The following is a 72,089-nucleotide window of genomic DNA, read 5'->3' as shown; positions in this document are numbered from 1 at the left end:
GCTTTGCGTCTTGTTTCAGTGGGATTGTGTGTTGGCATATCGATGGGTCAACTCCCTTTAAGTCCTTATAAGACCATGCAAACACATCCCTATACTCTCTGAGAAGACTCAAAAGTCTCTCTTCCTCGCTGGATACAAATCCGTGGCTATGTACACCGGTCTAGGTGTCTCCCCTGGAGCTGCTAAATCAACTTTTTTTGCATCCTCCGGTCCGTCATAAGATTCGTTCTCCCTTCTCTCTCGAATAGGTTGGGTTAATACCACCTTCCTATCCTCTATTGTGAATTTCCTATAGTGAGAGGGAACATCCATGTTTTCCTTGATTTTGGCGTTTCCGTCCTCTCCACTCTCAATTTCTGTCGTCCAAACTTCTTTCAAAGTTTTCTTGAGCTCTCTGTACTTGTTTCTATGTTCTAACTTGGACTCCGTGTGTTCTCTTTTGCGCTTGTTCTTTTCTGATTTTTCTGTTTCTGTTTTCGTTCCATTCCTTTGAACTTGATTTCTTGAGCCTCTTTTGTCTTTTCGTAAGCTCTTTTGATCATTGCCTCTCATTCTTCCAGAAATCTTGTCCTTAACACAATCTTCCGCCTTTACTAGCATTAGGAATTGATTTTTTTCTCTTATTCTAGGCATCGGATTGGTTCTAACCCCCTTTGTTTTTCTCTTTGCTCTATAGCGTTTCTGGCGTTGTTTAGTTTGGTTCGGAAAATCATAAAATCTGACATCCGTTATAGTTTCTTCGTTTCCGCTTGAATTGTTCGTTGACTCATTGTCTGCTTCATTTCCCCACTTAGGATGATCGGGAATGTCGTGAAACACCTCCTCTTCATCTTCCTTTTCCAGTGTATCGTTCTTTTCAGTTTCTTTTTCGAGTACAGTTCTCAACATGAAGTACGGAACCACGTCGTACCCGTCCTTGTCGCAAAATTTCGTTGTGGGACCATCCGGAATTGCACAAACATCTAGGGTTTCTAGAATGTGTGTCCATTCTAATGGTTCAAGCGTGTCCTCTGGAAAGGGTTCTCCTATATAAGTTTTGTCTTCGATAGCCCTTTCTAAAACACATTCTTCTCGTTTCAGACTTCCACATTTCAAAGCTCCACACATCCATAACTCCTTGGGCTTACCTAACCAAGCTGGAAATTCGGATCCTGCCAAAGTAGTTGAATCAAACTCCTCTACCGGTGTTCGGTTCACATCTTTGTATCTATGGTCTTTCAGGTTCACACGTGTAGTGGTTTCCATATTTCTCAGGTATAGGTGATCGTAGCCCCAATCTTGGACCATTTTCAACTGTCTCATGAATGGTCTTCCCAATATGATATCATAGTTATTCTCCTTGCCAAAATCGACAATAGCAAAAGTATGTTCGTATTCAATGCCGCAAAAAGTCACTACGACTTTCTCTAATAACCCCATAGGTTTCTCCATGTGTCCATCTGCTAATTGGAGTTTCAACCTAGTCTTCCTTATTGCTGGTTTCCCCCATTTTTTCCAGATTTCTTTTGTAGCAATGGCTACCCCAGCTCCGCTGTTTAGTATTGCCATCGTGTTCACGCCTTGGAATTCAACTGGTAAGGTTGTATTCCCCTCCTCACCTTCGCAATACTCTCCGACCTTGTTTAAGGGTATAGACTTAGCGTTCTTTTGTGGTTTACTCAGCTCTTGTATACCCTCTTTCAGTCTCGATGTTGGGTCTTTTATCCCGAATTTCTCCAAGCATTTTCCTACAGTGGTCCACATATGTGGTCTTAGCCTCAAAAGCTCAGCTAGAGTGATAGTGCATGTCACTGGTGTTGACAAGATCTCTATCAATCCTTGCGAGTCCATGACTTTTTCTGATGAAATTCTTCGTGAGGGAAGTGCTTTAATCTCGGATTTTTCTTCATACTCTCCTAAGTATGAAGGTAAGGTTTTCAGTGAGTGAGGTTTGCTCTCCATTGTTCTAACAGAGCCCCCATCTCCCCAATAAGATTGCAGATCCAAGTCCACTTGAGATCCTGCCTCAAATTACACTATGGGAGGGTTCCTGATGTCCTTTTCCCAATTTGTCTGATTAGCTTGGCAACTTAGCTCGTTTGCAAAGTTTGCCTCTCTCACTTGTTTCCAAAATTCATTGTAATCCTCATCTCTTCCGTAAGACCTCTGTATGACTGGATGAAAACTCTCTATCTCCTGATCGGTTGTGTTCAATACTATGCGGTCATCCTTGTGTGTATTTTCAGGCTTTTGTGCACGGGGAGTCTTTTCAGCTACCCGTGAAACAATAGTCTCTTCCAGAATTGGGTTTTCCGTTCCACAATTCATTGTTTCTTTTGGTGGTTCTAATAAGGCTTGTGCAGTCTCGATCATTCTCTGGCACATTTCAAGTCTCTGCTTTTCCAATTCCGCGTTTGGGTATGTCATCCACCTCTGTTCTTGTGTTTGGTTGTTCTTTAACCTAGCTTCGTAAGCTCTCATCAGTGCGTCCAATGGTTCATGTACTTTGTCAACTAGCACTGATCCCCCTGAGCTTAAGCTCGTTGTTTCTTTGATACTCTTTTGTTTCATTCTTTCCGGGCTCATCTCTCGTTTCCCGTTTTGACTCTCAAGTTTTTCTAATCTATCTTTAGTTCGCTTTAGTTCCTCAGCTAGAATAGCGTCTTCACGTTCTTTTCTCAACTTCATGCGTGCTTTTCTAGCTTTCCATGTGTTTCTTTGACTCCGCGGTCCTTGACTAACCACTTCGGTCGCTAACTTTCCATTCTCAGGTTCTCTGGTGGTTTTCTTAGCTTGAGCTCTAGTAACAACTTGCGTTGGTATCAGAGTTTCATTTTCAGACCCACTGCTGGTAGGAATAGTTTCTAGCATATTCAATGTCGTCTTTTGCACTTTGTTTGGATTCTTTGAACAATCCTCAATGAAGTGAGTAACCCCACACTCAGTGCAATAAGCGTTAATTCTAATGATTTCCGTATGTGGACAAACATTCATCAGATGGTCACCTCCACACTTGTAACAGGGTCCTAGTGCTGGTCTTGGTCCCATTTGATTCGTCCTTTGTGGATAGGATGGTCTTTGTCATGTTAACCCTCCATGAGCTATGAACATCAATGTTCTTGCATCCAAATTGTATCTCTCTTCATCAGAAGCACTTATAACTGTTGGTATTCCAACATTCCCAATCATGCCCCATGGTTCTGGTTGTTTGGGTTCTTCTGGTGGGTAATACACAGTTGGAGACATGTGTGCACCAGATTCTTCATAATAGGCTTGAACAGGCACTAAGGCTTGTTCTTCCTGATTCTCTAAGGTTGGTGCATATCTAATGCCCACTGGTCTTGCTCCTGGTAAAGGCGTTTGTTGTCCCAATACCGGTTGCGGTCTTTCGATCCCCATAGGTCCTGGTACATTTCCCGTTGGGTATCGAGGTACTGGATGTACTTGAGGTGGTGCTAATTGAGCAGGAGGTGCATACTGACGCTCCCTTTTATACCCTTTGTTGTAATAGCACTCCTCTCTTGGATGGTTTGTCCATTTTTGTTCAATAGCACACCATTTCAGTGTTTTTGGCAATGGTTTTTGGTATGGTGCCATCCTTTTTAGAGCATCTTCTATCATTTGCTCTACATTTGGCATGGTTGTTGTTTGAACATTCTTTTTAGTGGTAGTCTCGCTCGCTACGGAGGAAGAGCTACTGGATGCAAAATCTGTATCCGCTGACACCTCTCCATAAACCATACAGTTATCCACTAAGTACAATGCTTCTCTCGTTACTTGCTCGAAACTTGTACAAGCTTTCAAGTGCAAGTCCTTCTTGAGAGTGTCGTTTCTCAATCCCTCGATAAAGAGAACCGATAGTCTGTCATCTTGTGGTCGTTCACGTACTGGACATCTCTCAATGTATTGTTTGAAGCGAAGTGAAGCTTCCTTCACTTTTTCGTGTTCTCTCTGTTTAAAAGCATATATTTGTGAGACCGTATTGTGCTTAATCCCTCGTTTTGAGAATTCCTCAGCAAACTCTCTTAGCAAATGGTCAATGTCATGGAATCCCCCTATGTTTAGTGGTTGAAACCATGTCAATGCCGTACCTTCTAGAGTAAGACCAAATCGCTCGTATTGTGTATGGAAATCTGTTATCTGCTTAGCTCTTAAGACTTGCTTAAAGAGTGACACATGTGCATACGGATCTCCTGAACCACCATACTTCTTTGGCATACACTTCGCGACTTGAGATGGTCTCATACGTCTATGGTCTGCTACCAATCTCATTGCTCCTATGTCCCGGCTAAAGCTTTCTCTAGCATCATGGACTTCATGGGTTACCCTTGTCGGTTCCCCTGCCCTGAATCTACTACTAGGAGGTAAATGTGATGGTTTCGCTTCGAACCTTGGACCTGGAGTGGTATATGTGTGGATTGGAACTGCACTACCTCGATTCGTATCCATTGACTCTCTGGAATGTAATGATCCCATTGGTCCAAGCTTCGAGTACGGAGGTTGGCTGAAAGAGGCAGCAACCTGAGTTCTTTGTCCTCCTGTTGTCATTGGGTTTTGCACTCCATTTGTTGGTGTTGGTCTTTGTGAGCTAGAAGTAACATAATACTGATGTAGTGGTCCCCCAAAGTATGTATATCCTTCTAATTCTTTCTTGCCCATTGTTGAGTATTGCCTCCCATACTTGTCGTAAGCGGCAATTTTCACTTCCGATCCCTCTGTGTAGGGAAAGACATAAAGTCTTTTTCGGTCTGTCAACTCTCCAGTGTAGGGTTCTTCACATCTATAATAGAGATCCTGCTCCCCATTATTATATCTGTATAGCCCCACATAGATGTTATCAGTGTTGATCCTTGTAGTTTCATTCTCTCTTCTTAACCTCGCATCAGGGAAGCTCATTATTGGTGCTTTCTCCTCGAGTTCTTCATCTACTTTGGCTTTGGTGCCCATCAATCCCCACTTGTCCACAATGTTAGGGTTTAGGACTACCAAGTACATGGTACCCTCGTCATCTAGATATCTATCTCCGCTATAGCTCACAGGCACTAAGTCCTTGAACTCACTAGGTCTCTCCTCTATCTTTACACAATAGCGGTCCATTCCATCTTTGTAGATCTTGGCACCTTGCTCATTGTCGTACTGGTATTTTATGAACAATAGCTTCATTGTGGCGGAAGGGTTTGATGATCCTGCTGCCATATTTTCTCTGTTATTCAGGTTCAAGTGTTCCAAGTGTTCGGTGAAAATCTCGTAAGATCTCTCCGAAGAAGTATCAGAAACACTTCCTTCAAAGATCGGCTCTAATGGTTGCACCCAACTTTGGTTTACACTTCCCTCGGTTGATATGACACTTGCTTGTTCCCCTTGTTTTGGTTGGTTATTCTGGAGATTCCTGCCCGATCTCAAATTCATCAATTCCCCTAAAAGACTTTAACTTTTCCGTCTCGGCAATTTGTTTTCCCCAAGTTTTTGTGGTCAAAATTGATCCAAACTGATTGATACTTGGTCAATTGTTTAATCTTGTCAGTTGGACAACTTCTGTTTCATCAAGTGAGAATTTTGTTGCAGTTATGCTGAAAAAGACATTATACGCGTATGATGTCTTTTTTCACAGATTTGGACTATTTTGGTTATGCTCACTCTCAGTAGCCCCCTTATGCTCTGTCCACTCACAAAATTCAGTTTGAACTCTGTTTGAGCAAGTTATGGCTAATTTAGGCTTTTCTTGGCAATTTTCCGCTTTTGACTTGTTTTGGGTCAATTGTGATCCAAATGGGATGAAACTTGAAATATAACCTCTAGACAGCTATTACAGTGGATCTGTGTTGGCAAAGTATCAAAATATGTCCAAAATTAGGTCAAAGACATCATACGCGTATGATGTCTTTTTCATCAATTTGGGTCAAAACTTGATATTTATGCTTCCTACAGTGCTTGTAACAATCTTGTCAGGTCAGATATCAAAAATAAGTAGTGGATGTGCCAAAAGACATTATACGCGTATGATGTCTTTTGTCCCAGATTTTGACTATTCTTGGTTTTAAGCCTTCTCCAATGTTTACAATTGAGTTTCAAGTGTTTTTGTCAGGTTTAAATGTAAAAACAAGATCTGAATCCAAACTTTCCTCTTCTTTGCGTTTCTTGGACTCCGACTTGTCTTTTTGGGTTTCTTTGAGTGTTAATGCTCTTGTTTTAAGTTGAAATTAGGGTATAACCCCCCTTTTGAACACTCTGGTAAAGTCAAAATTTCTGTTTTGGTCTCTGTTTGGTCATTTAGACATCATACGCGTATGATGTCTAAAGTTGCAGATTTCCAGTTTTTTGGCACAGAATCCTTCCTAAAGCTTTCTCTAGTGCTCAGCAACTCCCAGATACACAGAAAATTTCTCTGACTTTTGTTTATTGCAAGTTTCACTACTAACATGCAATCAACCATATCAAGCAAATACTCCAATGATTACTAGCTCTAGATCAGGATCAAATGAAGTCCTACCTAAGCTATTCCTAATCATAAAATGGGTTTGGTAATTGTGATCTTAAAGAGATCCACTGCCACTCACGGACTAGCAAATTCTTCTTCTATCAACAACTACTCAACACAACCAAAACAACAAACAAATCTAAGCTAAACTAAAAATACTGTCAACACGGAAGACCCAGGAATACCCCACTTCCTAGTATCTCTCTAGATCTTCGGAGTCCACCACTCCTAGATCTTTTCTAACTAAATTATACAAAGTAGTTTATACGACTCACCTCGAAGGATTAGTCTAAGGTCACCTACTTAGGGCTCTCGTCCCCGGCAACGGCGCCAAATGTTAAGGCGGTTACGCCGCTAACGGAAGCTAAATAGCGAGAACTCAACCAACAACAGAATTTTTTAGACGAGGACGGAGCTTGACCCGCAGGCGCATGGAAACAACTAGGTGGGTGTCAAATCACCTACTCGACCTTCTAATGACAATCACTACTAAGGAAATCAAATCTAAGTTCTAGAATACGCAAGTGACTGAAATCCGTACTACGAACGAATGCTATACAAAACAGGATCTAGAATCATTGAATCGATCTCAAACTCAAGGGGAAGTCTATACACTAGGTAAGAACAACACCCTAAAGACTTGAACTGCAAAATCAACCTATAACCACTCCGTGCGGTAAACGCGTATGAAGACAGGCCGAAAAATACAGGTGATCGAAACTTGACCCCGATGGTACTAATGTGTAGCTCTACTCGTTGTGGTTCTATAGATATGATGCACGCTCTATTCCGACACACGAGTTGGAAGAAAACTCACACCGAAGCTCGTAGGAACTTACCACACATAGAAGCCGATAGCGCGCACTCTTGGTATCAGTGCGTAGCTCTCGCCGTTGCTAACACAATGGCGGTGTTGCTTCTCCAATGGCGGCTCCGTAGCTCACGTAGCAAGTAGATAAGACTCTCTCTCTCTCTCTCTCTCTCTCTCTCAGACACAGTCACGGCGCTCAAAAACTCACTTTGATTAATAAAACTGAATCCCTTTAGGTTACAAAACTTTGGCTGATATACCACAGCCTTGGAGGTGAGAACATCTCTAACTAATTACATCGGCAAGTGAAATTACTTCGGATTTACAAGCTGGAAACTCAATTGAGTCCCGTTACATAACGAATGGCTCAATTCAAAATCAGTGTCGGAAAGACATTTATTACAATCAATGGTTACAAAAAGGATGAGTGTGAGCAAAAAATGTGGGTGTGATCCTCTGCTGGCTCTGCTGGCTCAACAGTGGGGCATCGTCATCATCCTTAGTATGCCCTTCTTCTTGGTCATCCTCCTCCTTATCATCTCCTTCGTCCTTATCCTCTTCTTCTTCCTTATCCTCTTCTGCTTCTTCCAAGGAATTCTGTTGCTCAATATAATCCAGGATTGCATGATTCATTAGAGAATTATTATATTCAGCCAATTTGTCCTGCAAATCACTCTACATAGTTTCCATGAAAGACTTCAAATTTTCCAGATCAAAGAGAGCATTGCCTACTGGGTTTAAAATTTCAGCCAGGGTGTTATAAATGTATCTGTCAGTGAGGGAATCCTTCAAAGCTGTATGGTGAATAAATAAGGAGTTGAAATCAACTCTCTTCTGTTAAGTATGGAGCCTGATTTACCCTTGTAGTTTTTTGTGGTAAAAGCGCACATTTGTAAGGCCCCCATTATGAGGAGAAGCCATCGTGCGTGAAGGAAAATCACTCACCGGAAACCAAAATTTTCACGGGCAAGAATCAGGGGCAACTTTAAAGGCCTCGAGGGCGGAGGCCCTCGAGACTTTTTTTTCGCCGGAATATTATGGCCGGCCGGCGGCCAGAAAGTGGTCGGAAAACAACCGGTCGGTTGGCCGGTGGTCGGTAGTCAATGGTCGATGGCCGGTGGTCGGAAGTCAATGGCCGGTGGCCGGTGGCCGAATTCAAAAGCGGACTTGTCTTCTCAAGGGCGGCCACACATGGGCGGATGGGAGGGTCCGATTTGGACTTATTCGCACAAGGGCGGCTACACATGGCTGTCTCTCATAAGAGATGGCAGCCATTTTGGCCTATAAAAGGAGGCCATTTCTACACACATTTCATAGTGTGAAGTTGATGCAACAAGGTGAGGGTGAGGTGGTGAGAGTGAAGCAAGGCGGGAGCTCCATTAAGGGTATAATCCCTTTGTAAACTACTTCTTGTTTTGAAGTACTAAAGCCATTGAGTGGCTGCTTTCCCGTGGACGTAGCCCACATTGGGTGAACCACGTATATCGTGTGTACTCTCTCTCTCTCTCTCTACTCTATAATCTCCTGTATATAAATTTGTCTCTCTCCATTAAGTAATCTACTCAATTATCTATTTAGTTATGTGTTATTTCCTAACAACTGGTATCAGAGCAAGGTTTGCTCGTAGCTAAATTATCTCAAGGAAAGGATTCCTTGAATTGAGTGGGAGTTATGGTGGAGGAAGGGAAGCTCAAGATTGAGAAGTTCAACGGCAAAAACTACCAACATTGGAAGATGCAGATTGAAGACTATCTCTACCAGAAGGACCTCTATTTGCCACTAGGTGGTCTTGCGAAGAAGCCCGCAACAATGGCAGATGAAGCATGGATTGTCCTTGATTGAAAGGCACTGGGAACAATCTGGTTAAGCTTGGCGTCAACGGTGGCCTTCAATGTTTCAGAGATGAAGACCACGGAGGACTTGATGAAGTCACTTGACGACTTCTACAAGAAACCATTGGCATCCAATAAGGTATTTCTTATGAAGCGCTTGTTCAATCTAAAGATGGCAGAGAATGGTTCAGTTGCAGAACACCTAAATGACTTTAGCACAAACATAAGTCAACTTCGATCAGTGAAAATCAATTTCGATGATGAAGTGTGAGCTCTCCTTATACTATCATCTCTACCGGATAGTTGGGACAGCCTTGTGATGGCTGTAAGTAATTCTATCTCTGGCACAAATACTCTTTAAGTTTGATGATGTTGTGGGTGTTCTCCTAAGCGAGGAAATGCGAAAGAGAAGCACAGGAGAATCATCAAGTGCTGCACTATCAGTGGAAACAAGAGGAAGGCTTAAGGAGAGGTTCAAAAACCAAAAGGGTCGTGATCGCTCAAGGCGGAGCAAGTCACGCACAAAGTCAGTTCTTGAATGTTGGAACTGCGGCAAGAAGGGCCATGTCAAGAAGGATTGCTGGTCCAAGAAGAAGAAGGAGACAGAGTCTCAAGACAACAAGCCAACATCGGAGGCCAATGTGGCAGGTAAAGTAGAGCAAGATGCTCTAATTCTCTCATTAGACAATGTGTCTAATTCCTGGATAGTAGATTCCGGGGCTTCATTCCATGCGACACCACACAAGCAACATTTCCAAGACTACACCAAAGGTAATTTTGGGTATGTATACTTGGGAGATGATGAAGCTTGTGAGATTTTCGGTAAAGGTACAATTTTTGTCAAAACTGCTAACGAAAATGAATGGAAGCTTAAAGATGTTAGGCATGTTCCTTCTCTTCGCAAAAATTTGATCTCTACAGGACAATTGGACGATGAAGGTCACAACATTGCATTCGGAAACAAACGGTGGAAGATCTCAAAGGGATCTTTGGTGGTGCCAAGGGTGAAAAAGTCGGTACACTTTACTTGTGTACTGTTAGCACGCAACCTTCAGCTTGTGTAGCAACTACAGAAGTTGATAGTGCGGTGTGGCACTACCGACTTGGGCATATGAGTGCCAAAGGAATGCAAATCCTTCAAACAAAGAAGCTTCTACCAGGTTTGAAAGAAGTGGACTTAGAGTTCTGTGAAGATTGTGTTTATGGTAAACAAAAGAGGGTAAAATTTCAAAAATCAGGAAATGAAAGAAAAAATAAAAAACTTGAGTTGGTTCATTCTGATGTTTGGGGTCCTGCAAGTACACCATCACTTGGTGGCTCATTGTACTATGTAACATTCATAGACGATGCAACTAGAAAAACATGGGTTTATGTCATGAAGAATAAATCTCATGTATTTTCCATATTTCAAAGGTGGAAAGCCTTTGTGGAGAATGAAACAGGTACCAAGGTTAAATGCCTCAGATCCGACAATGGAGGCGAATATTGCAGCCAAGCTTTTGAAAGCTTTTGTGCTAGCAATGGCATTCGAAGGCAAAGGACAACCCCAAGGACACCTCAACAAAATGGGGTTTCGGAAAGGATGAACAGGACAATCATGGAACGAGCACGAAGCATGCGGCTACATGCAGGCCTACCGCTTGAGCTTTGGGCGGAAGCTGTAAGTACGTCTGTGTACTTAATCAATCATTCACCCTCAACGGCATTGGATGGGGGAGTTCCAGAAGAGGCATGGAAGGGTAAACCGGTGAATTATGCATTTCTCAAAGTGTTTGGGTGTGAGGCTTTCATGCACATAGATAGAAGCCTAAGATCAAAGCTATATGCAAAGTCCAAAAAGTGTTTCTTCATTGGCTATGGAGAAGGTGACTTTGGGTATCGCCTATGGAATCCTAAAGATGGTAAAATCTTAAGGAGTAGGGATGTAATTTTTAACGAACAAAATATGTACAAAGATTACTTGGAAAGAAAACAAACAAAAGAAACAGGTGATGAGTACATGGAGCTTGAGGACGGTGAAGACTCAAGGACTGCAAACGGTCACAATGTGCAACAACGTCAACCAAATGAGGAGCCTCAACCTATTCCCTGAAGATCTACAAGAGCAAGTAGACCTCCAGAAAGGTTTGTTCCTTCCTTCAACCATCTCTTGATCTCAGATTTTGGAGAGCCGGAATCATACGAAGAAGCTATGCAACATGAATCCAAAGAAGAATGGACGAAGAGCATGCAAGTGGAGATGGACTCACTACATCGCAACCAAACATGGGAGTTGGTTGAGTTGCCTAAAGGTAAGCGAGCACTTCAAAACAAATGGGTGTACAAGCTGAAGAAAGAAAAAGGTGGGAAGAAAAGGTACAAGTCTAGGCTTGTGGTAAAAGGTTTTTCTCAAAAGAAAGGTATTGACTTCAATGAAATATTTTCTCCTGTTGTAAAAATGAACTCAAGTAGGCTTGTCTTAAGCCTTGTGGATGCTCATGATCTAAATCTCAAGCAAATGGATGTAAATACGGCATTCCCTCACGGTGACTTAGAGGAGGAAATCTACATGCTTCAACCAAAGGGGTATGAAGTAAAAGGTAAGGAGAAAATGGTTTGCAGATTAAAGAAGAGCTTGTATGGTTTAAAGCAAGCATCAAGACAATGGTACTTGAAGTTTTATCGATGGATGTTGGATCATGGATTCACAAGATGCAACTCGGATCACTGCGTCTACACGGAGAATTTGGGAGATGGGAAATTCATCATCCTAATGTTGTATGTTGATTGCAAGTGCTAACATGCAGGACATCAAAGACCTAAAAGAGGAGCTGTCCAAATCTTTTTCAATGAAATATTTAGGTGCTGCAAAGAGGATACTTGGTATGAAAATATCAAGGGACAGGACGAAGAAGACAATAAAGCTATCTCAAGAAGATTACATCAAGAAGGTACTAGAAAGGTTTGCAATACAAAATGCAAAACCAGTTTCTACACCTTTGGCTGGTCATTCTAAACTAACGAAGGATATGTGTCCAAAGACATAAGAGGAGATAGCCTATATGTCTAAAGTTCCATATGCTGCAGCGGTAGGTTCTCTAATGTATGCTATGGTCTGGACAAGGCCAGACATTGCACATGCAGTGGGAGTTGTGAGTAGGTTCATGGACAACCCAGGTAAAGAGCATTGGCAAGCTGTGAAGTGGATACTTAGGTATCTAAAAGGGACAACAACAAATGCTTTGTATTTTGGAGGAACTGATATTTTTCTAGAAGGGTATGCTGATGCAGATATGGTAGGTGACAAAGATACTCGAAGGAGCACTACTGGCTATGTGTTCACGGTTGGAGGCACAGCAGAAAGCTGGGCTTCAAAGCTGCAAAAAGTGGTTTCACTTTCTACCACGGAAGCAGAGTATGTAGCAATGACGGAGGCAAGCAAGGAAATTATGTCACTTCACAGATTCTTAGAAGAGCTTGGATTCAAACAAGACAATTGTGTCTTGTACAGTGATAGACAAAGCGCTATCCATCTTGCGAAGAACTCCGCCTTTCATTCAAGGACCAAGCACATTGAGGTGAGATATCACTTCATACGCACTCTTTTGGAAGAGGGACAACTAAAGCTAGGAAAGGTGTATACAAGTGAAAATCCTGCAGACATGTTTACAAAGGTGGTCAACAAGGAGAAGTTGAGCTTTTGCTCATCTTCAATCGGCATTCAAGGATAAGAAGCCAGAATGGAAAGCAGTCACAGGTTTGGTTTGGAGATCAATCTCCAAGTGGGAGATTGTTAAGTATGGAGCCTGATTTACCCTTGTAATTTTCTGTGGTAAAAGCGCACATTTGTAAGGACCCCATTATGAGGAGAAGCCATCGTGCGTGAAGGAAAATCACTCACCGGAAACCAAAATTTTCACGGACAAGAATCAGGGGCAACTTTAAAGGCTTTTTTTTCGCCGGAATATTATGGCCGGCCGGCGGTCGGAAAGTGGTCGGAAAACAACCGGTCGGTTGGCCGGTGGCCGGAAGTCAATGGCCGGTGGCCGGAGGCCGAATTCAAAAGCGGACTTGTCTTCTCAAGGGCGGCCACACATGGGCGGATTGGAGGGTCCGATTTGGACTTATTCGCACAAGGGCGGCTACACATGGCTGTCTCTCATAAGAGATGGCAGCCATTTTGGCCTATAAAAGGAGGCCATTTCTACACACATTTCATAGTGTGAAGTTGATGCAACAAGGTGAGTGTGAGGTGGTGAGAGTGAAGCAAGGCGGGAGCTCCATTAAGGGTATAATCCCTTTGTAAACTACTTCTTGTTTTGAAGTACTAAAGCCATTGAGTGGCTGCTTTCCCGTGGACGTAGCCCACATTGGGTGAACCACGTATATCGTGTGTACTCTCTCTCTCTCTCTCTTTACTCTATAATCTCCTGTATATAAATTTGTCTCTCTCCATTAAGTAATCTACTCAATTATCTATTTAGTTACGTCTTATTTCCTAACATCTTCATTTTCAGCATTGTTTCAGCCCGATCTGCAGCTCTCTGCACTTCATTCCTTTCTTCCTTGCTGATCAGCATATCACATTCCACCTTAGCTAGATTTTTATTTAATAGCTCAATAACCCTATCTAAATGAGCTTCAAGTAGCCTATGGCACGTATTCTGCTCATCTCGTGCTGTTTGGAGCTTCTGGATCTGGTCTTCAACTTCCTTCAAGTCAAGTTTAGCCTTTTTCAGTTCATCTTCTGACCCTGCACCATCCAAAATTTGTCCCATACAGTGGACGATAGTATTCCAGGAAGACTGGATAAGGACAGAACATCCGTCCTTTACTATAGCTAGGTCTGAACTAGTAGGCTCATATACTATCACTGGAGCCATATAGGGTAAGGCTGCATAATCATCTTTCTGTAGAAAAAGACGTCCTTTCAGTGGATGGCTCTGCATCTGCTGCAACATGTCCTTCTTTACCAGGTGCAAATGTTATTCATTATTTGGAATAGAGACACTACCTGGTAAAGTTGAAGAAGCTGGACCTTTGCCTTTGTCCACTTGTCCTTTGCCTTTGTCCACAGCCGACTACTCTGCTACCTTCTCAAAAATTGTTGCTTTTGCCTGATCTTTGCCAGAACCAGTAGCGACTGTACTATGTCCTACTGACTGGTTAAGCACAGTATTCTGACTCCAGGTTTCTTCTCAGTTTGACTCACTATAGCCTTTTGAGTATTCACAGTCTTGACCTAATTTTCTATCTGCTTCAGAAACGCACTGCTCTTTGTCAGTGTAGTCTTTGGCTTCTTTGAGCTGCCAGCGTGATCTTCGGTGGCTTTCCTTTTCAGACTAGTTGGAGTGGTCCGACTATCTGTCGCTTCGTCATTTGAGGACAGATCAATATTCTTGGGTTCTGAAACTGGCTTCTCACTCCAAGTTGATTTTACCTGTCCATGAACCTCTGGAGCAATGGCCCAATACAAGAATTGCCAAACATACCAAGCCTTAAAAACACTCTGGGATTTCAACTTGACAATTTGCTGAAGCACATTGTGTGATAGGATTTGATAAAGGTTGATATAGACCTTTGAATCCAATGTCTTGGCCAACAGCATAGCAAGGACTTTCTCAAATACATATGTTGGATTATTTTTAAGGCTTACTGCTTCGGCCAAAAACTTGTAAGCAGTAGAGGCTTCTAGTCCTGCCACTAGAATCCCTTGACCACTGGCCTTGCGCTTGCGCTTAGCCACTTCATCCTCCTTTAGGACTATACTTATCTGCTGTGGGGTCGCCACAGATGGCTTGGTCTCATTGGGCATCCAGAATGCAAAATCTATGTCTTCTAGTGTAGCCGACACCTTTTGACCATTCACTATGGCACTGCCATCTTCAACATCAAAAGAATCAAGAACCTGCTTTATGATGTCTGCATCGAAAACAATTCTTGTGGCTTGCAGCACAACTCGTAGATCCCATAGTTGTGGCAAAGCCATTGCTTGGTCGGTAATACATAGCACTGAGTCTTACTATACGGAATGATGGCAAGGTTTTCCTTTGCAGAAGTAACGATGGCTTGGGTTTCTTCAAGAGACTCCTGCATCTTGTCTGAGCGCTTCTTCCTACCCATACACTGTGAAGACGATGAAACAGGCAAAGGAGAAGAAGACTTACTTGATGAGTCAAAGTCGTACCCAGGTGTCGCTGGCAAAGCTAGTCACGACAGTCAATTGTCTCCTCAGAAGAAGAGGTCTGCGGCTGTAGCGAAGATACTTCAGAGCTTGGCGATGGCAAATGAATAATGGGAGGAAATCATCGCGCAGGGGATTTGTGAGGAAAAATGCCGACTCTCATGACTGTTATACGTGTTCGCTCCATAAAGGATTCACCACTTGCCGCTCCTAAACTTGTGTGCATCACTGCTGTTGTGGAAGACATGCATTGGACAAGACTTATCCCCTTGAAATGATTACTACTGGCGTGCCATCTGACCGTTGGGCGCTTAAAAATTAAAAAGTGTGTTCCCAATGATACTAGACTGGTTTGCAGTCTGGTTTGAGCACACTGGTACTGATTCTAAGATCAGTGGGATTGGTTCTACTGGTATTGGTTCTAAAATTGGAATTGGCTGCACATGAAAAATCCCAAAAATATCTGATTCTGGTATCTCTTGATCTGCAGTTCCCAATTCCCTAGTACCTTGTTCTTGCCCCGACTCTCTAGCTTTTGAATAGTAAAGCTTGATCTTTACACCATTGTATACTCCTGGAAACAATAATCCAGATAAATATTTCAGTCTTACTGTACCATTGGAGAAGACCAAGTCTACCTCAAATGGTCCAGCCCAGGCAATCTTTAGGTTTGGCTTCTTCGGACCCAGTCTACACTGATAGAGAAGCACCAAATCTCCTTTCTGAAATTCCCAAACCTTAATTCGGCGATCATGCCAGTGCTTCATTCGTTGTTGAAAAATTTCTTATTCCAGCATAGCCCGTTGCCTGAGTTCATCTAACTGCATAAGTTCATCTAGGCGCTTTTTCAGATTGTGGTTGAAGTCTAAGCCATACTTGATAGCCATTCTCAGACTTGGGATAACAAACTCCATAGGAATCACAGCTTCAGTTCCATACACCATTCTGAATGGTGTCAACCCAGTAGTGACCTTGTAAGCTGTCCTATACGCCCATAGAGTAGTCTGGAGTTTCAAATCCCACTGGTCTGGTTTCTTCTACACAACCTTAGTGAGAATAGTCTTGATTTTCTCGTTACTACTTTTAGGCTGCCCATTGAATCTGGGATAATAAGGAGTAGATTTTTGATGCTTGACTGAAAGCATATCCAATAGAATTTCCATAGTGTCATTGATAAAATGTGTTCCTTGGACTGACACAATCTCTACCGGACATACATATTGGCAGACAATATTCTCAAATAGAAACCTTGCAGTTGACTTGGCTGTGTTGTCAGGAAGAGCTTTAGCTTCAACCCACTTAGTGACATAACAAGTAGCCATTACTATGTACTTGTTCTTCCTGGGGGTAACCTTCTTAAAAGGTCCCATAAAATCTAATCCCCATTTCATGAACACGCCCAGTGGTTGTATTGGCGTTAAAGGAGTCATATCTGCAGGAGTTGTTGGTCGACCCATTCTTTGGAATATGTCACAAGTTTTACAAAAACTTCTAACATCGGCAATTAGTGTTTAACACCACAGACCAGCTTGCAAAATCTTCTTGTAAGTAATTTCATTGTAAAAATGTCCACCCGATTCGCCATTATGTGCTTCTGAAATAACTTGCATTCTCCCTTCCATAGGCACACAACGCCGAAGTATACCATCAACACCTAGTCGATAGAGTGACCCTCCGATGATAGTAAACTTCAAGCTTTTGATGACCATAGCTTTCTTTTGGTTCTGCTTTTAGTCCTCTGGAGAAGCACCTTGAGAAAGAAACTGATAAACATCATACCATTCATGATCAACTGATTCTCCTGTCTCTAGCTGGAATAAGTCAGCGTCCACTAGTTCATCCCGCAAGGGTAATTCTGAATAACCTTCCATATTAGCTCCACAGTGATTCTTTCCAGGCTTATGAAAAATTCTGAATTCAAACTCCATTAGGAACATCATCCACCATATCAACCTGCCTTGAATAATGACTTTATTAATCAAGAACAGAAGAGCCTGATGGTCCACATACAAATGGAACAACTTCCCTAACAAGTAATGCCTAAACTTTGTATCACTGAAAACCATTCCAAGGCCTTCTCTCTCAGTAGTTTTATATCCTTGTTCAGCCTAACTGAATCTGTGACTTGCAAAATAAACCGGATAATCAGTCCTTTTGTCTGGTTGAGCCAATATCGCCCCCATTGCTAATCCCAAAGCGTCTACATGTACATGGCAAATAACATCCCAGTTTGGTTGCCTAAGGATTGCTTTACTGATAATGGACTTTTTCACATTCTGGAAGCTCTCCTCACATTGAGCAGTCCAATTGAACTTACTGGTCTTCCTTGTAAGTTCATATAATGGTACTGCTTGAGAAGCAAACTTATGTACATACCTTCTATAGAAGTTAACATAACCCAGGAAAGAGCTCAACTCTAAAGCATTTCTGGATGCTTTAGCTTCCTGAACACACTAAATTTTATCGTTGGCCATTTCTTTTCCATTTCAGGAAACTACATGTCCCAGTAGCTGTCCTTTCCAAACTAGGAATACGGATTTAAATGGATTCAAACAAATCCGCTTCTCTTGACAGCGTTTGAAAACCATTTCTAGGAATAGTAGGTGATGTTCCTCATCTAAATATACAGTAAAGTCATCCATAAAGATAGCGAGGAACCGATGAAGGAATTCATTAAACATTTCCATCATACACCACTGAAAGGTAGTTGGTGCATCGCACAGACCGAAAGGAATCACCAGATACATGAAATCTCCCCACTCGGTGATGAAAGTGGTCTTCGCTCTATCTTCAGGAGCAATTTGTAACTGGTTATAGCCATTGTAACCATCCATAAAGCTATACATTTCATATTATGTGATCTCATCAAGCAACATGTCAGTAAAAGGCAATGGAAATGGATCTTCGATAGTTTGGGCATTGAGTTTCCTATAGTCGACACAAACTCTCAATTTCTCGTTTTTCTTGGGAACTACGACTATGGAAAATAGCCAATCTCTACTGGCCACCTCTGTGATGAACCCAGCCTTGAGAAGATTATCGATCTCCTCTTTGACCTTCTTAGCATAGTTGGGGTTCATTCGGTATCTTTGCACTCGTACTGGTCTAGCATCTGTCTTCAACGGTATTCGGTGCTGACATACTTTAGGATCCACCCCCTTTAGGTCCGTGTGTTCCCAGGAAAATACGTCTTTGTAGTTTTGGAACATCCTGCATGCCTTTTCCCTCATTACCGGGTTGAGATGCTTGTTGACCTTGATCATCCTAGGACTATCCTCCGAGCCTAGGTTCCATTCTTCCACTTCTTGGTCGTCTGGAAGCAACCAATTAGGCCCGCCTCCTTTTCATTTGGTTGATTCCTCAGCATAATCCCAGGATGGCCCATTCAGTTCTGAATTAGCATTATGATCCACTGTGTGCTCTTCAGAACGTATTGGCTCCTCTATCATACTAGTATCAGCTGATTTCACCAACCTCCCAGTTAACTGAACTGATCTTTCCCATGTGTTGATTTCAGTAAACTAATCTAGGAATTGTTTTTTCTACTTATCGGCCTGCTCTTTATTTAATAAAACTGCATGCAAGTCAATCTTTGCTAAAGAAAATATGTTTAGAGCTGCTAACATTCGTTCGATCTTCTTTGCCTTGTACTTTTGACATAATTCCTTCGGCCTCAGCTCTTTTCTCCAACTCCTAGTATTGTTCGTCTGGATCTGAATTTTGCCGCTGGCCCCTTCTGTGGTTAAGTTTTGATTTGCATAGTCATGAACAACATGTGCCGTTCTCAACCATGGGTGCCCTAGCAGCATCCCATATGCCCCTTACACATCCAGAACTAAGAAGATGGTTTTAAATTTTTCCCTGCCTACTCTTATCTGCATATTTTCAATAATGCCCATAGCTTATACCACTCTATAATCTGCCATTCGCACTTTAAATGGTGCTGGCTTTAGATTTGTGATACCCATTCTCTGCTGGAGATGAACTCCCATTATATTGACTCCTGCTCCTCCATCCAAGATAACACTTGAAAGAGGTTCCCATTGCTTCCTAACCTTGTAGTCCACCTAAATGAGTGGAGCTTCATCATCTCAGACGGCCGTCAGGTCCACTGTTCTGGCTTCCGCTTCAGCTTTCCTGTGTTGTCTGATGAAGTTTGCCACTTCACGCAAGGTTTTTCTGATATCTTTCAGCTCCATAGTCAACTTCTGAATTCTATCACAAATTTTAACCTGGATTTCTTCTTTCTCTTGGTCAGACTAATTGTCAGAGCTCGAAGAACTGGTTGTATCTTCACACTGCCATTCCTCTCTTGCAATGCTTCCAATCCTTCCATCAACTCTCAATTCATCATCCATTCCTTGTACCGCAGCCAGCATGGTCTCAGGTATGTCCGGTATTGAATGATCTTTCTCAGTTGATTGGGCTGGTATCTTTTGAAAAAATTGGGCTCCAGAACTTTTTGGCTGCTCTGGCAGCTTCTTCGCTAAATCCTCCGTGATTTTAGCCGCTAGTTCTCTCTATGCTTGCCATTCATCTACCACCTTCTCTTTACCCTTGGCCTTCCAAATTTCCCTTTGTTGAGCCCACTTGCTGCTGTTAGTAGTGACTCGTGTTTCTGAAGTTTTTAGAATTTCCTCAATTACGACACCCTTGCTTCTCGTGACTACCCGTACTGGGACTGGCTCTCGTGCCTTAGCCTCAGTAGCAGTAGTTGCAGGTGCGTCTGGGCATTGGGCTGCGAAATGGCCATACTTCCCACAAGTGTAGCAATTCATACTCCAATTCTGGAAGTTGCCACGCCCCTTGCCTCAGCCCATACCCGTTTGGAATTGGCCACGTCCTTGAGCAGTACCATTGGTACCTGGTCTCTCCTCTTGAGATACTTTGGCGGGTTATACTTTCACTGGTTCAGTATAGGCTACCACTGACAGGCCTTTACCCTTCTTAAAGTGATGAATCCTAATACCACAATTGTTCCATAAATGACCAAAAGCCTTACAGTAGGTACATTGTGGGAACTCGTTGGAGATATGGTCCTTGGATTTGCATTTTGAACACCAAGTCTCCATCTTCTGAACTGGCTTTTTGGTGTGGATAATCTTGGCAATCTGTCTAGCCATTTCTTCAATCTTCTTGGTCCAAGATCCCTTCTGTGAATTCTCCTTGGACCGTTCATTAGAGCTACTTTCAGAGCTGTTGGACACCTCACTGGAATCAGAACTCTTAGTAGCAGAGCTACTACTATTGGATCTTCTCTTTTTGTGACTCTTTTCCTTCTTGGCCTGTTGTTCTAGCTTCAGTGCTTGTTGTACCAGATCATTGAATTTCTTGGTAGGAGCTGGTACCTCCTGCTCCCTAAGATTTTTGCTTCTAAAACCATTCAGAAACCATGCCCTCAACCTGTTCTCAGATGGCGGTTTCTGTAATTGCCTGGTTAGCTCCTTGATTTTTTCCACATAACTTCGGACTGATAGATTTTGTTGCTTGATCTTATCCAGCTCACAGAGGATATTTTCATCACCTGTGTTGTCGGAATACTCCAATCTGAAGGCTTTGAGCAATTTGTTGTAAGATCTGAGGTGATAGGCGGGGTAATGGTAATACCACTTTCTCGCTGCCTCTTTCAAAGTTTGCGGAAAGTATTTCCCCCAATCATCTTCATCAATATTTTTCAGTTCAGCATACTCCTCAAAAGCCTGTATGTGAACGTCTAGATCATCCTTCTTATCTCCCTTGAATATTGGAAAAGAATTTTTCAAAGAAGATGAATAATCACTCCGATTACCACTGATTCTGCGGCTTCTCTTCTTAGATTCAAAACGGTGCTTGGAAGTCTTCTTGCAATTGTCAGTGTCTGCATCCCATTCAATGTCTGTTTTTGTCTCTATGTAAGTGAACCCTTTGGCCTGTCGGCTAGAAGTGTAGTGACTGCCTTTACTTCCCTTGGTACCCTCATCCCCCTGCCAGGACCGAGAACTCTTGGCTTTCCGTGCTTCCCTTTCTGCCCGTCTGCGTCGAGAATGACTGGACTGCTGTGAGTCCTGCGTCTCATCAGCCTGACTATGCTCCTCTTCAGCCTCAGTGTCAGTAACCTTCTCTTGCTTAGGGTCACACTCTCTTCCCGACTCCTCAGGAATAGGATCAACACGGATGGTGGATTTCCGGCCACGACTGGGTTTGGGTGCCATTGTTGAAAACTTCCAACTGGGATAAGAGTCTTTTAGTCAACGAGCTTCAGCTCAAGCCACCGTGATTGCCAAAACGGAATTGGAGCTGATCTCTTGAGATAGCTAAATCCAGTGTTAGAAGATTTCGGCTATTGATGATGTATTAGTTTAGACAGTCAACTGGACAGAAAATCAGAAACTGAACTGGAATTTATCTACTGGAATGAAAATCAGACCATGTACTAAGAATAATATTCAGATTCAGATTCAGAGTACTAGATACAGAGTAAGTGTGACTGGAATATCTATCGTGATTGGAATTATAGATGAAAGATTACAGTAAGTATGATGTGATTTATAGATAGAGTACAACCGACAACAATTGCCAAGGATTGACAACTCAAGTACAAATGCCGCCAAAATGCTAATCCGACTATGCTCAAGACTATGCTAACCCAAATGCCAACCCGATTACAATGTAATGGGCCCTATTTATATACCTTGGGTTTACCATGGTAATTACCGGAGTAATTACTGATAAATTCACTACCCGTCTCATAAGAGAATGTTACCACTTAGTGAAGTTGTCTCAGTCATCTACACCCATTTTTTCATGCTCGCACAAAGCACATTGAGGTGCATTACCAGTATGTCAGGGAGAGGCTCTCAGCAGGAGAGATCAACTTGGCTTATGTGCCAACACAGAACAACCTTGCAGATATTTTCACAAAGGCATTGTCTCGTGATAAGCTTGAAGCTTTCCACAAAGCTTTGGGCTTACTCCCCTTTGTGGACTGATCATGTCCTCAAGGCATGGCACTTCCCTTTACTCATGTGCCAGCTCTCATTCACCGCATCACTCCAAGGGGGATTTGTTACCATATACATGTGGTAGTGATGTGTGTGAACACACTAGGACCGCCGGGGCATTTTTTCCCTCTTTAGGAGGTTTTTCCCCTCGAGCATTGTATATACGCCCATCACTCTAGGGCTATCCATTTTTCCATTGCACACTAAGTAGCACACTCTCTATTGTGTGCCTTCATCTTCCTTCATCTTCTCCAAGTTGTGTGCGTTTCTTTGCAACCCTAATTCCAACAATTACTAGGTAGAACCTTTCTTTTTGTGGTTGCTTATCTTTTCTATTGCTTTGTATAGATGATCCTTCTAGGATTAGATCCCGGGATTGCTTATAATCTATTATTTGACCAAAGACTTGAAGCTTTGTAGGATCATAAATCCATTGTTGAATCTGTCTGTCAATTGGATGGATCCATGCTTTCTTTATGGCCTCAAGATTAATTGGCTGGATTTGTACAACATCCTACTGCTGAGGAGGGTCAGCTTCTTCCGTGATTTTTTTTTTTTGATTTTGAATCAGAGTTTGCATAGTTAACCTTGTCCAATCTTTGCACTTTGATGTTCTATGTACTGCCACATTGGTATTAATCCATTTGGATTTATCTTTATAAGTTTGAAGTCTGAGAGGGTATTCTAGATCCAAAATAGTTTCTTCTTTATAGGACTAATGGATAACTTTTTCCCCCTTCCACACATAAACCCTTGGGCCTCCCTTTGATGTTCATTGACACCCTTCCCTTGGGCGGCCATTTGGCATAGTGCTTAAGACTTTATGGGCACACTGTATTTGGCATGTATATCAACCAAGGCATTGCCTTACACAAACTCCATTTTTAGCAGCCCTTAATTAACAATATCATTGTGAAAATAGTCCTTGAATGCATGAAATATACAAAATGTATATATAGTGACCCCCCCCGGAGCACAAATACTTTGCACCTGAAATAGGTTTCATAATAAAATTAAATAATCAACTCCACACGAGGTACCATGGCATTCGGACTGAAGGATTTTAGGCCATTCTTGTGCAAGAATCCCCTCTTTCACTCTGATACTAAGTTGTGTGTGCACAAATCATGTCTACATCTCCTTCTCTAGATCTTACATCATTTTACTATACAGTCTATTTTGTGTGTGTGTGTGTGTGTGTGTGTGTGCACTTGCACGCTTGTCTAATTGTGTATACTTGGGCTTTGGGAGAGATGGTGAAAGGTTGATGGCTATGTGTGTGACCAAAAGTTCAATATTTTAAGCTTACATTCTCCCGAATTCCCAACATTGTTGGTGTCAGCAAAGCAATGAAAGACATCTCAATTGAGCGGGTGAAGTTATTGGTGTTGGTTGTTAAGATGTGGATATTGATGTTGGTAGTGCGGTGATGGCTGCCAACAGTAGTAAATATGATAAAGCAGGTGGTGGATCCACTGAACAAGGGCTATATGAATAGTTGTTGTGGGTGGGGTGGGTTGTCTTGCTACCATGAGGGTGGTATTAAGATCAAACTTAGTGTGTTGAGTTGAGGATTATGTGAGTAGGGGAGAAGATCATCTCTTCTACTTTGACTCCATTGTTGTTGTCTAGTTCTATGATTTAAGGATATGATAATTGACGCATCTGCTATTCTCCATCCTTCATAGGACATCTAAGCCATTTCAAGGAGCCCCTAAACTACTCATGTCTAGCCAACCAAAAGTGTGCAATGCGGCTAGGAAAGCATCGGCCTCTAATTGTGAGGGTTCACAACAAAAAATGAGCAAAACTCTAGCTTCACTTTGAAAAATAACAAAGAAGAACTCAAAACTCTTGTGTAGGTGAAGATTTGGTGTAGCCTCACTCCCAATTGCACAGATGTGGTGCTTATTTTTCTTGCTAAAAACCCTAAATTAATGCTTTACTTCTTCGCTAGAACCTTTCATGGAAGTTTCAGAACTTCATTAGACAAGCCCAAGTGATTATTTGGAGATGGAAAACCCTAATTGGTGGCCTCACAACCTCAACCACGCAATGGAAACCACTTGAAAATTTTCGAAACATTTATCGGCCCTTTACCGTGTTTTAGAGAGAGAGAGAGAGAGAGAGAGAGAGAGAGAGAGAGAGAGAGAGAGAGAGAGAGAGAGAGAGAGAGAGAGAGAGAGAGAGAGAGATATAAATGGGGTGGCCACGGAGGAGAAAGGGGATCATGGAGGAATTTTTGTAAATTAATTATTAGAGTTGTCCTGTTGCCCCGCTTCCACAAGAGGAAAAAGCAACAACTGATGATATTTTCAAGTCAAGGGTAGATAGGAAAAACAAGGAAACAAGGGAAACAAGATTCAAATTTTGGATTGGACTCAAAGCATGTGCTCAGAAGAAGGATTTGAACCAAGTTAAGTAGGATACACATTGTGATCTACAATAATTGAGTGCTTGGTAATTCTATGATGAACTTTGGTGGGAAAAAGTGGTTGAGGAATTTTGGAAATTCCCTAGTTGATATGTATACCAAATATGGTGCACTTAATAGAGAAATAGGAGCATATTTTTTGGAATGTTCTCTCTTGCAGTGCATTGCTAGCGGGGCCGTAGAGTTTTCCTCAGCACTACCATGGTTGATATGTAGGCCTAATGTGATGAAAATGAATGCTTTGGTCAAGATGTATGCCAAATGTGTTGGGGTTGGTGATTCTTTGATTGATATGTAATCAAATGTAGTATCCTTACAAAAGCACATAAGGTTATTGACGAGCTCTATTCAAAATTTCATTTATTAAAAATCATTCATTGCAGGGCCAAAGCATGTATTGGTGGTGCCAAAAGGGGGTATCTTGGACACTACTTTGGTAGAACTTTACAAGCCCCATCTTCATGTGTTACATGTAAAATAAACTAGCATGTTATTTGTCAATGGATAGATTTTTTCATGTAGAATCTAAAAGTATAAAGTCCGACGGTCCCCACTTTCTTTAAAGGATACCACCAAAAGGTGCAAAAAGTGGTACCACCAATCATGCTTTTACCCTGCAAGATATGTCCATTATGGCTATGACAAGGAAGATGTGTGCAATTTTAACTGAATACGCATGAAGGGAAGGCCTTTCGCCAAATGAAATCACCCGTACTAGCATCTTGAAGGTATGTAGCACTATTTGAGACACTGATTGTGATTTTTTGACAAATTTAATACACCCTTTTTCTATTCAATCTGTAAATTTTTTTCCCATTTCCAATTTATGGTACCCTTCCTTTGTGAAAATCTGAGAAAAAATGAAGTTTAATAACCCCTTTTGCTGCACTCATGTGATAGTCACATAAATATTATAAGTGACTCTGAGTATTTGTGGCCCCTCTTTACAATTGTTTCCATGAGTGGTGGCTATCGCTTTTTACATGACCCTTTATGGAGTGAGCTCTCTCTAGGTATATACAATGAAACCATATTAGCACAAATAATAAAAACACTATGCAAATACAAATGACTGAGATATATTATTTGGTGCCTTCTTCTCAGTTGTAGGCATTCTAATCTACACATCATCAATTTCAATACTAGTAAAGATAAAAGATGGCACCATAATTCACCATTACATGCCAACTATCCCAATTGTGATGCTAACCACATACAGCAGGAGGGTGTCCAAACTCATAACAAACAATATCATCTGGTCCATCAACTTCCATATTCACTCCATCATTTGCACAATGTGCAATAGTAATATGTTGTCTTATGAGTATAAGTTGCTATGTTTTTTCTTTCAATTGCTACACAGCCAAGGAGTTCCTATGTTTTTATCAAAATACATGAGCAATGTTTTCACTTGTGTTCCAATCCTAAGACATGATTAAAGCATGTATTTTTCATGGTTTACTGCACTTGTATATAGTAGCTTTTTTTTTAAAACACCAAAGGGAAAAATGATATCAATTTTTTGTGCTTTTTATCATTGTCATATATTTGTGCATTCCTACATTTAAGTAGATCAAAAAAAGTAATTGATATATGAAATTTTAATCTTGCCACCTCCATCTTCTGACCACTGTTGGTATCCTTGCTTGTCGCCACTTGGCTCTCGCTTGTATTTTTCTTTTCAATGATCAACGCATCTCCCTAGATTCGCCTCAAACAAATGCGTGCAAAATTGTAGCAACAGACTAGAGATAGATTATGATTTTTTTTCAAAATTTATCTCTATTTTTGTGTAGTGTTTTGATATATTAACAAACCTACATAGTGATTGAATGTATTTTTTGGTACATAGAGTTAACTTTCACATAATGAATTTAGAGAAAAAATACATCTTTTACTCTTATTTTTAATAGATTTAAAATTATTTGATTGTTACGTGTATCGAATTTTGGAAAAACATAACTTTTTAATAAAAGAAAGTATTGATCAATTATTTTATCGATTGATAAGCTTATTGATCGATATACACTAATGCTATTCAAAATTTTTAAATTACTCGAGTTTTGTGAATAATATCATATTATTTTTATTATTTGAAACGCTTAATGCAATTTAGATATCACTCAATGGGTGAGACCTTTTCAAGATTACTCCTCTTTTCATAAACAATGGTCACTAGACTTTAAACTGAAGAAAATATTTTCCCAAAAAATAGGTCTCTTATGAGATTGAAAGATTTTTTCCTAGCCATAAAAGGACACTTATATGTCATGCTATGTTACCGACCTAGTGTTAAAGGTGCTTTTGGAGGGGCCTCTATAAGTGGATGGCGAGCCCCATACCAGGTTGTTGTAGAAAATTGATCATCCATACGCAAGTGCATTTTCGTTGGGAGGTGGGATTTGAACCACCTCCCACATTCTTTGCATGCCGTTTGGACTAGCTGCAAGGAGTCTTCGTTTCATTTTTTTTATGAGCTATTGACAATGCTTAGTGCCTAGTGTGGATGTAGAACCACTTGCATTCGTTGCTACAGATCAAGCATGGTTTTATGCGCACTTCCTTTCAAAGGGCCTAGGGTAAAGGGGCCAACTTAGGGCCACCTAAGGGGAAAGTTTGGTTTAGGGGTCAAATTTGGGTGTTTTTGGGTGTTTAAGGTATTGGTCAGGATCCCTGCATCTCATTGTACACTAGTAAAGAAGGTGAATGTGTTGCAGTGATGGGAGAAGGGCTATTTGGGAAAAACAAAGATTCCTTTGTATTAAAAATGGGCATGAAAAATAGGACTTTGGATCCCCTTCCACTTGTCCACCCTCTTTTCAATATAGGCGTGGTAGGTAAGCACTTGCAGAGCCAGCACTTACTACTCAAGCACCTCTTAAGCGTGTTATTAGAGCCACGCTTGAGCTGACACGTGTCCGAGTCTTATCTAGCTTGTAAGCTTTGATGACCCTATTAAACTTCATGCTTAGCTTACCCATCCACCGTGCATGGTGTACGCCTCCACTGGTGCATCCCACGAGGCCAAGGCTTGCCCCTGTGAGGTCATTTTTCCGCCAAGGCAGTGAAGAGCGAGCTAGGGGCAGGGGGCTAGGGGCAGACCCTGTGTACGGGGGGGAAGTGTGAAGAAGAAGGGAAAACACTCTACACTGTTTGCTTCAACTTCGTCGACTCTCATGTTTACAGCTGCGGGAGGCAATCAGGTACAGCCCTTGTTCCTCACACACTAGGCTCAGTAGCCAATTCTTTTAATTCTCATTTTACTGCATATCGACCTTCACATCATGAGATTCTACACAGGAAGCACCGAATACCAAGCCTGTTTTCATGCACAAGAAGCACCAGCGAAATTCTTCCCAGCGACTCACTACCTCAACTGCAAGTGTATTCCACTAGGCCAAAGCATGCCCTTGCTTCTATTTACGCTCTGCAATGCTGAAAGATGCCCCAGCTTGAAAGCTTCAGGTAAGGTGATATGCTAAACTGTGAGTGCATGGAAGGCAGTACATGCATGAAGTAATGTGATGTAAATTATTTCATCAGTAGGCATTGCTTGCAAATTCCTTCAGGGGACTGAGACGGATACTGATACTCACTTATTTAGAAGCAATGGGAAACATTAGTAGATGATGAAGCAACATATGGGGCATGCAGATCCCTCCTCGCAAGAAGACAACCCAGATTCACCAGCCAACAACATGGCGATGAGACCTTCAAGAACAAAGTATACAGGTGAGTTTTATACTCACTCAGCAATGTATGGTTCAAGAGCAACATTTTTATATGGGTGATGCTTCGTATTCACTCAACAATGTATGGTTTGTTTCTTTTTTGTATGTTCCAAAATGTGCATTACAACGAAGCTAAACCAAGGCAATGAAACTTTGCATATATATTCCGTCAAGATGAATACATGACTCATAGGTCGACAAAAGCATGGAGACCAAAATGGTATAGTCCAAGAGATGACATTACAAAACTCATAACAGTAGTTACAGTATTAAACTGGTGTAAAAGAACTAAAAGAACTAAGTGCAACATGATTGTAAAGTTTGTTGTTGATGCATCAAAAAGCAGTCGATGGTTGACTAGGTTGGGCTCGCATTTTGTCCAATCTTTGCCTTCGAGCCAATGCATGATATGGATTAGGGACATGCAATGGCCTTATGTAAAGGTCATGTGTAGGTCCACCTTCCCATAGAATTGAACGTAATCTCTGTTCAAAAGCTTGTTGTTGTGCCTCCCAGACTTTGCGTGATTGCCTTGCTTGTTGTGCCTCGATCCTTCTTTGTTTTGCTGAATCTTTTTCTGCTATAGTTTGCGCTTTTTTCATCTCTTTCTCCAAGCGCTTTGTCTCCTTTTTCTTTGCTATCTCTTCCTTCTTTGCGGTTTTAGCTTTCATACTTTCCATGTACTGAGTAGAAGTGAGTATTAGGCTCTTCGTGTAGTCAACAAAGGCTTCGCAATTCACTTGCCTTATGCATACCTCCGTGGTTGGTATTTTCAAAAGATCAATGAAACGTTGACTATTATCTGCTTGCCTTGGTGGAGAGGGGTGATTGGGATTTTGATTTTCATCTTCAAGACCTTGCATTCTTGATTGAGTTGCATGTGTAGAATTTGCATCATTGCTGCCAAAAGAATAGTCTGAATCCAATAAACGTACATTACCTGCATTCTCATCATTGGCTGTATACAATCTTTCTTGTGAAGGCCCTTGAAAGATGGACATGTCTTCTTCTTGTAATAGCTGTGTGAAGGTCATTGGTGTGGCTATCTCTCCAGGTTCTCTCAATATGTCTTCGTCGAGCTGTGCTGCCATGTTGTTCAAAGCAATTATTGCTTCGTCTTCTATGTTTGGCTGCATTGGTGTGTTGGGTACTTGAGATAGATTTTCGATGTTATCCTCCTCTCTGAATATTTCCGTAGTTTCATCTTCAACTATGTTGATGTGCTTGCTTGGCATGCCCTCAAAGTGCACTGCAGATAAATTTAAAGGCCATATACCTGTTGCGCGAAAGCCAGCAGTGATGTTGGATTCTGTGAAAGAAGATTCTATAGCCCTAGCAACAGTTGTTGCAAGTTCTGCTTTTGTGGCTTGCCTAGATGAAGTTTTCTGTTGCCAAATGTCTCTTTCCTTTCTAAATTGCACCTTCAATGACTTGAAAACACTCACATCTAGAGGTTGTAGCTTATGTGAGGTATGAGTCGGCAAGGTGATGATGTCGATTCCTGCAGCATTAGATTTTTCTACTACATCTAGGGATACATGACTGCCATGCCCATCTAAGATTAGAAGATGTCTACTAGACTTACCGATGGTTTGAGTTATGGCATTGTTGAAGTGCTCCAACCATGCTTGGAAAAGTTCTCCCGTCATCCAAGCCTTTTTTGGCATGGCCATTGCTGCCCCTAGCTCACAATGCCGAATGTAATTACTTGTGATGCGGCTTCCTTTAAAAATGTAGTAGGAGGGAATGGCTTGACCTGTTGCATTAACACATCATAGTACAGTCATCCACTCACGAGAATCACATGTGACTCCATACACTGCTTTTGCTCCTTTTCTCGCAAGAACTTTCATGCCCTTGTCCCTAGAGCCTTGGAAACCTGTCTCATCCGCATTCCATATGTTGGTGGGTGGGTAGTTGTGTTCCGTGTATAGCTTTAGAAGGTTTTCATGAAGTGACTTAACAATTTCTAGCCTAAACCAGCTAGCTCTTGATTGGTCTAGCCCTTCGGAAACTCTGAAGACTAGGTTAGGATGTCTTCTGCGAAATCCCTCCCACCAGCTCTTGCCTGGAATTCCATTTGAGAACATTGTATGCCTCGTTTGACATATTTCTGCAACGTTGAGTTTGACATCCAAGACAGAAACTCCATGTCCTGATTCACATTTTTAAAAAATCCACTGTAGCAAAGCATCTTCTTCCTCATTACTCAGCTGAGTTGGCGGACCTTTTTTCTTTTTCTGAGTTCTCCCTTCCTCCCAATTTGTTATAGCAGATCTACTAATTCCAAATTGCAAGGAGCATTTTCTTAATGACAGGCCGTCTTCACGTGCTTGCAATGCCTTGGCCATATCCAGCTCTGTCCATCTCAAAACAGTACGTTTCTTGATTTTATGAGGAGTCTTTGGCAGTTCTGCTTCACCTTCAGTTGGCAAGTGGCATGCACTGTCTTGAACAGCTTTTGTGAGGTTCGTCAATGAAGTCCTTGTGTTTGGTGATGTCCTTTTTGAAAAGTTGGGCTTTGCTTGTTTAAGAAGAGGTTTGATTTTACTTGTAGATGATGTTGGCTTGTTGGTGGTTTTAGGTGATGTGGAGAGAGGTTTATGGTACTGTCGGTGTTGCTGTCTTGCTGATGGTTGGACGATGAAGTTTTGATGTTGGTCTCTGATTGGTGGAGAGACATTGTCTCTACTCTCATCCATGAATTGCACTTTCTTCTTGCACTTGCTTTGTGGGGATGTGATGTGGGAATGTTGTTGAAGATCAGATGCATGTAGTCGGTTGCCTTTAGACCTTGCTGGTGTATGGTTTTCTTGCTTTCTTTTTGGCATTTTCGGATTTGCTGCATGTCAAGAAAAGATGTTACGGCTGATTGATTACACAGATTGAAATTGATAAGGTGGCTCATAAACTCATGAAGTGAAGAAGGTAGAAGAATGTTCTTACTCTTGAGTAAAGCACAAAGATCTAATCCAAAGCTGGTTCCAAGAGCTTGGAGTATTCCTTCACTGAAAACTTTCTTTTGGGAGCAGGTTTAGGAGAGGGTAAATGGAGATTTTCGGCTGTCTTCTTTTGTGTAGTTGAAGATGAAGGGAGTTTTGGTGAAATGAATGGTGCTTGGTTGCGAGGTAATCTACACATAAAAATGGGCAGGACATGTACCTTCCCGCAACAGCAAACTCTTCCACCGTTCTTGTGCAGCAGCTGTGAAGTACAAAGAAGACCCTCGAGCCCTGGATGCCTCTGTATCAAGCAGGCTTTGCATTCACATGGGGCTCTTGAAGTCATCATGCGAGTGCTTGCATTGCTTAACTGTTGTTTGCGATTGAATATGTAGCAGCCTAAGGTGAATAGTTTAGCATGTAGATGAGAGGGGTTGTTGTGCTTGTGTTCAACAAACTTATAAAGGTGTCTCTTCTGATAAGGCACAGCTTCATCTATGTGCTGGTTGTTGGCGCTTGTTTTTTGTAGTGGATACTCTGTAAAGTTTCTACTCTATGAAGGTGGTGTGGGTGGGTTGGCTTGTGCTAAATTGAGGCAGTGGTGTGGGTGGCTTGGTTGGTGCTTACCTATTGAAGCTGTTCTGGTTTTGATTATATAGTACGGGCAACAAGAGTGCAACTCTTAACGATTGTCTGTGTGTCCTGTGGATTGTATGATGTATCTGTGTATTGTGAAGCATCATTGCTGAGAATGGTCATTTATGTGCAGGTAGTGGATCATCAAGTGGCCGACTTTGGCGCGAAGGCGTCTGAGAGCTTATTAGAGTTAATCATTTAACAAAGGTGTGCAGAGGTGGTCGTGGTCCAGCTGTAATCCTTGATGTACGTGGACAAATGCACAGATGGACCCTTTGTAAGCCAGAACTGGCCTTGTAAATTTTTTTGGGCCACGTTAAAAAATGGCTATAGAAATGAAAATATTTTGGACTAATATTGGGTTATTTGTGTCCGTGACTTGTGTCTCATTATTGGGCCCCGGTTTTTTATTGGCCCTTTTACCCTATGGGGAGCCCTTTAAAGTGTCCATCCACTTTCTTTCTTTCTTCTTCCAATCTGATGTTTATATCAGCTAGTTTTACTAGATTGTGTTGACACCCACACCCGTATGTCGCAAGGGTTGAACCGTAGCGGGTGTGTCAAAAGCCCCTCACGTTTACCCACTAGTTGGTTGGGGTGGCTGCCCTAATAGCCAATGTAAATTGTGTCCCTGGATGATGTCATGGCTCAACACGAACATGACAAGACCTTGTAACTATTTGGGTTGATTAATATAAATCACTCACAATTGTGAGTTTTGCTTTTTTTTTTATATATAAGGATGAAAGTGTAGCGAATTCAAAGGCAAATTCAGTGAGGTAAGGGACCAAAAAGTCATACTCGTATACAATTCAAGTGAGCGGGAGGGAGGTTTTTATAACCGCCAATGCCATACGATCATCTTCTTGGGCGACATTTGCAGATTACGTCATCTTCTCTTGTGCATGATGTAGCCTTGAATATGGCCAGCCCTGGAGAAGCTGTCCAAGGGTCGCTCTGCCTGCACCTCTCATGCTCTCCGGCATAGCTGCACCTCCACCTTCTACAGCTTATAATTCTACACTGCAGGTAATGTACTCAACACTTTGCTCTCTCTTCAAAATTTGAGGAAAAGGCAAGAAACGAAGTAGTACATTTTTGTGTGCGTGTGTGGGTGCGCATGCCCGTGCGTGCGCATGCACAGTCTATGAAAGATGCACAATTCACTTAACATTGAGAGAAACTCTGCATAAATGTGATTTTCCATCTACTCATATTCCACAGATTGCCATTACCAATAACCCACAAAAGCACCATGCAGACACGCCGTTGACGTTGCTTCGACGGCTTCTATCCTCACATCCTTGCTCAAGACTGTTGAGAACAAGGGGAAGCTGAAGCCATGGGAGGGATAAGCAACCTGTTACTAGTGGTGTTCAATGTGATCACTACATTTTTCGGCGTTGCAATCGCCGGACTCGGGGCATGGCTAGCTACAAAGGACTCCGAGACATGTCTACAGTTTCTACACTCTCCGATACTAGTGTTTGGCGTCTTTATAGCTGCAATTTCTGTAGTAGCATTGGTATCTGCCTTCTTCAAGATTGGCATCTTGCTGAGGATCTATCTACTTCTCATGCTTGTGCTCATACTGGCATGTGTGGCCTTTGCAATCTTCTCCTTTGTGGTCACCCACAAGTCCGCGGCAAAGGCGTTGGCCAATGTCAGCTACAAGCAGTATAGGATCGGCGACTACTCGGAATGGCTGCAGAAACAAGTTGAAGATCCCACAACCTGGAAGCGCATTCGCTCTTGCATCAGTGACTCCAAAATGTGCTTCTTTAGCTACATGTCTTCCACTGCTTTACTCTCCAATATTGTCAACTACATTGCCTTGGACACTTATGTAAGTTTCCTCCCTGTTCAAATGGGTACAGACACTAAATACATGCATATGAACATAATGAAAGCATCCAAAGACTCATACATACATGGATGCGTATCCGTACACATAAATACACACATACATACAGACACAAACAGACATAGTTCTAATGTACTGCATGCTTATTGACATGCTAGAATACTTGTACATGCATACACATGTCATGCATGTACATGTATGCTTGTTCACATACATACAATGCATGCATACACAAGTGCATCCATGGATTTGATCGATGTATACATGCACCTCAGTATACATGCTCGCATACCCATACACGTGTATGAACGCACACATATGTGCACAAACACATGTATCTTTATATATGTATGCTTATGCACACACATACAAGCATGCATGTGCATGCATAGATGAAGATCTGCAAGAGATGCATTGGTGACTATATTATGATGCTCCCAATATGACTTTGTGAACAAATACAGAAAGGATGCTGCATACCACCGGACGTGTGCCAATACTCGGTAGTGAACGGGGCATACGTGAGTCCCGCCAATTCCGGCGCAGATCCGGACTGCACCACCTTCAACAACAATGCAGACACGCGGTGTTTCGACTGCGATGCCTGCCCCGCTGGAGTCATGCAGTCCATCGTTACTAATTGGCAGAAGCTGGCCATTGGTGTCGCTGTCGTTGCCGGGGCTCTCATTGTCATCTACTGCGTTGGCTGTCAAGCCTTATAATCACCATCGCCTCACTTTGTCCTTTTCTTCTTTCAACAAAATGTCAAACCTTTCTCACGTTCTATACCTTTGCAAGGTTCTTCTTTTTCTGTTGTTCTGCTTAATCCAAAGCGCGTCTTTTAATATATATCTTGTCCATGCCTACATGGAAAGTAGAAAATAACACAAATCTTATGGATTTAACCAAAATTTGAATAAACTTAACAATTATGCACCCTTTATAACCTCTACAAGTGTTTTCTCAAACACTGGATCTAGTACCATGTAATTTAGAAACATACAAGATGATCTATCGTCTCTTGTGTGAGGCCACCTAAAACAAGTTATTTTGAAATTAAACATTGAAGTTTGTGTTTCAACAAGAATTTGTGACACAGATAGCGACACTTGTAAACTATCAAACGTTGCATACGCGACTCTTGCAAAATGAAGGAATTTTCTACTTCCACACGACAGTCTCTTTGTCCCCCCCCCCCCCCCCTCTCTCTCTCTCCCCTTCTCCTCGACATTCAAGCTCGCCATGGGAGGTCCACACTTTCTCTCTCTCTCACTCTCACCCATACATACATGTAGAGATTGTAAGGCTAAGGGCCAAAGGCCAGGGGCTAGTCTAAACCAAGCTCGGGGGTTACCTATATAAAGGGGCAAAAGGTCGGATGGAGATTATACTTCCATACGCTGATCAGGTCTCACAATGGTATCAACGCTAAGTTTAGCCAAGCAAGGCGTGGAGCAATTTTTGGAAAAGGTCCTACATGAACTTGCTCTCTCTCTCTCTCTCTCTCTCTCTCTCTCTCTCTCTCTCTCTCTCTCTCTCTCTCACAGGAAAAAGAAGACACACGGGCATGGCCGGTTAGAGAAGGAGGGGGAAGTGGAACAACCTATGCCGAATCACCGGCTGATACGCTCAGTGGAAACCCACAGGGGAGGGGAGAAGAAAGCATTTCTTCATCACCCTCTCTAGAGATCGCTACGGAGCACTGCAAGCAATTGTCTCCTATGTTGTGTTGCTGATAGGGGAACCATATTTTTGAGTTCATTGTTTTCTCACAGAGGGTCCATGAAGGCCAAGGACTGCCCTTGCTCTATGGGAGTGTACCCATGGCACACCCCCTCACCTCCTCTATCCTCAAAAGAGTGGTGCAAGTTAACAAAGCTGAAAGGTGAGCAGAGTTCGGAGTGAGATATGTTATGCACGGAATGAGTTGCAATGCCATGCCATCCGATATGTGCACTCCAAAGTAATGAATACAAAGACACTTTGTGCCTCTCAAACATCTCATTGTTTCAAAAATGTACACTTCATATTGTTTCAAAATTTTACACATTGTATTGTTTCTTTCAGAATGTATACAAAAGTGGTGATTGTTATTGCTCCCTTCCTCTACTAGTGCCCCCCCCCCCGCGGTCCGTTGCTAGCACCGCTCCCGTGCCCTCTCCCCTAGTGTCGGAGTGGGCAGTTCTCCAAGGTCGAGCAGCAAAGTGAGCAGCTTCTAGTTGTAGATGGATAATCAACCAAGGTGTAAACCAAGTGAAACAACTGTAAATAGGAGTTATTTAGTGTTAGTGACAAGATATAGTGAGGTTTAGAGAGCAATCATGGGAGAAAATCCCAACTCAAAACAAAGTAACGGTGAAAAATAAATCAAAACCAGAATTGACATTTAATTGATGCTGGCAACCAGTAGATGCTTCCAATTCTTGATAGATGAAAACCCTATTATAAATCGGTTGCATAGGCCATTGGGTATTCCTTTTGATTTGCAAACCCCTAATAAAATATCCCCAACTCGATGGAAGCAATCCGCAAACCCAAGGCACATCCCACCCTGTACTACTCGATCCCTTGCTCTTTAGCTCCCAAAATTTTCCCTTCTGCCTCTACTCGCTCGATTTTTTCCTACTCTCTATCCAGTAGAACACATCCTTTTGCACAACCTTCTTGATATGTCGCAATTCCTCCTTCTATCTTGATTTGGAGTGAAAAACTTGCTTCCCTCTGCTCGCTAATCAAATCCATCAAGAAATAGAGAGATCTTCCCACTTATACCCTTCATTTAGGGCTTCTGCTGCTCATTATGGGAGAGCCATGTCGATATTTTGGCTATGCTCCACCTTCCAAAGAACTCCCATTTGCTTGCCCTCACTAAGTTCAACTTTTCTTTCCTATCTCCCACCTCCCAAGAATCCTTCTTGCTTGCCTTGATTTGTCAAGAGAGATTGAGAAACCTTGAATCCCACCCTATCTTGCTTGATTTCTATAGTTATGGTTGCCTCAAGGTCTCCAAGCTCACCAAGAGAGATGTCCCCCTTGTTTTTAGCTTGCTTTATTGGTGGCTTTCAAGCGACAAAGTGAGCAAGCGTCCTTTTTTCTTCTAACTCCCCTTCTTTGTCCTCCTATTCTCCCTCTCTAATGATAGCTCAAGGAAGAGATTTTTTGAAATCTTAAGAGAGAGCTTGCTTCCAATGCCCTCCCTCCTTGTTCAAAGATTGAGAGAGAGAGAGAGATCCTCATGTTCCCGCAAGCTTGAGAGAAAAACCCCTTCTTTGTTCACCTGCCTTCTCCCTTCATGCTGCTCCCTTTATTCCTCTCCCGTTCAACCTGTTGTTCAGGCTCTTCTCTCTCATTTTTTCATGCAAACTAGTCTTTCTTGGTGGGCATTGCTATAGAACATTTATAGAATATAATAGGACATACATAGATTGATACGAATGATCTAGCGTTGAAGTAAACAAGTAGAAAGTGCATTGAAAAAATTCTAAAAAAGAATCACATATATGATGAGTGGCTACCTTTATTGCCCAGTTGTGTATCTATTTGATATATAGATATGATGATTGAGATTATGCATGTACTAGTGAGAAAACCATATAGCTAAACTTAATTAAAGAAATATTTGTCAAACTCAAAAAATGCAGAAAGCATCAGTAGACTATAAAAATTGAAGTGCACTACCGACTTGGTAATTGTATATGGGTGTCATCCAATTGTGCAAACTCGAGGAATCAAGCTACATAAAAGCAATGTGAATAGTTAAACATTTTGTATTGCAATTAGGAGCAAAGTGAAAATGCTAAATATAAATTGCACATAATGCAAAAGTTCCATACAAAAGTATGGTGGAGAGTTGGCACTATGGTCTCTCTAGAAACTATAAGAAACGGAAGTCGTGCCGCCCTGCCCCGTAGAATTTATGTGTTGCGCCAAGCAAACATATAGGCATAGGGAATTGGATACAGATAGCAGACCTTGCAATGTTGTCAAGCTTGAGTCGTGCTTGTGCAATCAAAACATCCATTGTTGTGAATATATGTCATCTCTGTCAGACACAAAACAGGATTCAAGACAAATACAAAAGATACACGATACTCATTAAGCTTAAAGAGAATCAGAGGTAACTTTATATTGCACATCATACATGGTGTAGGGTTTATTGTAGTGATGAGTTCTCAATTCAAAAGCACTAGAACCTAGTGAAGCATGGTGCTTATGTAATGGAAATGGCCTATGAAGTTTGAGAATAACAGAGTTAGGAGTATTAAAGAGAGAATTTTTGTGGGACTACTTTGAGAACATACAGGGTGAACTTAATAAGCAGTAGAAATATAATCAAAGTACTTAACTAACTTGGCATCAACAATACTTTTGCAAGAGAGAGAGTTTAGAGAACTTGACAACATTTGAGGACCGGATTTTGTGAGTCAGTCCCCCCTCCAGTAGGCTTTTGTATTGTAGATTCTCCCATCAAGAGAGAGGTGATGTCATAAAAACTAATATCTAATTCTCATGAATGATAAGTTCTCATGTTAAAATGATCATTTAATATGGGGAAGTGCTAGGGGAGAAAAAGCTAGAATATTGGTTAAGCTGACAGACTGGCCACAATAGGGATCCAAAGGAGAGAAAATAGGGATCCAAAGGGGGGGCCATCTGCAAAAGAGCAATGTGCAACAATGGGCTTAAAAGACCCTAAGGTTCAACCCATTAAGACTTCCAAAATGCTAAGGTTCTAAAATTCAAAGGTTGTGTCCAAAGGTCAATCACTAGGAAAATTAGATGCTTAGTGTGTGTGCCAAAATGACTTCAAAGAGTCATATTTAGGAGGGGACGATCCTTGGAAGTAGGGGATGAGAGAGAAACATACACACACACACACACACACACACACACACACACACACTCACAAGCTTCCTTTACACAAGGGGAAAAAGGGACACATGTTAGCTCCCTAGCCCAAATGCCCATAAGGTGTACTCAAATCCTATTGGATGACCATGGAGGTGGACCAATGAAAATTAGGCTAGAGTAAATCTAGTTTAATTAATTTAAAAACACTTAATATAATAAGCAATAGGAATTAAGATCTCTAGAAGAGTATTGGACAATCTCCCAAGGCGTCCAATGAGCATTGAACACCCCAATGGCTTACTTGATTTGTATTGGCCAGGAGACAAAGGGGTCCAATGAGAGTTTAGTTTCATTAATTAATTACCTAGCGATCTCGCAAAAGGGGTAAGGGGGACACATGTTACAAGGCTATCACTTATGCTCTTGAAATTACATTGGCCTGGAGAGGTCCAATAGGGTGTGAGCATGAGCAAATGGCAACAGGGGGCGACCAAGAGAGAGAGAGGGGGCTGATTTTCTCAAGGAATTATTGCATACACACTCACACTAGTCCATGTCTGGAGTAATAAGAATCTCTCTCGCCTTCCCAAGCTTTAATGGAAAGCTTATCACCTACTCCAATCTTGTGAGAAGGGGGGCCTACACCAACAACTCTTGGCGTTGTGATGCAAATCCAACCAAGAGACAAGCTTCAATGCATGCTCATCTCCTCTGCCATGCTAATTAATAAGATAAGCTATGCTAATATGAATGATTATGTGAGGATATGTACATATTTCTTGTAAGACTACTCCTTCTTCCTTTCAATCCACTCTCATACCCCGCTAGCTCTCACCATCTTTGAGGGTGTGTGAGGTCTTGGGTCTGAGACCGTGAGGTAATTGATGATGTGTCTTCATTGCACTAGCTAGTGTTGAACGAACACAAACAATTGTATTCTAAAATTTATCTCTTGATGGGAGAAACCATAATGCAAAGCATTTTGGAGGGGGGACTAACTCCATGTAAATCCGGTCGATTTTTTTTTAGTATTGTTCATGCTATCTAACTAGGTGTTATACTTTTTGTTTCTCTCTCCACCCAAGCACTCTTGTTATTCTCATTAGGAATCTATTCTAATGAAATGCTCACTATGTTCATGATATTTTCCACTACACACAAGTTACTAGGCCATTAAATGTTACATTGGTATCAGAGCACAGGTTTCTCTTTTCTTGCTCAGGAAGGGAGGTCCTCAAGATAGCTATAAATGGTTGTTATTATTAATTGCAAATGAGTAATTAGAATAGGGATTTTTCAACCTTGCAGTGAGCCTGCCTTCGTGTAGATAACAGGGCATCACCGTCAAGAGCTATGGTCTTAATAGTGGAGCCCTACGGGGCTTGCCTACGGCCTAACCACTATTGAGCTATTAGAATCTTGATAGGATCCGGTGATGATTTGGTGTTGAAAGACCCTCTCTTCTATTCATTTCAATTAATGGTATTCGAGCCATGGGTATAATAGCTTGAGTGCTTTCTCTAAAGGGGTACTAAAGAGGAGTAGAAACTAGAGCTTGAAGTGCCAAAGTACACCTAAAAGTTGCTAGAATGGTTGACAATAGTAAAGAGAGTGAAATTAATGTTGGTAACTTCAATTTTGCTAATAAGAAAGATACTAATGATGCCCCTATGGTTGTTAACTACCTTGTTTCTAGGCTTCAACAAGCCATGGGCAATCCATCCCTCCAAAGTGAAGTGCAATGGCAGCTTTGTGCTCATGGGATTCTCCAAACTCCCCACCATGACGAGAGAGTACCTAGGAAGCCTCCTCGCAAGACTCCCAAAAGAGGCCCCTCTCCGACTCGAGAAGAAGAAGAGGATCCATACAAAGGGCTCAAGAATTTGCTACTTGATGATGCATCTCCTTCCCAAATTATAATTCAAGAGCCCCCACCGAAGGAATGAGAAAGAAGCGAGTCTCTTGCCACCTCGATGGAGATGGGTCCACGAAGATGGCGGGCTAAACTCTCACCATCACCTCCAAAATAGAGAAGACCATCGCACACTTCTCCACACCATAATTCAAAGAGGGATGGCAAAAAGCAAGAGAAGAAAAAGGCAAGAAAGAGGACACCCTGTTCTCCATCTTCTTCATCCTCATCCTCTTATGAGAGTGATGGTGCGAACAAAGAAGATCAAGGCAAGAAAAAGGCGATAAAAAGGTCACCCTCTTCTCCATCTTCCTCAAATTTTTCATCTTCTGAAAAAAGTGATGGTGCAACCTTGGAACCATAAAAAAGAAGAGACCATAGGAAATACTATGCCACGTGGAAGAGGTAGTCCAAGCTCAATAAGTTCAAAGAGGGAGGAAAGAGCATCTCTTTCCTTACCTACGATGGCACCTTTGGTGCTACAGACAAAGTCTTGGCCTTTATTCAACAATTTGATGCGGCATTCGGAGATGAGGGATTCACGGAGTCCTCTAAGCTACTTCATGTAGCTATGCACTTTCAAAAGTCCGCCAAGCAATGGTGGTCTAGCCTACCGGCCAACGGTGAAGCTCCACAAACATGGAAAGCTTTAAGAGATTCCATTATGAAGCACTTTTTGGCCACCGATGCCAAAGACAAAGTACTCATCGAATGGAGAAGCCTGAAGCTCTCTCCCTACGAATCCATTCACAAATATGTAGAAAAGTTTTGGGACCTACAACTCGAAGCCACTGTCTTCAAAAAGTTGGATTTTCGAAATTAAAAGCAACAATTTTGTGTGGTCTTAACTGAAGAAATAGCCGAGTATGTCAACTCCCAAAGGCCACGCACCATATCTGCGGTTATACACCATACTATGGTGGCCTCTCAAATCAATTTCCAAATAGGGGCTAAAAAAAATTCTAAGCCCACGAAAAAGAAGGGTTCCAATGAGCCTAAGGGGAAGGACAATGTCCAAAAGTCTCATAAGGGAAATTCCAACAAAGCGAAGGAGAGGGGAGTTTACAAAGGCAAAAACAAACTCTCTCCTGAAGAGCTTGAGAATTATCACAAGGATAACCAATGTTTCAAGTGCGGCCAGCAAGGGCATGCGTACCGCACTTGTCCCCAAAAGAACACCCGCCATGAGCCTCCTAGAGCTACCTTGGTCGAAATCCAAGAGGAGGAAACTCACCACAAAGGATCTCCTCTATGCCATCCTTGGGGAAAGGTAAGAGAATATGATTCTTTTATTCTCTTTGACCCTGGTTCTACTCACAATTTCATATCCACGGAGTTGGCCACCAAGCTAGGCATACAAGCTTATGAGATGGGAGATGTCCTACCTGCAGATGGTGCTTTCAAGGGGAAAGAAACTTCAGTCACTCCCTTAATTGGGAAGTTGAGGCTCCATGTCCAAAGCTATGTGGACAAAGAGGACTTCTTTATCTCTCCTCTCAAGCACGAGGATGTAATCCTAGGGGCACCATGGTTGATCACATGGCTTCCAATGTTAAATTCCCTGAAAGGAGAATCTACTTTAGGTTCAGGGAAAAGGATATGTACATAGATGCCAAAGAGATGGATAACACCATACCCATTGTACATACATAAGCTTTCAATAAGTCAATCAAGAGCTCTATTTCCGTGTATAGGATTTTTGTTTAAGATTCTCAAAATGAACCTAATGTTCCACAGGTAGAAGACCTATTTGATAAGCTACAAGGGTCCACCTACTTCAGTAGGATTGACCTAAAAAGTTGCTATCATCAAATAAGGATAGTTGATCAAGACATTGTAAAGAATGCATTTTGCACTACATTTGGTCTTTACAAATATATTGTCATGCCTTTGGGCTTGACCAATGCACCAGCCACATTCAACCGCTTGATGGAGAAGCTATCCATGCCTCACTGAACCTTTAGTGGAGTGTTCTTTGATGATATCATCATTTACTTTAGTTCATTAGACGAACACAAGCAACACCTCCAAGTAATATTTCACGTTCTAAAAGAGAATAAACTTTATGTTAATAAAAAAAAAAGTGAATTTTTCTTGCAAGAGATTTATTATTTAGGTCACATTATCTCTCAAGATGGCATCCAAATGGATCCATCAAAGTTAGAGGTAATAAAAGGATGGCCTAAACCAAGGAATCTTCATGAACTAAGAAGCTTTATAGGTATGTGTGCATACAATAGACGCTTCATAGAAAAGTTCTCACAAATTGCGAGACCATTACATGACCTAACAAAGAAAAATTTTAGGTATACATGGTCTTCCAAGGAGAACAATGCTTGCGAAAAGCTTATCTCTCAACATGTGCTTATAGTGTCGGATCTCTCAAAGCCAATTGAGGTCCAATGTGACGCTTGTAGTGATTGCCTTGAGTTTTTCTGATCCAAGAAAAGCATGCCATAGCTTATGAAAGTTGAAGGCTCGACCCTATTGAGCAAGATCTAGGTATATATGAAAAGGAACTCCTTGCATTTCTACATGCGTTAAACTCATGGAAGAACTATTTATTGAGGACTCCTTTCATTCTGTAAACAGATCACCAAAGCCTTAAGCTAGTACTTCATGAGGCAGACCAAGCTCTCCGACAAACAAATGAGGTGGGCAAATTTCCTTTCCCAATTTCATTTTGATATTGCTCATATTGTTGGCAAGCATAATCAAGTAGCCGATGCACTCTCAAGATGGCCAAGACTGAATGCGGTTTCCATAACAACTCACAATGATCTATCTTCTATGATAGATGAGTATGCTATTAATCCCAATTTTAAATATGGGATTTCATCCCTTGCACTAGGGAAGAAAGAGGAACCATTTACTTTACAAGATAATTATCTTCTCTATGGAAATAGACTATGTGTTACTAATTCACTACGTGAGAAAGTAATGTATGAATCTCATTCTCCTCCTTATGTGGTGCATAAAGGAATTGAGTCTACCCTAAAAGGGGATTGAAACATATTTCTATTGGACTACCATGAAAGCAAACATACAAGAGTATGTTTCTAAATGTGTGGTATGCCAAAAGACAAAGTTTGATAGAGGGAAGCAACCTGGGTTGCTTCAACCTCCAATCCCTTATTCACCATGGGAGAGCATATCCATGGTTTTTATCTTTGGATTGCCTAACTCTATCGATAGGAATACGGGAATATGGACGATAGTAGATAGGTTCAATACCTATCCAAAAAAATATCAAACCCCATCAAATGGCAACCCTCTTCATTTCACAAATCTTCAAGTACCATGGCTCGCCAATGTCCATAGTGTCGGATAGAGATCCTAGAATGACCAGTAGTTTTTGGAAGGGTCTCTTTGAGACTTTAGGAATAAGGCTAAATTTCTCTTCAACCTATCACCCGCAAACGGATGGCCAAAGAAAAATAGCTAACCTAACAATTCTCGATCTACTAAAAGCCTATGTCACGGAAGTAGATCAAAGATCCCGATGGGAGATGTACTCACCCTTAGTGGAGTATGCCTACAATAACATTGTACATACTTCCATGGGAAAATCACCTTTTGAGGTAATTGAGGGAAGGTCAAAAAGTCCCCTGCTACTTAAGCTACACGGGAAGATCTTCACTATAGATGAGTATAGCCGAGACCTACAAGACTCTTTCCAAAAGATTAAGGATGCTATCTCTATCTCACCGCAAAGGCAAAAGGCTATTGTTGACAAGCACAAAAGATCCCAATCCTTTAAAGAAAATGATTTTTGGGTCTTACTCAAATTTCCCAAAGGCTTGATTAAGGCACACGACGAGCAAGAATCCTACGGGACACCAAAAGTACTATGCTAATGATAGCCGTTTTTTCGGCTCTTTGTAATTGCCACAGTGAGTTACCTCACCCTATCAAAATCACCCAAACACTGTGGCTATCCCTACCATTTCACTGTACATAGGCGTGCGTTAGTCACGGGACTTTTCCCATATCTTCTTAAAAACCCTCAGCTAGCTAGTCACTGGGCTAGGTGAGCCAAAAAAAATAAAAATAAATAAAAAAATAAAAGTATATTATGGCCTCTTTGTGTGTAAATATTTCATTGTATATATGGCCTAAATATAGGGATTTTTTATAATTATTTTGGTATTTTATTTAAATATTTCTACTTAGGTGTGTGTTTTATTAAACCTATGTACACCTTCTTTCATCCTCTTACACCATAATTATATTTTTTGCCAATATGTACATACTCTAACCTCATATTTTTCCTTTATACAAATCACTCCCACATTTTCACCCTCACCCTCGTGAAAACAAAAAATTGATTTCTACTCATTGGTTACTTTTATTATATTATTTACTTGCATACATTTTCCTCTTTCACCCAAAATAATTCAAGGAGGGACCATATCATATGATTCCAATATCTTTCCATATCCATAACTCCTCCATATTTTTATTATTATTTTTACTCATTATTCTAACACCATGTGCTCATTGAGCTAAAGTCCATGAATAGTCCATACACTAGTCCCACCATGTATATATTTCTTATTTCACCAATAATCCTCCTCCATGCATGGGTCAAGGGCAACTTGAATGCTTTGTATTATAATATGACAAAGGAGGGGCTCACTCTTGGATGCATTGTACAAATTCAACAAAGGAGGGGGCCACTAAAAGACTTTTGCAGGCATAAAAAACAGGCTTTTTGGTGAGAATTTTGGCACCTATCTCCACTCCGAATTTGGAGCGGTGGTCAAAAGAGAAAATGTAGCCCACGCTCTGAATAATCACCTCAAATTTTTTCATGATTTTTGGAGCTACCAGCGGTGAGCTATGATTTTTTGAGTGGACCCCAGTTTGCCCACTTTTCTCACAAGTAACCCTTAGTCTTCTCTCACCCTTCCACACACCTACTCACTCTTACACATCCCTCCCTCTCCTTCCCTCACTCAAACCTGCAATTTCCATGGCTTCTCCCACCCTCTTCACCATTACCCTTCTCTCTCATCCCTATAGTTCTTTTATGAACCTCTACATACATACACCCTCTCCATGTCTCTCTCTATTGCTTCTATGTTACAATTTCATTTACCTCTCCTAAAATATCTAAAATTCAGCATCTTAACCATGATAACTTCTGCAAATTGAGGATTTTTCATCAACAAATCATCTTTTCATCGTGGTGGTCAACCATGGCGGCGGCGTAAAGAAGCGAAGAAGAAGAAGAAGACCAACAGTCATTTTTTCCACAATCTACACAAGGGTGAGTTCAAGCTTCTTCAAAGCTTCACCATCTCAATGATTCTCTTTTAATTCACCCCTCTTCCTTCATCAAATCAACTCACTCTACCCATTGTAAATGTAACATTAAATTTCTAGTGATTACTAACGACTAACATACTAACACAAAATAGCATTGACCTAACCATAAAAGACACCTCACCTCAAGACATGTACAAAGTAACTTTCTCTCTCTCCCTCTCTCTCTCCTTTTCCTTAAAACTCTACTTTCACCTTATTCACCATCAATAATGCTCTCTTTTGAGCCCACACCCATGACTCAAGCAGACAAAGAAGGCCCGCAATGTTTTGATATTCAAAAAAATAATAATCCTGATTTGTTAGCTTGTAAATTAGGATTTCCAATAATCTTTATGAGGGGTCTCCAACCTATAAATAGGCCCCTCTCCTTCTTGTAAAACAACCTCCAACATCTCACATAGCACCCCAACACTCTATGCGTGAGGAGAGACTTAGGTGTAGCAACCACTTGTGAGCTTCACTCTTGGTGTGAGAGAAGCCTTCAAGCTACACATTGCAAGTGAGAGAGCGTGAGTTCCACAAATCTCAAAACCACTATTGTACATGCTCCTTCATCATCAATAAATTGAGGTTTGGTGCATCAAAGGCGTGATTCGACGTTCAAATCTTCGTCCTTCCATTTGTGCAATACGGTTTGGTGAATTCAAGGTGACTTGTGTATTTTGAGTTTTTATCGGTTGATCTTGATTTTAGAAAGTGTTTTAGTGTGTTTTTCATTGCCAGTTTTGTGTCCATTGTAAGAGGGTATTGTGGTGAGAGGTCTCCCACACCCTAAGACAGTGTGTGTGTGTTTTGGCAATGATTAGCAATCACTAAGCATTGAGTGAGTTTTGTACAAGTTCTACGATAGCATCATAACGAACCATCTCCATTTGCAAGTCACAAATAAGGTATTACGCAAGATCCTTTCCTCTCTCTCTTCCCTTTGCTCTAGCTCTCTCTGGTCCATTTTGTGTGTGTCTTGGTGTGAGGTTGCTTGTGTGTGTTGTGTGGTGCATCTTCTTGGTTGTACAAAAATCTCTCTTGCGTCCTAGTTCGCATACCATAACTAGGTGGTGCCCCTATCTTGTTTGGGTTTGGCTGTGGGTTTGTTGTTTTGTTGTGCTTGTGGTTGCCCCAGCCCCAATTGAGCAGCACGGGAGCCTTGAGGGGTGTTTAGAGGCCGCCTCTCTTGTTGCCCGCCCTGGACCGCCTCACTAAGTTAGAAAAAAGGTACTATGGCTCCTTCCAGATTCTTAGGCCAATCAACTCAAGTTTCCCAGCCATTGGCTCATATACAATGCTTTTCATGTGAGCCTACTAAAGCCTTACAAAGGAGAACCACCTCAAGAACCAACTATTGAAGACCCACTGGAGATCAAGGACCAGTAAGAGGTGTTGGAGCCCGAGTCCATTCTCTGACATGAAGACAAAGTACTAAGAGGCGGTAAGACTATCCGAAAATACCTTATTAAGTTTAAGAATTATCCTTTTGAAGATGCTAGATGGACGCAAGGCATACAACTAAAGGATATCCTAAACCTTGTCAATGCTTACAATGCTTCCTAACACTAAGCAAATGTACAAATGTTTAAAATGAAGAAATTTTTTGTCTTATAAGACTCTCTTTTTCTTTATTGTGCACAAATGTGAAGTACTATTGCATGCTTAGATCAAGTTTGTGGAGACAACATCTCCCAAACACCAAGTAGATCTTGTCACTCTACTATGGAAGATTGATAGGACTAATGTGTAGACATGCTTCCGGGAGCTTAGGCTCTCAAGTGCCAAATGGACTAGTCATCCAATCTGGAATGATGTCGTAGGGTAACATAGGGATCCTCTACCTGCTAGAAAAAGGACTAATGCATATGCCTTATCCTCTCTACCCCATAGTCAAGGACAACTATGATTTCAAGAGAGAGGTAATTTCATAATAACTAATACTAATCTCCTAAATGATTTTCTCATGTTAAACTGATCATTTAATATTATGGGGAAGTGCCAGGGGAGAAAAACCTAAAATATTGGTTAAGCTGGCATACCGGCCACAATAGGGATCCAAAGGATGGAAAATAGGGATCCAAAGGAGGGACCATCTGCAAAAGAGCAATATGCAACAATGGGCTTAAAAGACCCTAAGGTTCAGCCCATTAAGACTTCGAAAATGCAAAGGTTCCAAAATTCAAAGGTTGTGTCCAAAGGTCAATCACTAGGAAAATTGGATGCTTAGTGTGTGTGCCAAAAGTATTCAAAGAGTCCTACTTAAGAGGGGGCGAGCCCTCAAAGTAGGGGATGAGAGAGAAACACACACACACACTCACAAGCTTCCTTTACGCAAGGGGAAAGAGGGACACATGTCAGCCTCCTAGCCCAGATCCCCACAAGGTGTACTCCAATCCTATTGGATGGCCATGGATGTGGACCAATGAGAATTAGGCTAGAGTAAATCTAGTCTAATTAATTTAAAAACACTTAATAAAACAACCAATATGAATTAAGCTCTCTAGAAGACTTTTGGACAGTCTCGCAAGGGGTCCAATGAGAATTCAGCAGCCGAATGGCTTGCCTGATTCCTATTGGCCAGGAGACAAAGGGATCCAATGAGAGTTTAGTTGCATTAATTAATTAACTAAAGCTCTCATAAAAGGGGAAAGGGAGACACATGTCAGAAGGCTATCACTTATGCTCTTGAAATTCCATTGGCTAAGCTTGGAGAGGTCCAATAAGGTGTGAGCATGAGCAAATAGCAAGAGGGGTCGACCAAGAGAGAGAGGGGTCTGATTTTCTCAAGGGATTATTGCATACAACTCACACTTATGCTCTTGAAATTCCATTGGCTAAGCCTGGAGAAGTCCAATAAGGTGTGAGCATGAGCAAATAGCAAGAGGGGTCGACCAAGAGAGAGAGGGGGCTGATTTTCTCAAGGGACTATTGCATACACACTCACACTAGTCCATGTGTGGAGTAAGAAGACTCTCTCTTGCCTTCTCAAGCTTTAATGGAAATCTATCACCTATTCCAAGCTTGTGAGAAGGGAGACCTACACAAACAAATCTTGGCTTTGTGATGAAAATCCAATCAAGAGACAAGCTTCAATGCATGCTCATCTCCTCTACTATGCTAATTACTAAGCTAAGCTATGCTAATATGAGAGTGATTATGTGAGGAGATGTACATCTTTCTCGTAATACTACTCCTTCTTCCTCTCAATCTACTCTCATTCCCGCTAGCTCTCACCATCCTTGAAGGTGTGTGAGGTCTTGGGTCTGAGTGTCAGGACAAGGGCAAGGCCTAGGAGTCACGGACTGGGCTAGGGGCCAGACTAGGCAGTGTGGACAAGGGAATCCAGCTAGGGCAAAAGGCTAGGAGCCTACCTATAAAGTGGGAGGTTGGGAGGTGAATTCCAGGGTCGAGTCACCCATGCATTACACTGGTACTAAGAGCCAAGTTGCTTGTTTTTTGGAACACAAGCGCGTGGAGAGCCCCACCTTTTTGAAGCTCGTTGCATGTGCATGGAGGCGTGCCTTCTCCCCGAGGCGTGACCTCGATGAGAGGGTGCCTATGGCAACACCGCTTGCAAGCAAGGCTAACGACAGGGAGCATCTGCTCAGCACAGTGCGAATTTGGCCTTGAAGGGTGTGTGCGGCCCTGCTGATCTAAAACTATTTTTTTGGCAACCCCATTTGAGCACCACACAGGGTGCTGCGAGCTTCCTTCTCTAGTCGGCGGCCTGGAGGAGCGGCCATAGCCGTTTATAGTGAGTGTTTTTCACACTTGCCCTAAGGTCCAAAGAATTGGGCAAGTTTTTTTAAAAAATTAGGGTGCATGCCCACCCCGGCACACACTCTTACGAGACAAAAGGCATCTCGGCATACCGCAAGGGAGTCACGGACTCGATTCACAGCATTCTGTTCAGCAGGCAAAGAATAAATAAGCTACAAAGTTTTGAAATTAAATCCTGGTATAGCAAAGGCAACATAATCTCGCCAACGGCCGCGAACATCTTCAAAAAACGTTAATTTCTCGTTCCTCCTCCCAAACTGCAGAAAGTGCCACATCGCATCAACATTCATTGACGACGACTCTTTCACATCAGTCGCCAACATAACTTATCACCTGTGGTGCCAATTACGACTACGGGATTCTTTTTTGACTCCTCGTATTTTTCTTTCTATTCCTTCCACTGCACAATGTCACCATGGATTCAGATATCAACATGACTTTTGATTTCAAGCATCATACGCCTGATCCTGCCCATGATGGCTTGCGGTCGGATGCTCTCACGGAGGGTTCCTGGGACGCTACGGGAGGTGATGACGTTTATGAGTTTCTTGATATTCAAGAAGTTCATGCACTTCATACACGCATATCAGTAATGGAAGGAAACTTTGCATCTCTAAATGAAAACGTCACTAACTTATCTACATTAGTGATACAACTCACGCAACAGTAGGCCAAGAGCCCTGTTGAGACACACATGCATGAGCACACTACTACTCAGGGGTGAGGCCCTTCTGATCATGGACAAGGTCCATCTCTAGATTCTTTGCACACTCTCACTGCAAAGGAGGTGGATGAGTTGTTGAAAAACACCAAACCACCGACTTTTAAGGGGGAAGACTAAGATCGTAATAAGGATGCTATGAATATCTTTCTCAGCAAGTGGGATGGAATTCATGCCTTACGGCGTACTCCGGACGCAGTCAGAGACTGCAAACAAGTTTAACTCTGGAAGGCAAGGCCTACAAGTAGTGGATGTCTCTCAAGGAGAAGAACATCATACCACAGAGTTGGGCAGCCTTTGAGGCTATGTTTCGCAAATAATTCTTGCCTACAAATGAGGCAGACTGGAATTGGATGGCTTCGGGCAGGTGTTCCATGCGTCAACACCCATCATTACTTGAATATATCTCTCACTATCACGATGTTATCCTCAAGTTGGAAGGACTAGACACCTTTCAACAAGTACATGGGTTTATCCACGGTCTAACGCCAGAGCTTAAGAAGCACGTCAAGACTCAGGACCCTAAAACACTTGAGGAGGCCATAGTGAAAGCACACATTCATGATATTCTTGATGAAAAGAAATTACATAATAATGACATGCCTGCTAATACACATGGTAATACACGCACACAGTATGGGCACAATAAAAGAAAATTTATAGTAGCCAATTCTGAAGCAGCTAAAAAACCCAAAGGGTCCTCTCTCTCCTGAGGATTTTGATAAGGCTAAAAAGAGAAGTTATGTTTTCAATGCTTGGGAAGCGGTCATAGCAAAAAGGATTGTCCCAAGGGGAAATCTGTTGCTTATGGCATGGAGAAAGCAGTGCACACGGTGCAACTGCTGCCTCTTGAGTCTTCCTCACGATTCTCTACAGTGGAAGTAACACACACCGAGGTGGTGCATGAATGTTGTCTCATAGCTTCCATGTGGCAACAGGACTTCAGACCACATGAGTTAGTACGTATGCACGGATCTCTGCAAGGGAACAGAGTGCACATCTTGGTAGATGACGGTGCTACTCACAATTTCATTAATTATGGATTGGTGAAAAAATTCAAATTGCCTCAAACTCCGAGTTCCCACCACTACAAGGTAGCAATGATGAATGGATACGATGCCGAAAATATCCAATAGGAACATTCCCAGTAGAGTGTCTTCAATGTCTGGTCTTTCGGTGGTTGAAGCTAGTTGCAACACACAATGAACATGAATCACCACCAGGGCAAGAGCCAGTGGACAAAGGAGCGACATTGACGAGGGCTCTTGTGGCAGCTGCATAAGGGGTGGCTTGAGCTCATGAAGCAGGGGATTTAAGATGTTTAGTGCTATATGCATCCAATGGGGGTAATTGGGACATGATGGGTGAACAAAAGGCCTGTGGTACAGGCTGAGCCTAGACCATTCCAGTTGGAGAGAGATGTTGTTTGGGTAGAGACTATATTAGGTAAGGTATCAAAGAACTTATGTGGTCCCTCCAAGAGGTGTGGGTAGCGATAGCATGGGGGTGAAAGAAGGCATGGTAGAGTTATGTCGAGAGAGAGGGGGCCAACGCCAAGGTGGTGCTTCAAGAGAGAAGAAATATCTTGTGATAGTGCTTCAAGAGCCAGTAATGTCATAGACAAGCAAAGGTCTTTAAGGACTTGTGAAGACAAGAAGATAGCGGTCAATGTCGACATCAAGGATCTGGAGGTGGCTTAGGTAGTAGGTGATTGCAAGCATGAGGTTGCAGGTGATCAAGATCCGTAGGTCAGCATCACCGAGGAGGCTTGGGCACAGAGGCACTAGAATGAATATACAAAAGAGGGCCTGCATGAGAAGTGGCACATAGCTAGATATATCATTAGTAGAGTGCTCTTTTGATTTGTATGGTATTGGCCAAGTTGTGTAGGCGGCACGCATGATTTTTAACATGTAGAAGCTTGTGACAATAGGTTAAAATCTTCAAACCTAGCTGCTGGTCAAAAGGATATGATAAGCATGGAGGAGGTGTTTTCATAGCACTCAAAACCACTACAGTTGTCCAACTAATATGGACGGGTCCGACACTCACATCTTTGGTAGTAGCAGCTACGTTTCCAAAAGAATATAGCTAATGATCTAGATATGTAGACTTTACAATTGATAAGATGGCTCATGGAAGCTATCATAAAATCTAATATCTAACTAACCCAAATGATTTTCTCATATTAAATTGATAATTTAATGTGGTATAATAAAAAGGAAGAAGGGTTAGAAGATGTACATGTGCTACAGATCTATCTCAACACGAGGCCAATGGTAAAGGGGTCCAAATGAGAGATGGTATATCAAAGACAAAGGCTAGCTAATGGAGCTTCAAAGACTTTTTGGCTAGCTTCATTAAAGACCTACAATGGTTAGTGTTAAAAGTCCTTTGACCTTAGGCAAGCTAGGGTTGAGCTTGAGGTGGGAACGCGACCCAATCTTGAGGCTCTTGTCATGCTTTCTGACTAAGGAGCTTGAGGTGCTTGTCATGCCTGCTCACTAAGGTGCTTGAGATGCTTTCCATGATTGCTGAGTAAGATTCTTGAGGTGCTTGTCGTGCTTGTTTACTAAGGTTCTTGAGGTGCTTGTCATTCTTGATGAGTAAGGTGCTTGAGAAGCTTCCCATGAAGGTGATTGAGGGGATTGAGTCAAAAAGAGACCCTACAAAGGAGGGGTAAAGACCCAAAGTTAGTGGAATCTTTGACTTAACCTCCCACTCATCGAAAAAACACCCCCTTTCTCAAGGGGCACATGGACACATGTCAGGCTCTCCCTATGCTTAGCCACACGGTGTGCTTGAATCCTATTGGTGGGGCTAAAGAGGGGTCCAATGAGCTTCTAGTTCAATTCAACAAATACCTAGATATTTTCAAGCTCTCTCTCTCTCTCTCTCTCTCAAAGGGTTAAGGAGGACACTTGTCCAAAGATAGTCAATACGTCGCTTGAAATGCATTGGTATGTGATTGGCTAGGCCTAGAGGGGTCGAATGAGCTTCAAGCATGAGAAAAAAGGAGGGGTCGACCAAAGAAATAAAGGGGTGTTCTTGGGGATACACACTCATTTTTTTCACACATTCTCACTTGGTGAAAGTGGAGGAACTCCATCTCCTTCTCCAACGTTGTTGAGAAGTTGCGAGCCTCCACCAACACTCTTGGCTATGGAATGCAAATCCAACCAGGAGCCATGATTCAATGCTTAAGCTTGCCATCTTTTCCATCTTCATTGCTATGCTATTATGTATGCTAGCAAGAAGAGTGATGACAAGTGAGGAATTAATTCTTTCTCCTATGAATGTTTCTTATTCCGCTTCCCTATCCTCATTCCCCACTATCTCTCTCAACCTTTGAAGGTGTTTGAGGCCTTGGAACTGAGGCCGGGGATGGTTAATTCTTTCTACAAAGTCTATGCTATGCTCGTGATGCATGAAGATTTCCATCTTCATTGCATCACCTAGGTGACATGGAACACAAAGATTGTATTATACCAAGTCTCTCTTGTAAGAGAATCTATAATACAAAAGCCTATTGGAGGGGGACTGGCTCCACATAAATCCAGTCATCAATTGTTGTCAAGTTCTCTAAACTCACTCTCCTGCAAAAGTATTGTTAATGCCAAGTAGATTAAGTACTATGGTTATGGTGCTATGGTTGATAAAGCTCACCCTCTATGTTCTCAAAGTAGTCCCACAAAAATGCTCTCTTCAGTTCTCCCAATTACGCTATTCTGAAAGTTCATAGGCCATTTCCATTACATTGGTATCAGAGCCATGGGTTTCTCTTTTCTTCCTTAAGAAGAGAGGTTATTAAGTTGTCCATGAAAGGTTGGGCGTGTTTATAACAATAGGGTAAGTGGGACAGGGACCTATTATTTTGGTTGAGAAGGACTTAGTTCAAGGTACACCATTGGGAACTATAGTCTTAATAATGGATCCCCTCGGGGCTTGCCTTTGGCTTAACCATTATTGAGCTACTAGCAAGCTCAACGGGAACTATTATCAGCCGAGCAATGCTAGACCCTCTCCACTTATGTTTGCAATCAACAATGTCTAAACCACGGGTGTGGCTACTTGAGAACTAATTTTCAAAGGTAAAGAAGAGTAGCGACTAAGGTTTTTGAGGGTACCAAAGCACAAAGTTACTTTATACATAAGTTTAATTAGGATGGCTGACAATAACCAAGAGAGTAGAATGAACATTGATAACTGATTTTTCACATGAAGGTGCTAATGATGATGCGTCCATGTTTGTTGTTAATTATCTTGCTACTAGGTTGCAATAAGCTATGGGAAACCCTGCTTTGCAAGCCAAAGTTACTCAACAAATTTGTGCTTATGGGATTTCCCTTACTCTCTTAGAGGAGAGAGAGCTTAGGAGGACTCTTAATGAGACCCCCAAAAGAAGACTCTCTCCCATATAAGAAGAGGAATCCAAAGATAGAGAAAGTAATGAATCCCTAAGTTCCTTTGAAGATGTGGCTCCATGAAGACAACAGCCTAGAGAATCGCCAACTCCTCCAAAGAGGAAACGGTCAACCCATAGTCCTTCTCCTCATCACTTTGAAAGGGAAGAGAGGAAACAAAGGAAGAAAAGGGCAAGAAAGATATCACCCTCTTCTCCTTCTTCTTCACCTTCCTCCACTTCCTATGAAAGCTATGGCTATTCTCCTAGAGAACACAAGAGGGGAGGACATTGCAAATCTTACTCTGCATGGTGAAGGTCACAAAAGCTCAAGAAGTTCAAAGAGGGAGGAAAGAGTATCTCTTTCCTCACCTATGATGGCACCTTTGGTGATACTTACAAAGTATTGGCCTTTATTCAACAATTTGATGTGGGCTTTGGAGATGAGGGTTTCATGGAGTCCTCCAAGCTATACTATGTAGCTACGTACTTCCAAAAATTGGCTCGTCAATGGTGGGCTAGCCTTCGTGGCAATGGCAAAGCACCAAATACATGGAAAACTATACGAGTTTCCATTAAGAAGCAATTCCTTGCAAGCGATGCAAAGGACAAAGTGCTTACAGAATGGCAAAGTTTGAAGATTATCTCTCATGAGTCTATCCACAAACATGTGGAAAAGCTTTGGGATTTACATCTCAAGGCTACTGTCTATTAAACGATAGACTTTGCTGAGAAAAAGTAACAATTTTGTGCGGGGTTACCTGAAGAGATCGCCGAGTACCTCAACTCCCAACGGCCTAGTTCTATCATTGAAGTAATCCACCACACTATGGTTGCTTCGCAAATCAATTTCCAACAAGGGTCTAGACGGAATGTCGAGCCCATGGAAAGCAAATACAAAAGTGATGAAAAGGGAAAAACCAATGCCCAAAATCCTTCCCAAGGAAATTCCAACAACAACAACAACAATCGGTCCAAGGAGAAGGGGGTTAACAAAGGTAAAAACATACTCTCTCCTGAAGAGCTTGAAGCTTTTTGCAAGGACCACAAATGTTTTAAGTGTGGGTAGCAAGGACATGGCTATTATTCTTGCCCTAAGAGAAATACCCGCAATGAGACTCCTAGAGAGGCCACCATCAAAGCTCCAAAAGAGGATGCTCATTGCAAAGGATCACCTCTCTCCTATGCTTGGGAAAAGGTACGGGAGCATGATGCCTTTATCTTGTTTGACCCTGGCTCTACTCACAATTTGATATAAATGGATTTGGCCACCAAGTTGGACATTCAAGTTTTTGAGATGAGAGATAATGTAACGGCTGACACAGCTTTCAAGGACAACAAGCCTCCATTACTCCCTTGATTGGGAAATTGAGGCTTCATGTCAAAAGCTACATTGAAAAAGAAGACTTTTTCACCTCTCCTCTCCAACATGAGGATGCTATCCTAGGGCACCATGGTTCAACCGCATGGCTGTCAACATCAAGATCCCTAAAAGAAGAATCTACTTCACCTACATGGAAAAGAGCATGTATATAGATGCTAGTAAGTCTAGTCATACTATACCACTTGTAAATCCTCCTGCTTTTGACAAATCAATGAAAAGCTCAGTTTTTACGTACATGATTTTTGTCAAAGAGACCCTAGAAGGTCCTAATGTTTCATCAAATGTAAATGGTATGAATCAAGAAGAGTTAGACTTGTCTTATTTTTTAAAAGGATTCCAAGACGTGCTTATAGATGATATCCCTATGGACTTACCTCCAAAACGAGGGGATGATGACCATTGAATTGAGCTCTTACCAGGAAGCTCACCACCTGACAAGCCTCCTTATCGAGTTTCCCAAGCTCAACAAGACGAAATCATGAGGCAAGTACAAAAATTGGTAGACAAAGAGATGGCGAGGCCTACTCCTCCCCCTTTGTTCTCCAATCCTTTTAGTGCAAAAGAAAGATGGTACATACCACATGTGTGTGGACTATCGTGCATTAAACCATATTATTATCAAAAATAGATTTCCGTACCTTGGGTAGAAGATCTGTTTGATAAGCTTCAAGGATCTACCTACGTCAGTAGGATTGACCTCAAAAGTGGTTCTCGGGGGGTTCACTATGTGTAAAACTACCATATCACGTGCATTCAAGACATGTTTGTAAAACACCTTATCTAAGAATATTTTTAGGAATATAATATACCCTTTTCTTTTAAAATCTATAAGTTTGTTTCAAATTTGAAAAAATAATGTCCTTCTGTATATATATTTCTGTAAGTTTCAAGAACTTTAAATATCCCTCTATTGAACTCACGTGATAGGTTACATTTTTATTAGGTGACCTCTCCGAGAACTGGCTACCATCAAATAAGGATATTGAATGAATATATCCTAAAGACCCTGTGAGTCATACAACGTTTGATCTTTATGAATATCTCATCATGCCTTTTGTTTGATTAATGCACCAGCCATGTTCAATCGTTTAATGGAGAAAATATTTAGACCCTACCGCAAATTCATTGGAGTGTTCCTTGATGATATCATCATCTACTCCAAGTCCTTGGAGGAACACAAGCAACATGTCTAGGTGATTTTTCAAGCATTGAAAGAGAACAAGCTTTTTATCTATCAAAAGAAATGCAATTTTTTTCTTCAAGAGATTCAATACTTAGGTCATATTATCTCTCACGATGGTATTCGTATGGATCCACTGAAGTTAGAGATAATAAAAGCATAGCCTAATCCAACGAATCTACATGAGCTAAGAAGCTTTATTGGTATGTGTGCATACAATAGACACTTCATAGCAAAATTCTCTCAAATAGCAGGACCATTACATGACTTAACAAAAAAGAACGTTAAGTACTTATGGACTACTAAAGAGAAAAATGCTTTTGACAAGCTCAAAGAGAAGCTTACATCCCAACCAGTCTTTATGCTTTCGGAACTCTCAAAGCCATTTGAGGTCCAATGTGATGCTCGTGGTGATTGCCTTGGAGTAGTCTTGCTTCAAGAAGGGCATGCCATAGTACACGAGAGCCAAAGGCTCAATACGGATGAATGGGTCTTGGGAATTTATCAGGAAGAGCGTTTTGATGTTGTACATGCCCTAGACACATGGAAGCACTATCTATTGGGGACTCCATTTATTTTGCAAACTGACCACCAAAGTCTTGAGTACTTCATGATGCAAACCAAGATTTTCGACAAACAAATGAGGTGGGAAAATTTTATTTTCAATTTTTTTTTTCACATTACGGGTAAGCACAGTCAAGTGGCCGATCACTTTCACGATAACCAAAACAAAATGCGGTGTCTATAGCAACTCACAATGATCTATCTAGTATGATAGATGAGTATGCTACTGGTGCTCGTGTTAGCTAAAAATAGCCCATAGCTTCTTGACCTCATTCTTATTTAGCATATCTCGCAATCACTGCATTCTTAGACTTAACATTTTTCGAAGGTAGATCCTCAAAAACATTTTGTGCTTTTAAGGCGCATTGTATCTAGCATACATGTCGATCAAAGTAGTGCCAATCACGCAACCCCTATCTCTCAATATAATCATTGCCCATATTGGAGTCCTGCGTAGGGCCACATGCCTTCAAGATGCAAGAACATGTGATTACATATGGAGAAGTGCCTTGGTTTTTGCATCCGCAAAACCAACCTAGAGCGTCGCAGTCGATGTGTTCCAAGAGACGACATTCCATACATGAAGCTCATCAATAATCTTTTTGATAGTATTTGGCATACACATTAACCAAGGAATTTCCAAGCACGATGTCTTTTTTTAACAGTCCTTGTCATAAAATATCATTGTGAGCTCATTTTCCTATATTATCATCTTGCATAATGCCACATATCTTAAGAGGCAAATGTACATTGCAATTGCAAAATTTCCATCTCTTTGTATCTGCTAAAAATAGCCCAAAGCTTCATGGAGCTTGGCCTCTTCCCTGTTGGGCATATCTTGTAATCAATGCACTCCAAGAGATGACCTTCCAAACAAAAATCTCGTGAAGCAATCTTTGTGCTTTTTAAAGTACACCACATTGGGCATACATGCCGACTAAGGCAATGCAAAGCAAGATGTGTTTTTTTACAACCCCTGAGTAGTAGTATCATCATGAATATTTTGGTCCATATCAGTGTCTTGCATATTGCCACATGTCTTCATAATGCAAGCATAGGTGTTTCAATCTAGAAAGATACCATCGATTTGCATCCACTCAAAATAGTCCGGATCTTGATGGCCCTGTCCCTATCGGGCATATTCTGCAAGTAATGCGTTGCAAGGAACCACATTCCGAACATGAATCTCATCAAGCACTTTTATGAACCATCTGAAGTATTTGAAAGAAGGACTAATGGTGATGATTTTTTTTACTTGGGCTAGTGTTGTAAAACTAGTTCTCAACACCATTGGAGAGATGCACTCTCTTTGCATTAGTTGAAAAAAGCCCATAGATTCTTGGTCCCACTCCTATTTAGCATATCTCGCAATTAGTGCATTCTTAGACTTTGCATTCCATGAAGGTAGCTCCTCAAGAACCTTTTGTGTTTTTTGAAGCACACCACATGTAGCATACCATTAGGGAAAATTTGGACTCCCACAGGGCCCCTATGAGGATGTTTGACTTTTTCTCCCTTGTCCAAAGTGGGAAACCCGGTGAAGTCCATGAACTCTTTGCCAAAACCCTATCAGCCAACATATCATTGGAAAGATATTAGAAGGTAGGTTCTAGATACCAAAACTCTGACAAACTTGGAGTTGATTTGTAGAAGTTAAGGCCTCCCCACTGATGCTCAAATGTGGGGAGAGATTACAATTATAAGACGTAGTTGTCACATCAAAAAATGGAATTTCTGAGAATACAAAGAATCCGACCACATACTATATATAAATGGATAGGTCTCAATGAGTACATTCTATTTCCAAAAGGTTCAAAAAAATTTGATTTCATTTGTAAAAATTTCACCATGTACCCATTTTGGACAAGAAAGAGAAAGTCAAAGTCCTTATAGGACCCCTTTGAGAGTCCAAATTTTCCTTAATGATGTCGATCAAGGCAGTGCCAAGCACATAGCCCCTGTCTCACAATATAATCATTGTCCACATTGGAGTCCTGCTTAGGGAAACATGTCTTTGAGATGCAAGCACTGGTGATTACATCTGGAAAAATGCCTTGGATTAGCATCTGCTAAAAATAGTCAAGAGCTTTGCAACAATCAATGCATTCCAAGAGATGACATTCCAGAGAGGAAGCTCATCAAGAACCTTTTTGAGCTTTTTGAAGTATTTGGCATACATGTCAACTAGAGAAATTCCATCTCTTTGCATTTGTTGAAAACAATCAAGACCTTCCTAGAGTGTGGCCCCGTCCCTGTTGAGCATATTCCACAATCACTCCAAGCGACATTCCATGTTAAAAGCTCCTGAATAAAGTTTTGTGCTTTTTGAAGTACACCACATTTGCATACATGTCGACCAAGGCAGTGCCAAGCACGATGTCATTTTCAAATAATTTTTTACTAACAGTATCATCATAAATTTTGGTCCATATTATGAGCCCTTGCATAGTGCCACATGACTTCAGAATGCAAGCATAGATATTTGCAGTGGATAGATTCCATCTCTTTGCATCCACTTAAAACAGCCTAGAGCTTGCTGGCCCTGTCCTCCAATCAATGCATTACAAGGAACCACATTCCAAACAAGAAGCTCGTAAAGCACTTTTTGGAGCTATCTGAAGTATTTGACATACATGTCAACCAAGCAACAACCCCTAACTAAAAATATCATCGTGGATTCCTTGGTTGTATTAGCATCTTCTGTAATACCACATGCCTTAAGATGGAAGTGTAGGTAGGTGATTGCGTATGGAGAGATGACATCTTTTTGGATCTGTTGAAAACAACCTAGAGTTTCCTGGCCATGTCCTTGTTGGGAAAATCTCGCAATCAATTCACTCCAAGAGAAAACATGTAAAATTTCCAACTGATTTACTTAAGGAAATTGTACTAAGCCTATTCAAAGAGGCTTAATTCTAAACATCAATGATAACTTGCCCAATTTTAGCAAAGGTTGGTATTTTTGGAATCTTAAGAAACACAATACTATAGCTAGGAATTTTCGAAACTGAATTCGGGTGAAAACCAACCCCGCTTTCCCTCTAGAAGTTTTCATAGTTACATTAATTTGCTAAATTTTTTGAAAGGTTTTAGTAATCATTAAAGCACAAGATTTTTATCATAACCACTTAGATATTTACAAATATCTACTAATAAAGAAGAAAATAAGCTTGAAAATTAGCAGAGTTAAAAATTAAAGTGGACATTGCTAGGAAGGGCCATCATTGACCTGCTAGGGACTGGAATAGAAATAGGTAGCACTAGTAGGAGCTGGGGGAATGTTGGAAGTGCAAGAAACTGTCAAACTCAGCCGTGGATGCCATGAAAAACTATAATTAAGGCCCTAAGATTCACAATTTCTCTTCAGACTTGGATCCTTACAAAAAATCTCTCGTGCTTACAGAGATCCTTCACGGAAATCAATAAGAGAGAAAAGCTCTAGTTGTTAAGCGAGGTAATTAGCGCTAATCTTAGCTAATTAATAAATGATATTAATTAATGTTTAATTTTTTCTAATTATTTTATTTATTAGAAAATATTATACTATTAAATTATTGATTACTTCATCCTTAATATTAATTACTAATCTAAAAAATTAATAACCTATATTGGGAGTAAATTAAGATATAATAATTAAGCTGAGCTAATTAAAAATTAATTTTTAGAACTGGTGCATAGTGATAATAAGTTGTCGAAATTATGTTATAATTTTTTGATTAGTTTGAGTAATTAACTAAGTTAACATTTGTGTATTTTAAAGATTAAAATTGATAGGAGAATAAAAAATATAGTCTATTAATTCATAAAAACAATTTTAGACATCTATTATTATGTTAAGCACCCATGATAGATAGATCATAATTAGTTAATTGATTTTAGTAATTATCTTGATCTAAATACCATATTTTTTGACTAAAAACAACATAATTAGCAAAGATGTTTAAAAGTCAATGAGACACTTATGAGAGAAATATCTAAGTGTAAATAAATCATGATAATTAACTCATAATTAGTTATTGTACTTTTCTTGGCCAAAAATCTCTATTTCTTGCAAAAAATTAATGAAGATAATTAGTAATAATTTTTAAAAGTTAGTGATATATTTATCAAAGAAATATCTAAGTGTAAATAATTTTGATAATATTTAATTAACTAATTTTACCAATTATCTTGCCCTTTTTGGATGAGAACTTATCAACATAATTAGTAAACATGTTTAAATGTTAATGAGATATTTATCAAAGAAAAATCTAAGTGTAAATAACCCAAGATAATTAGTTCATAATTAATTAATTGATTTTAGTAATTATCTTGGCCTAAAAACCTTGTTTTTGGCTAAAACTTAATCAGTATAAGTAGCAAACATGTTGAAAAGTTAATGAGATATATATAGCAAAGAAAGATCTAAGTGTTGAAAACTCAAAATAATTAGCTCATAAATAGTTAGTTAGTTTTGGTAATTATCTTGGTCTAAAATTCCTATTTTTGGCTAAAACTTAATAAGGATAAACAATAAATTCATTTAGAAGTTTTGGAGATACTTACTACAATTATAATACACTATTAAAAAGTTGTGATAAATATATCTTCATGAGATAATTACTATAATAAATACCAAGCCATAATTATGCCATTTTTAGATTATTTTTAAAAAGAAAATTTTAAAAAATTACTTCTAAAATATTAAGATATTTAGTAGAGCCTAAAAATCCTGTAAGAAAGCTAGGATAGAAATATCTTACATGTATAAACAAGTAGGAAATTACTATGTCAAGAAGCTACTAATTTTGACTACTTTTTGAAAGAAAAATCTAGCACGTTAGTTTCCATAAAACTAGTCTTGAAATCCTATGGCTAAACTAAGGTATAAAGAGATACAAGAAGGATATTAAACCACATGAATCTTCTATAATCAACTAAATTATCTCGAGAATCTAGAAATTAGGTTAAGTCATGGAAGTACGTTATAGAATGATAAAATAAGGTTTTGATAATTTACCTAAAGATTAGAAGTGATTTTTATAAGTATAATGTTTATGGCTCCCAAGAGGACTCGCACAAACCAACCGAATGAAGAATATAATAGTGTTACAAAGAGAGCCAGGACCTTACACAATCAAGAAACCGGACCAACAAGCAGTAGTCTTATGGATGAGAATGTTCCGGCACTAAAGCTTATGATATATTACTTGCTTATATATTAATAGACTTTTTGACTACTTTATCCCTAATTATAGCTAGTAATCTAATTAATTATTGACATATATTAGAACTAAAATTGGTTAATATTGACCTTAATTAAGAGGAGATATAGTAATTAAGCTTAGCTAATTACAAATTAAATTTGAGAGCTAGTGCATGGTAATAAGAAGCTATGGGAATTATGTCATAAGTTTCAAATAATTTTAGTAACTAATTAATTAAGGAAAATTTGTTAGTTTCTAAGCTTAAAATTAATGAGAGAATAAAAAATATAGTCTATAAATTCATAAAATAATTAGTAGAGATAGATCATTATGTAAGAAACCCATGAAAAATAGATCATAATTAGCTATTTAACTTTAGTAATTATCTTGGTCTAAAAATGCTATTTTCTACTAAAAGTTTATGAAGATAATTAGCAAAGACCTTTAAAAGTTAATGAGATATCTATCAAAGAAACATCTAAGAATAGATAAATCGTGATAATTAACTCAGGATTAGTTAATTAATTTTAGTAATTATCTTTGCCTAGAAACCCTTTTTTGGCTAAAAATTGATCAACATAAGTAGCCCATTTGCAAAAGCTGTAGTACCAAAAAAGTTTTGAACTTTTAGCTTTTGTCTCTTTCTTGTTTGCGAGATAGGACTAGGTCTTTTTCAAGAGCTATAATCCTAAGCCATTACCAATGGCAAAGTTCTATTTCTCGGATTTTTCTTACTCTAAGACTTTAGTTTCTATTAGACCTAGAGACCTGTCAAGGATCCCATCTCCACCTTGGAGTTGGTGGGTTGGGGACCTCTCACGACATTCTAGACAAGGAGCTCCTAAAGAAATTATTTTTATTTTTGAAGTACACCTCATTTGGCATACATGTCAATCAATTGACCAAGGGAGTGTCAGCATGAAAGCATAGGTGATTTCATCTCGAGAGATGCTCTCTCTTCTCATACATTGAAAATAATCGAAGGCTTCTTAGCCCTACGGACCCCTATTGTGCATATCCGGCAATTAGTGCATTCCAAGGATGGAATGTGTCAATATACTCATAGCAACATAGATTGAAAAGCTATGATCACGGCAGATTTTTCCACAATCAATGCACTTCAAGAGACAACATTTGACATACATGTCAACCAGTCGGCCTATGCAATTTTAAGCATGAAAGCATAGTTCTCAAGAGATTCAATCTCTTCTCATACATTGAAAATAGTCCAAGTCTACGATCATGGCAGCTTTGCCCACAATCAATGCACTCTAAGAGCTCGAGAAGGTCATTATGTATAAATAGTGTAATCGCATGCGTTCAAGGACTATTTATAAAACTCCTTATCTATGACTTTTAGATAAATCAAATACATCCTTTTTTTATTCAATCTGTAAATGTTGTTTCGAGTTCCATTTTAGGATACCCTTCTGTATGTAAAAATGTAAAAAAATTTGAAATTTAATAGCTCCTTCTGCTACACTCATGTGATAGTTAAATTATTATTAAGTGACACCCCCCCCCCCCGAAGTCCAAGGGACGACATTCCGGACAAGAATCCCCTGAAGCAAGTTTTGTGATTTCTAAAGTACACCACATTTGGCATACATGTCAACCAGCCAACCAAGGTAGTGTTGATAGCCATTGTGCATCGAAACTCTGGCGAAATTTTCCCAAGAGTTTTATGTGTATCATTTATGCGATCTAGGTAGAGATTCCAGGTTGCACTCAGCATTTGCGTGCGGTGTTCTCTGCAGGTGGGAGATTTGTGTGTGTGTATGCATCGATACCGCACAGTGTGGGCTTGGTGATTAGCTCACAGATTGCAGTGTGGTACTAGAGCATGCGAGGCTTGTATTGACATTGCAGGAGCTCTATTTTGGAGTGTGTCTCACAGGTTTTACATTGTGTTTCTGGCCATATTTGTAGACAGTTTCAAGGTGTTGTTGGTGAGGTGGTTTTGCTATCTAGCTTGCTACTTGTGCTCATGGCAGAGACAGGTGATCGATCAGATTGTGACCTCTCACAGATGCGCGTGTTTGATGGGTCAGACTTTGCGGCATGGAGAGAGTGTATGCTTGATGCATTGACACAGTGAGGGTTGCATCGACCATTGAGTGGTGATGTAGGTAGACCCTCAAACATGTTTGATGATCAGTGGCAGGAGCTAGAGGAGATGGCACTATCTACACTCTCTTTGCACCTTACGGAATCTATATATGCTCTTGTTATGTATGAGACTACTTCGAGAGAACTTTGGCGCAGATTACATGATATCTATGATAGATCTGAGTCATCATGGACTCGTGTGAGACATGTACATTCACGAGCACGCTGATAGGTGACATGTTGGTAATGTGGTCATTCTGGACACGTTAGACGGCGTTGTTTTTGTCGTATGCGACATCGTAGGAGACATGGCAGTCTCAGAGATGTATGTAGTGATGCCATGGACTCAGTTGCTTTGACAATTGAGGCAGATGTAGTGTCGGAGTATACTAGTGACGGGGATGTCACTTTTACCTCGAGCTATGCATGAGATGCTATACATGTGGATAGTGCACTCCCTTTGCAGTGGTTGCTAGACGCAGATGCTATGTTTCATGTCACGCCGCATCGTGCATGGTTTTGTAGCTATTCTAGCGGGATGCTTGGCAGTGTACGTTTGACTGATGGATCGGTGCATGCGATAGCAGGGGCAGGAGATGTGAGACTCTCATTACCAAGTGGTGCATCTTACTTGTTACGACATGTGCGCTATGTACCAGATTTGACAGTGAGTTTGATCTCGATTGGTCAGCTTAGAGATTGTGCATGTCAGCTTAGAGATTGTGCATGTCAGCAAGATTTTGTGATGCATTTGGGTTCGCTAGTGATTGCGAGAGGTGCCAGCAGTGGTACAGGTTACCCATTGCATGTGGATCACGCGAGAGACGGTGTTGTCTCTGTGATCATGCAGCGAGGTAGAGAGAGAGAGAGAGAGCAGGCGAGTCTCTTTTGCTTGTGGGTTGTAGGATGATTTGCATGGAGTGCAGAGTAGTGAGATCGTTGTGCACACAGTTGGGGCACGACTTGAGCAGTCACACAGAGAGGTGACAGAGTTAGACATGCATGCTTTGCTAGTGACTGAGCAAAGCAGAGAGTCAGTTGTGCGAGATACTTCTATGCAAGATAGACAGGTAGAGCAGTCTTGCTCTAGTGAGTCACGACAGGAGGACGTTGGGCAAGAGTCTATGCATATGGAGTTAGAGCATGAGAGCTCTAGTGAGTCACAGTAGATTGAGTGGTCATGTTTGCAGTGGATGATTGCAGAGGAGGCTGAGATGTCAGTGATTATGCAGTCATTCCTTTTTATGCTCGACACTGAGCATGGGGATATAGTTGTGCAGGATATGTCTTCCAGTAGACACCTAGAGCAGCTGGTTTGCTCTGAGGTTGCACGATAGGTTGATGCGTCTTTTGTGGACAGTCAGGAGATGCATGTGGCTGAAACACCTTGTCAGTATCGAATTCCTATTGCCAGGGATATATATGTTGATGCATGCTCCGTAGAGCTAGCAGGGCCCGCTAGCATTGCATCGGCATTCGGTGGTCTCATGTATGAGATGCTGATCTTGAGACCGGATATCGCAGCTGTAGTGGGAGCATTTGCAGTTGGGGTTGTCAGTCGTTTGTTGACTGATGATGGCATAGTGCATGAGGGAGATATGCAGGTATTGTGTACATACTTGCAGTACGTGTGTGGTACGTCTCGTGGTGTATGGACTTACACGGGAGCAGGACAGCCGGATGCACACAATCACAACCAGCCAGCGGGCATCGGTTGAGAGCGGTTTTCTCTCACCTTTTGTAGTCTTTAGACTAGGTTCCCTTGCTTAAAGGCACAATCGCCTTTAAGTGGGAGGTTGTTGGGGTATAGGCGCCTGTGCCTTGCCCGGCTGCCCAGAGTCTGGGTGCCCACTGACTTGTATACCTTATACATAGCATAAGTGTATAGGGGGCTGCTCACTCTTTGAGTCTCCCCACCCATATCTGTGTGTCGTGTGTCTCCTTCTCTCTCTCACTCTCCCTCTGTGGTGCTCCCCGATCCCCTTCAGGTAGTGTCAAGTAGGAAAGTGTACGTGATTGCTTCTTGAGAGATGATCTCTCTTATCATACATTGAAAATAGCCCAAAGCTTCCTAGCCCTTGTTGGGCATATCCTCCAATCAGTGCGTTCCAAGAATGCAATGTGGCACTCAATTATGAAAAGCTACGATCATGGTAGATTTGTCTGCAATCAATGCACTCCAAGGGATGGCATTTCAAACAAGAAGCTCCTGAAGCAAGTTATTTGATTTCTGAAGTACATTGCATTTGGCATACATGTCAACAAGGCGACCAAGGCAGTGTCAAACACAAAATCATAGGTGATTTGCATCTCCAGAGACACTTTCTCTTCTCATAAACTTTATCAAGCTATGCATATGTTGTTGTTGAAGCTCCTGAACATGCTCAATAAGTTTTGGGATCACAAACCTATCAAACTTTTGAATATTTTGCTATTTTGGCAAGCCATGCAACTCTAGTTTCTCGTCATAGCACTCCAAAAAATCTATTGGATCATAGCCATCCAAGAATTCTCCGCTTATAAAAAACTGAGCATTTGGCACTTTCAAGAGACAAATGCTACAAAATATCTCAGATATAGCCTTATGGCTCTTTAGATTCTCCCTTTTCCACCGTTGCTAACTCTGATACTTTAAAAAAATTTGTGTTAATGTGCTCTTGAAATCCACCCAATCACTTTTTGCAAACTGCTACAATTCTTGGTTCTTGATTTTCAAACCAGTATCCAAATTTTGATTCATAACATGTACTTGATTTGAATATTTTCTCTGCAAAATAGCATCCATTAGCCCCATGATCAATTGCATCTCTTTCTCTTGGCTTGTCGACATGGTTGTTTCAGTGTTCCTTGGTCAAGTTCACATCGGGTTAACCAAAAAGATGTTGGAGTGTGCAATTCTCTAGGGTCAATCAAGAAAGTGCCAGGCTTCTTGCTGTAGATGAATAATTAACCAAGGCCTAAACCAAATGGAATGAGTGTAGTTAGGAGTGATTTAGTGTCAAAAAGAAGATATAATGAGGTTTAGAGAGCAATCTTGGAAGAAAATCATGACTCAAAACACAAATAACAATGAAAATTAATTGAAACTAGATATCAACACTTAATTGATGCTAGCAACCAATAGATGCTTGATTTTTTTATATCTAGAAAACCTATCACAAATCGATTGCATACACCATCATTGGCATGTTTTTTGGTTTGCAAATCCCTAATAAAAAATCCCCAATCCGATGTTAACAATTTGCAATTGCCAGGTACATCCCACTCTGTACTACTTACCGGCTCTTCGGCTCCCAAAATTTTTCCTTCTATCTCTACTCGATGTATTTTTTCTTGCTCTCTATCTTGTAGAATGCATCCCTTTTGCACTCCCTTCTTGATCGGTCTCAATTGCTCCTTTTCAGCGGTGAAAAAATCACCTCCCTCTGCTCGATAATCAAAGCCATCGAGAAAGGTCGAGATCTTCCTTCTTATACCCTTCATTTATAGCATTTTTTGATGATTATGAGAGAGCCATAATCAGCATTGCTCTGTGGTGGAAAAAACGGTTCCCTCTACTCGATAACCAAATCCATCAAGAGAGATAGAGATCTTCCTTCTTATACCCTTCATTTAGAGAATTTGATGCTAATTACGAGAGAGACATGCCAAGCTTTTGGCTATGCTCTGCCTTCCAAAAAGCTCCCATTTGCTTGTCCCTGCTAAGTTTAACTTTCCTTTCCTCTCACCCACCTTCCAATAATCCTCCTTGCTTGCTTGGATTTGTTAAGAGAGATTGAGAAACCTCGAATCCCACTCTGTACTCCTTGATTTCAAGGATTATGGCTACCTCAAGGTCTCAAAGCCCATCGAGATTTCTACCTTGTTTTTTACTTGCTTTAGCAATGGCTTCCAAGCAAGAAAGAGAGTGAGTGCCATTTTTCTTCTTCTAACTTCCCTTATTTCTTCTCTTATTCTCCCTCTCTGATGATAGCTCAAGGGAGAGTTGTTTTGAAATGTCTAGAGAGAAATTGCTTTGGATGCTCTCCATCCTTGTTGAAAGCTCCTGAAAGAGAGAGAGAGAGAGAGAGAGAGAGAGAGAGAGAGAGAGAGAGAGAAGGGGGGGGGGGGGGGGATCCTTGAGATCCAGTGAGCTCTAGAGAAAATTTCCTTCTTTGCTCACCTGCCTTATCCCTTCATGATGCTCCCTTTCTTCCTCTCCCATTCAACCACTCGTTCAACCTCCCGTTCAACCCCCTCTTTGCTCACCTACCTTCTCCCTTCATGACGCTCCCTTTCTTCTGTACATTTCAATTATTTGGAAACAACATAAAAATTGATGCATACCCTTGCAAGTGTGTATTCATCAAGTCATTCCCATCGTCTTTCTTTTTAGAATATTTTACTTTCTTTTCTCTTTAATATTAGTAGATTTATCTAGCTATCTTTTCTTGGCCAATAAGAGAGCTAGGCATGATAAGGAGAAAGACACAAAAGAAGAGAGGAAAAAAAGAGAAAGGAAGGGTAAGGATTAGGTAGATGATCAACCAAAAATATCATCATTAGGTGGCAATGAAGGAAAGTTGATCCAAAGGACTACCCTCTTGGCCAAGGTGTAGAAGAATATGATATTGTTGACAACATACAAAATCAAAAGGCTAATATATTGTTTAGTCAATTGGTGGCTATGAATGGTACATTGAGGAGGCAATGGGAAAATGTGTGAGTATATGGCTTCCTTCCAAAAAAGAAAAGCATCAAAGCATGGTGTCATCTTTGAGGGTTGGTCACCCTATAAATATGGTGCCAATAGTTGAAGCTAGGAAGAAGGTATCAAGCAGTCAGTGAATGGTTTGACTTGTATGAGAACGGACAATCACAAAAAACCAAGGTGTCATGGGATAATTAAAGAATTGAAGGTAAAAGTATTGGTGAATGAGTGTTTGGTTGCTTGATACATGATGCAAGTAGATGAAAATGCTTATTTAATCATTTTAGGGAGGCCATGGCTTATAACCCTTGGTGCTAAGTAGGATCAAGGCACACACTTGATCACCATCCCCCACGAAGAGAAATAAAGTACCATACTCTAAAATATTAAGACACATGATAGACATGCACGGACCTTTAATGGAGATGCAAGATACTGATTCAATAGAAAGTGGCTCATATGATAGTGATGCTTCATCTACGTCATCAGAAGAGAGTGTAGAGGAGTATTCAATGCAATTATGTCGTGATCTCTTTGGGATGAGTGTCAAAAAGGAAGAATCCTTGCAAAATGTGGAGGTCGAGGAGAATAAAGACACTCCAAGAGCAATGGCATAGAGCCTACCAAAGTGTATGTAAGAAGCATATCAGGAGAGGACTTGACAAAAAAAGAGACAGATGAGAATGAAGATACGTTTTCAAAGTTTCCAAAGCCATTTTCCATTGATTACAAAAAATTACAAGGAGTAAAGGGGTCCACAATAGAATCTACCTAAACAAACGTGCCAAGCCCAAGGTTCAAATGCTTAGAAGGTTAGAATGGTGGGGTCATTCATGAGAGGGCACTTTGTGAAGAGGTCACAAAGCTTTTAGAAATAGGTTTTACCTTTCAAGTGGAGAATTCTGAATGTGTTTCTCCAAGAGTTATTATGCCCAAGAAGAATGGAAGATTTAGGGTATGTATCGATTTCAATCCTTTGAATGCTACTGCAATAAGGAATCAGTATCCACTAATCTTTTAGGATGAAATTTTCAATCAAGTTGCATACCATGAATGATACTCAATCATGGATGGATCTTCTGGATACTTTCAAATCTTGATAGTGATTGAAGATCAACTAAAAACTACCTTTGTGACTCCTTGGGGTTGTTTTTCTTACAAGAGAATGCTTGTTGGACTAGTTAACACATATGCTACCTTCCAAGGGTGGATGCATAAAGTGTTTGGTACCTACTTGGGTAGGTTCATTTGAGTTTCATGGATGATATTAGGTGCTATATCTCCAGGATCACACATTTGGAGAAGTTAAGACTGAGTTTTCAAAGACTTCAATAAGACGGTGGGAAACTCAATCCAAAGAAGGGTATATTTTCTCATGCTAGAGTTCATATGGTAGGACATGTGGTCTCACAAAATGGAATAAAGGCTGACCCCAAGAAAAATAAGGCTTTATTGCGTATGTATCCACCAAGAAACACAAAGGATTTGGCATCTTATGTCCATAATCTCAAGTACCTATCATGGGTTTTTTGGATGCTATAGTGGTATGTGTATCCTCTCTAGATATTGAACCAAATAGCTCAAGAATTTGAGTGGAATGAAGACATGCAACAATCTTTTGATGGTGTGAAGGAGGTGTTGTGTACTTTTCACCAATTTCAAGAATTCATTGTAGTTTCCTTTGGCTAACTTGAGGAGTCTCACCTTCACATCTTGCTCCTTATCTTATTGACCCATTAAAATATTTGCTTGTAAGTTACATCAACCCTGAGTTCCCAGGTGCAAAATACCTTTCCTTGTGACACTATCTCCTAGTCCACATTGATGGATCAAAAGAGTTGTTTTTTGAGAGTGAGATGGATCTTGATTTTATGAGAGCTGATGGTGAGCATCAGTGGGGCTACCGAGAAACCCTTCTTCATTGATGTTTTAACTTCAAATGCATCTGCAATTTTGTTATTGAAGCTCAAAGTGGTTCTCAGTAACAAGGGTATGAACTAATCGACACATCCTTCGACCAAATCCCATCGATTTCATGACATCTTCGATGAATGACCATGTATTCCTATCATAAGATTTGTCTAAATCCAAGTAGCAAGATACGATATTTGGAGCTCTAGGATTTTTCAAATCAACATCTTTCC

The 72,089-nt window shown here is 41.0% G+C and overlaps 1 protein-coding gene and 2 pseudogenes across 1 annotated transcript; 2 read left to right on the top strand and 1 right to left on the bottom strand.

Annotated features, from left to right (window-relative positions):
• The first annotated feature begins 27,641 nt into the window (after positions 1–27,641).
• LOC147449469 (uncharacterized) lies at positions 27,642–28,073 on the top strand (annotated as a pseudogene).
• Positions 28,074–28,743: 670 nt separating this feature from the next.
• On the bottom strand, positions 28,744–31,239 carry LOC147449468 (uncharacterized; annotated as a pseudogene).
• A 1,547-nt stretch (positions 31,240–32,786) lies between these two features.
• Positions 32,787–34,676, top strand: LOC147449467 (tetraspanin-8-like). Its single transcript, XM_086522619.1, has 3 exons — positions 32,787–33,015; positions 33,211–33,832; positions 34,315–34,676. The coding sequence occupies exons 2-3, from the start codon at positions 33,329–33,331 to the stop codon at positions 34,570–34,572; spliced, it is 762 nt and encodes a 253-aa protein (XP_086378745.1). The 5' UTR covers positions 32,787–33,015; positions 33,211–33,328; the 3' UTR covers positions 34,573–34,676.
• Positions 34,677–72,089: the final 37,413 nt, after the last annotated feature.

The sequence above is a fragment of the Adiantum capillus-veneris genome, chromosome 10 (genome assembly GCF_014529385.1).
Source record: "Adiantum capillus-veneris isolate H3 chromosome 10, ASM1452938v2, whole genome shotgun sequence".
Taxonomy (NCBI): domain Eukaryota; kingdom Viridiplantae; phylum Streptophyta; class Polypodiopsida; order Polypodiales; family Pteridaceae; genus Adiantum; species Adiantum capillus-veneris.
The sequence above is the reverse complement of the archived record's forward strand: the minus strand, read 5'-3'. Positions and strand labels throughout refer to the sequence as shown.

Coding starts and splice junctions, on each gene's coding strand:
- LOC147449467 (XM_086522619.1), top strand. CDS start 33,329: ATGGGAGGGATAAGCAACCTGTTACTAGTGGTGTTCAATGTGATCACT. Junction 33,833..34,314: donor ACATTGCCTTGGACACTTAT/GTAAGTTTCCTC, acceptor GAACAAATACAG/AAAGGATGCTGCATACCACC.